Source organism: Pelobates fuscus, chromosome 8 (assembly GCF_036172605.1).
Source record: "Pelobates fuscus isolate aPelFus1 chromosome 8, aPelFus1.pri, whole genome shotgun sequence".
NCBI lineage: Eukaryota > Metazoa > Chordata > Amphibia > Anura > Pelobatidae > Pelobates > Pelobates fuscus.
This window is the reverse complement of record NC_086324.1, coordinates 172315992-172388080: the sequence shown is the minus strand read 5'-3', so window position 1 is coordinate 172388080 and position 72089 is coordinate 172315992. Positions and strand designations below refer to the sequence as shown.

Below are 72089 nucleotides of genomic sequence, written 5' to 3'. Positions count from 1 at the left end.
TAGACCAAGAGACCCACACCATATCCCCAGGTGGGGATCATATTGCTCAGGCACTTTGAAGTAGAGCTTACGGATAGCTCTACATATTGTAAGTGCATTTCATTTTTTCTTCTTCCTATATACATACAACCTACTACACTATACAGCTCCCGCTATGTGGATTGTAAGTCTTTGTAGTCTAACCACAAACCTCCCAGCTGTCCCTATTTAGGAACGACAGTCCATCTTTTGTGCCCAATTCCCTCTGCTCCCCTTTTCTCACCGAGTGTATAACAGAGCTCCACAGCAATAATACTCCCAGTAACAGAGCTCCACAGCAATAATACTCCCAGTAACAGAGCTCCACAGCAATAATACTCCCAGTAACAGAGCTCCACAGCAATAATACTCCCAGTAACAGAGCTCCACAGCAATAATACTCCCAGTAATGTGTCTGAGTGTATAACAGAGCTCCACAGCAATAATATTCCCAGTAATGTGTCTGAGTGTATAACAGAGCTCCACAGCAATAATACTCCCAGTAATGTGTATGAGTGTATAACAGAGCTCCACAGCAATAATACTCCCAGTAATGTGTATGAGTGTATAACAGAGCTCCACAGCAATAATATTCCCAGTAATGTGTCTGAGTGTATAACAGAGCTCCACAGCAATAATACTCCCAGTAATGTGTCTGAGTGTATAACAGAGCTCCACAGCAATAATACTCCCAGTAATGTGTCTGAGTGTATAACAGAGCTTCACAGCAATAATACTCCCAGTAATGTGTCTGAGTGTATAACAGAGCCCCACAGTAATAATACTCCCAGTAATGTGTCTGGGTGTATAACAGAGCTCCACAGCAATAATACTTCCAGTAATGTGTCTGAGTGTATAACAGAGCTCCACAGCAATAATACTCCCAGTAATGTGTCTGAGTGTATAACAGAGCTCCACAGCAATAATACTCCCAGTAATGTGTCTGAGTGTATAACAGAGCTCCACAGCAATAATACTCCCAGTAATGTGTCTGAGTGTATAACAGAACTCCACAGCAATAATACTCCCAGTAATGTGTCTGAGTGTATAACAGAACTCCACAGCAATAATACTCCCAGTAATGTGTCTGGGTGTATAACAGAGCTCCACAGCAATAATACTCCCAGTAATGTGTCTGAGTGTATAATAGAGCTCCCCTGCAATAATACTCCCAGTAATGTGTCTGAGTGTATAACAGAGCCGCACAGCAATAATACTCCCAGTAATGTGTCTGAGTGTATAACAGAGTTCCACAGCAATAATACTCCCAGTAATGTGTCTGGGTGTATAACATAGCTCCCCTGCAATAATACTCCCAGTAATGTGTCTGAGTGTATAATAGAGCTCCCCTGCAATAATACTCCCAGTAATGTGTCTGAGTGTATAACAGAACTCCACAGCAATAATACTCCCAGTAATGTGTCTGGGTGTATAACAGAGCTCCACAGCAATAATACTCCCAGTAATGTGTCTGAGTGTATAACAGAGCTCCACAGTAATAATACTCCCAGTAATGTGTCTGAGTGTATAACAGAGCTCCACAGTAATAATACTCCCAGTAATGTGTCTGAGGGTATAACAGAGCTCCACAGCAATAATACTCCCAGTAATGTGTCTGGGTGTATAATAGAGCTCCCCTGCAATAATACTCCCAGTAATGTGTCTGAGTGTATAACAGAACTCCACAGCAATAATACTCCCAGTAATGTGTCTGGGTGTATAACAGAGCTCCACAGCAATAATACTCCCAGTAATGTGTCTGAGTGTATAACAGAGCTCCACAGTAATAATACTCCCAGTAATGTGTCTGAGTGTATAACAGAGCTCCACAGTAATAATGCCAAAATTTACAAAAATTCGGTTTGATTTTCAGTTTGGATGTTTTAGATTAAAATATAAAACGTTTACTTTGAATTTCCGAAAAGTCACACGTTGGTAAAAAACTCAGAAGACAAAATAGTTTGTTTTTGTCGTTGCAAAATATGAGTGAAACGGGTTTTCTTTTCTATATAGTTATTAAAATACACAAAAGCCCCCCTTAATATTATTCTTAGTGGCGCCTTGTACCATGCACACTGGAAATATTTGGATTTATCTTCCTGTGGAGATGGCATAATATTTACTAAGATAAACAATATATATTATTGAGCCGCCCCATTAAAAATCAGGACTGCTGGCGAGTTGCCCCTTTTATTAAGGGGATCCCCTGGTACTGTTTGCAGTTTGGCACAGTGTGAGCGGCAGGCAGCGCAGGTGCTATACAGGCCGTACAGTATAGAGACAGTGCTGGGACTGGTGTGGGGACAGTGTGACGGAGTACTAGGAGAGCTGAGTCACTTAGTACTGTCCTCTGCTTACTGTATGTGACAAGGAGGTAAGGTGGGGCACTGCAGGTAAATAGCACCGGATCAAGGACACCTGCACCGACCGGGGACACCTGCAGACAGACACCTGAACTGGGGGACACCTGCACTGACTGGGGACACCTGCAGAAACCTAAACTGGGGGACACCTGCACTGATTGGGGACACCTGCATAAACCTAAACTGGGGGACACCTGCAGACACCTAAACTGGGGGACACCTGCACTGACTGGGGACACCTGCAGAAACCTAAACTGGGGGACAACTGCACTGATTGGGGACACCTGCAGACACCTTAACTGGGGGACAACTGCACCAACCGGGGACACCTGCAGACAGACACCTGAACTGGGGGACACCTGCACCGACCGGGGACACCTGCAGAAACCTAAACTGGGGGGACACCTGCAGAAACCTAAACTGGGGGACAACTGCACTGATTGGGGACACCTGCATAAACCTAAAGTGGGGGACACCTGCACTGATTGGGACACCTGCATAAACCTAAACTGGGGGACACCTGCATAAACCAAAACTGGGGGACACCTGCATAAACCTAAACTGGGGGACACCTGCATAAACCTAAACTGGGGGACACCTGCAGACAGACATATTGACCCTGGAACACCTGCATCTAGAGATGGACTCTGCCATGTGGACAGTGTGACGGAGTACTAGGAGAGCTGAGTCACTTAGTACTGTCCTCTGCTTACTGTATGTGACAGGGAGGTAAGGTGGGGCTCTGCAGGTAAATAGCACCGGATCGAGGACACCTGCACCGACCGGGGACACCTGCAGAAACCTAAACTGGGGGACACCTGCACCGACCGGGGACACCTGCAGACAGACACCTGAACTGGGGGACACCTGCAGACAGACACCTTAACTGGGGGACACCTGCACCGACCGGGGACACCTGCAGACACCTTAAATAGGGGACACCTGCACCGACCGGGGACACCTGCACCGACCGGGGACACCTGCAGACACCTTAACTGGGGGACACCTGCACCGACCGGGGACACCTGCAGACAGACACCTGAACTGGGGGACACCTGCAGACAGACACCTTGATCACGGGACACCTGCATCTAGAGATGGATTTTCTGAGATCTCAGGAGCAATAAACGGATAGAATAGATAGATAGATAGATAGATAGATAGATAGATAGATACTGTATAGATAGAGGAATATCATTTGTTACACACTATGAGGGCAATGCAGTATACTCCATAAAGGGGATATAAAGCCATCAGTATACTCTATGAGGGGGATATAAAGCCAGCAGTATACTCTATAAGGGGGATATAAAGCCAGCAGTATACTCTATAAGGGGGATATAAAGCCAGCAGTATACTCTATAAAGGGGGATATAAAGCCAGCAGTATACACTATAAGGGGTATATAAGGGGGGGGGGGGGGGGGCACACTGTTAGAGCTGGGAATCATGTGACACCATGTGTTGTTTATAGAGGGGCAGGGAGCGGTGTACTGGGGGCACCTACCTGCTGTCAGAGTTGCTGCAGAGTCTTAGACCAGGAAGCCAGCAGTGGGAGTGAGGACTGAGAGACACTCCCTGTACGGGAAGAGGAATGGATCTATAATAACCCCTCACTGCCCTGAGTGCACACTATATCTATATTAACCCCCTCACTGCCCTGAGTGCACACTATATCTATATTAACCCCTCACTGCCCTGAGTGCACACTATATCTATATTAACCCCCTCACTGCCCTGAGTGCACACTATATCTATATTAACCCCTCACTGCCCTGAGTGCATACTATATCTATATTAACCCCCTCACTGCCCTGAGTGCACACTATATTAACCCCTCACTGCCCTGAGTGCACACTATATTTATATTAACCCCTCACTGCCCTGAGTGCACACTATATCTATATTAACCCCCTCACTGCCCGGAGTGCACACTATATCTGTATTAACCCCCTCACTGCCCTGAGTGCACACTATATCTATATTAACCCCTCACTTCCCTGAGTGCACACTATATCTATATTAACCCCTCACTGCCCGGAGTGCACACTATATCTGTATTAACCCCCTCACTGCCCTGAGTGCACACTATATCTATATTAACCCCTCACTGCCCGGAGTGCACACTATATCTATATTAACCCCTCACTGCCCTGAGTGCACACTATATCTATATTAACCCCTCACTGCCCTGAGTGCACACTATATCTATAATAACCCCTCACTGCCCTGAGTGCAAATTAAATCTATAATAACCCCTCACTGCCCGGAGTGCACACTATATTAACCCCTCACTGCCCCGAGTGCACACTATATTAACCCCTCACTGCCCCGAGTGCCCACTATATCTATATTAACCCCCTCACTGCACACTATATTAACCACTCACTGCCCTGAGTGCACACTATGTCTATATTAACCCCTGAGTGCATACTATATCTATTTTAACCCCCTCACTGCCCTGAGTGCACACTATATTAACCCCTCACTGCCCTGAGTGCACACTATGTCTATATTAACCCCTCACTGCCCTGAGTGCAAACTAAATCTATAATAACCCCTCACTGCCCTGAGTGCACACTATATCTATATTAACCCCCTCACTGCCCTGAGTGCACACTATATTAACCCCCTCATTGCCCTGAGTGCACACTATATTAACCCCTCACTGCCCTGAGTGCACACTATAGTAACCCCTCACTGCCCTGAGTGCACACTATATTAACCCCTCACTGCCCTGAGTGCACACTATATCTATATTAACCTCCTCACTGCCCTGAGTGCACACTATATCTATATTAACCTCCTCACTGCCCTGAGTGCACACTATATCTATATTAACCTCCTCACTGCCCTGAGTGCACACTATATCTATATTAACCTCCTCACTTCCCTGAGTGCAAATTAAATCTATAATAACCCCTCACTGCCCGGAGTGCACACTATATCTATATTAACCTCCTCACTGCCCTGAGTGCACACTATATCTATAATAACCCCTCACTGACCTGAGTGCAAATTAAATCTATAATAACCCCTCACTGCCCGGAGTGCACACTATATTAACCCCTCACTGCCCTGAGTGCACACTATATCTATATTAACCCCCTCACTGCACACTATATTAACCACTCACTGCCCTGAGTGCACACTATGTCTATATTAACCCCTAAGTGCATACTATATCTATATTAACCCCCTCACTGCCCTGAGTGCACACTATATTAACCCCTCACTGCCCTGAGTGCACACTATGTCTATATTAACCCCTCACTGCCCTGAGTGCACACTATATCTATATTAACCTCCTCACTGCCCTGAGTGCACACTATATCTATATTAACCTCCTCACTGCCCTGAGTGCACACTATATCTATATTAACCTCCTCACTTCCCTGAGTGCAAATTAAATCTATAATAACCCCTCACTGCCCGGAGTGCACACTATATCTATATTAACCTCCTCACTGCCCTGAGTGCACACTATATCTATATTAACCTCCTCACTGCCCTCAGTGCACACTATATCTATAATAACCCCTCACTGACCTGAGTGCAAATTAAATCTATAATAACCCCTCACTGCCCGGAGTGCACACTATATTAACCCCTCACTGCCCTGAGTGCACACTATATCTATATTAACCCCCTCACTGCACACTATATTAACCACTCACTGCCCTGAGTGCACACTATGTCTATATTAACCCCTAAGTGCATACTATATCTATATTAACCCCCTCACTGCCCTGAGTGCACACTATATTAACCCCTCACTGCCCTGAGTGCACACTATATCTATATTAACCCCCTCACTGCCCTGAGTGCACACTATGTCTATATTAACCCCTCACTGCCCTGAGTGCAAACGAAATCTATAATAACCCCTCACTGCCCTGAGTGCACACTATATTAACCCCTCACTGCTCTGAGTGCACACTATATTAACCCCCTCACTGCCCTGAGTGCACACTATATTAACCCCCTCACTGCCCTGAGTGCACACTATATTAACCCCTTACTGCCCTGAGTGCACACTATATTAACCCCCTCACTGCCCTGAGTGCACACTATATCTATATTACCCCTCACTGCCCTGAGTGCACACTATATTAACCCCTCACTGCCCTGAGTGCACACTATATCTATATTACCCCTCACTGCCCTGAGTGCACACTATATTAACCCCTCACTGCCCTGAGTGCACACTATGTCTATATTAACCTCTCACTGCCCTGAGTGCACACTATATCTATATTAACCCTTCACTGCCCTGAGTGCACACTATATCTATATTAACCCCTCACTGCCCTGAGTGCACACTATATCTATATTAACCCCTCACTGCCCTGAGTGCACACTATATCTATATTAACCCCTCACTGCCCTGAGCGCACACTATATTAACCCCTCACTGCTCTGAGTGCACACTATATTAACCCCCTCACTGCCCTGAGTGCCCACCATATCTATATTAACCTCTCACTGCCCTGAGTGCACACTATATCTATATTAACCCCTCACTGCCCTGAGTGCACACTATATCTATATTAACCCCTCACTGCCCCGAGTGCACACTATATCTATATTAACCCCTCACTGCCCTGAGTGCACACTGTATCTATAATAACCCCTCACTGCCCTGAGTGCACACTATATCTATATTAACCCCTCACTGCCCTGAGCGCACTATATCCATATTAACCCCTCACTGCCCTGAGTGCACACTATATCTATATTAACCCCCTGACTGCCCTGAGTGCACACTATATTAACCACTCACTTCCCTGAGTGCACACTATGTCTATATTAACCCCTCACTGCCCTGAGTGCACACTATGTCTATATTAACCCCTCACTGCCCTGAGTGCAAACGAAATCTATAATAACCCCTCACTGCCATGAGTGCACACTCACTGCCCTGAGTGCACACTATATCTATATTAACCCCTCACTGCCCTGAGTGCACACTGTATCTATAATAACCCCTCACTGCCCTGAGTGCACACTATATCTATATTAACCCCTCACTGCCCTGAGTGCACTATATCCATATTAACCCCTCACTGCCCTGAGTGCACACTATATCTATATTAACCCCTCACTGCCCTGAGTGCACACTATATCTATATTAACCCCCTCACTGCCCTGAGTGCACACTATATCTATATTAACCCCCTCACTGACCTGAGTGCACACTATATTAACCCCTCACTGCGCACTATATCTATATTAACCCCTCACTGCCCTGAGTGCACACTATATCTATATTAACCCCTCACTGCCCTGAGTGCACTATATCCATATTAACCCCTCACTGCCCTGAGTGCACACTATATCTATATTAACCCCTCACTGCCCTGAGTGCACACTATATCTATATTAACCCCCTCACTGCCCTGAGTGCACACTATATCTATATCAACCCCCTCACTGACCTGAGTGCACACTATATTAACCCCTCACTGCCCTGAGTGCACACTATATCTATATTAACCCCCTCACTGCCCTGAGTGCACACTATATTAACCCCTCACTGCCCTGAGTGCACACTATGTCTATATTAACCCCTCACTGCCCTGAGTGCAAACTAAATCTATAATAACCCCTCACTGCCCTGAGTGCACACTCACTGCCCTGAGTGCACACTATATCTATATTAACCCCTCACTGCCCTGAGTGCACACTATATATTAACCCCCTCACTGCCCTGAGTGCACACTATATTAACCCCTCACTGCCCTGAGTGCACACTATAGTAACCCCTCACTGCCCTGAGTGCACACTATATTAACCCCTCACTGCCCTGAGTGCACACTATATCTATATTAACCTCCTCACTGCCCTGAGTGCACACTATATCTATATTAACCTCCTCACTGCCCTGAGTGCACACTATATCTATATTAACCTCCTCACTGCCCTGAGTGCACACTATATCTATATTAACCTCCTCACTTCCCTGAGTGCAAATTAAATCTATAATAACCCCTCACTGCCCGGAGTGCACACTATATCTATATTAACCTCCTCACTGCCCTGAGTGCACACTATATCTATATTAACCTCCTCACTGCCCTGAGTGCACACTATATCTATAATAACCCCTCACTGACCTGAGTGCAAATTAAATCTTTAATAACCCCTCACTGCCCGGAGTGCACACTATATTAACCCCTCACTGCCCTGAGTGCACACTATATCTATATTAACCCCCTCACTGCGCACTATATTAACCACTCACTGCCCTGAGTGCACACTATGTCTATATTAACCCCTAAGTGCATACTATATCTATATTAACCCCCTCACTGCCCTGAGTGCACACTATATTAACCCCTCACTGCCCTGAGTGCACACTATATCTATATTAACCCCCTCACTGCCCTGAGCGCACACTATGTCTATATGAACCCCTCACTGCCCTGAGTGCAAACGAAATCTATAATAACCCCTCACTGCCCTGAGTGCACACTATATTAACCCCTCACTGCTCTGAGTGCACACTATATTAACCCCCTCACTGCCCTGAGTGCACACTATATTAACCCCCTCACTGCCCTGAGTGCACACTATATTAACCCCTCACTGCCCTGAGTGCACACTATATTAACCCCCTCACTGCCCTGAGTGCACACTATATCTATATTACCCCTCACTGCCCTGAGTGCACACTATATTAACCCCTCACTGCCCTGAGTGCACACTATATCTATATTACCCCTCACTGCCCTGAGTGCACACTATATTAACCCCTCACTGCCCTGAGTGCACACTATGTCTATATTAACCTCTCACTGCCCTGAGTGCACACTATATCTATATTAACCCTTCACTGCCCTGAGTGCACACTATATCTATATTAACCCCTCACTGCCCTGAGTGCACACTATATCTATATTAACCCCTCACTGCCCTGAGTGCACACTATATCTATATTAACCCCTCACTGCCCTGAGCGCACACTATATTAACCCCTCACTGCTCTGAGTGCACACTATATTAACCCCCTCACTGCCCTGAGTGCCCACCATATCTATATTAACCTCTCACTGCCCTGAGTGCACACTATATCTATATTAACCCCTCACTGCCCTGAGTGCACACTATATCTATATTAACCCCTCACTGCCCTGAGTGCACACTATATCTATAATAACCCCTCACTTCCCTGAGTGCACACTATATCTATATTAACCCCTCACTGCCCTGAGCGCACTATATCCATATTAACCCCTCACTGCCCTGAGTGCACACTATATCTATATTAACCCCCTGACTGCCCTGAGTGCACACTATATTAACCACTCACTTCCCTGAGTGCACACTATGTCTATATTAACCCCTCACTGCCCTGAGTGCACACTATGTCTATATTAACCCCTCACTGCCCTGAGTGCAAACGAAATCTATAATAACCCCTCACTGCCATGAGTGCACACTCACTGCCCTGAGTGCACACTATATCTATATTAACCCCTCACTGCCCTGAGTGCACACTGTATCTATAATAACCCCTCACTGCCCTGAGTGCACACTATATCTATATTAACCCCTCACTGCCCTGAGTGCACTATATCCATATTAACCCCTCACTGCCCTGAGTGCACACTATATCTATATTAACCCCTCACTGCCCTGAGTGCACACTATATCTATATTAACCCCCTCACTGCCCTGAGTGCACACTATATCTATATTAACCCCCTCACTGACCTGAGTGCACACTATATTAACCCCTCACTGCACACTATATCTATATTAACCCCTCACTGCGCACTATATCTATATTAACCCCTCACTGCCCTGAGTGCACACTATATCTATATTAACCCCTCACTGCCCTGAGTGCACACTATATCTATATTAACCCCTCACTGCCCTGAGTGCACTATATCCATATTAACCCCTCACTGCCCTGAGTGCACACTATATCTATATTAACCCCTCACTGCCCTGAGTGCACACTATATCTATATTAACCCCCTCACTGCCCTGAGTGCACACTATATCTATATCAACCCCCTCACTGACCTGAGTGCACACTATATTAACCCCTCACTGCCCTGAGTGCACACTATATCTATATTAACCCCCTCACTGCCCTGAGTGCACACTATATTAACCCCTCACTGCCCTGAGTGCACACTATGTCTATATTAACCCCTCACTGCCCTGAGTGCAAACTAAATCTATAATAACCCCTCACTGCCCTGAGTGCACACTCACTGCCCTGAGTGCACACTATATCTATATTAACCCCTCACTGCCCTGAGTGCACACTATATATTAACCCCCTCACTGCCCTGAGTGCACACTATATCTATATTAACCCCTCACTGCCTTGAGTGCACACTATATTAACCCCTCACTGCCCTGAGTGCACACTATATCTATATTAACCCCCTCGCTGCCCTGAGTGCACACTATATCTATATTAACCCCCTCACTGCCCTGAGTGCACACTATATCTATATTACCCCTCACTGCCCTGAGTGCACACTATATTAACCCCTCACTGCCCTGAGTGCACACTATGTCTATATTAACCCCTCACTGCCCTGAGTGCAAACTAAATCTATAATAACCCCTCACTGCCTTGAGTGCACACTCACTGCCCTGAGTGCACACTATATCTATATTAACCCCTCACTGCCCTGAGTGCACACTATATATTAACCCCCTCACTGCCCTGAGTGCACACTATATTAACCCCTCACTGCCCTGAGTGCACACTATGTCTATATTAACCCCTCACTGCCCTGAGTGCAAACTAAATCTATAATAACCCCTCACTGCCCTGAGTGCACACTCACTGCCCTGAGTGCACACTATATCTATATTAACCCCTCACTGCCCTGAGTGCACACTATATATTAACCCCCTCACTGCCCTGAGTGCACACTATATCTATATTAACCCCTCACTGCCTTGAGTGCACACTATATTAACCCCTCGCTGCCCTGAGTGCACACTATATCTATATTAACCCCCTCACTGCCCTGAGTGCACACTATATCTATATTACCCCTCACTGCCCTGAGTGCACACTATATTAACCCCTCACTGCCCTGAGTGCACACTATATCTATATTAACCCCTCACTGCCCTGAGTGCACACTATATCTATATTAACCCTTCACTGCCCTGAGTGCACACTGTATCTATAATAACCACTCACTGCCCTGAGTGCACACTACCCCTCACTGCCCTGAGTGCACACTATATCTATATTAACCCCTCACTGCCCTGAGTGCACACTATATCTATATTAACCCCTCACTGCCCTGAATCTAACCTACAGCTATTATATTAACCTATCACTGCCCTGAGTGCACACTATATCTATATTAAGCCCTCACTGCCCTGAATCTAACCTACAGCTATTATATTAACCCCTCACTGCCCTGAGTGCACACTTTATTATATTAACCCCTCACTGTCCTGAATCTAACCTATAGCTATTTTATTAACCCCTTCACTGCTCCGAGTGCACATTAGTTATATTAACCCATCACTGCCCTGAATCTAACCTACAACTATTATATTAACCCCTCACTGCCCTGAGAGCATAGCTATTATATTAACTTCTCACTGCCCTTAATCTAACCTACAGCTATTATATTAACCCCTCACTGCTCTGAATCCAACCTACAGCTATTATATTAACCCCTCACTGCCCTGAGAGCATAGCTATTATATTAACTTCTCACTCCCCTTAATCTAACCTACAGCTATTATATTAACCCCTCACTGCCCTGAGAGCATAGCTATTATATTAACTTCTCACTGCCCTTAATCTAACCTACAGCTATTATATTAACCCCTCACTGCCCTGAATCCAACCTACAGCTATTATATTAACTTCTCACTGCCCTGAATCTAACCTACAGCTATTATATTAACCCTTCACTGCCCTGAATCTAACCTACAGCTATTATATTAACCCTTCACTGCCCTGAATCTAACCTACAGCGATTATATTAACCCCTCACTACCCCGAGTGCACACTATATCTATTAACCTTTTACTGCCCTGAGTGTGCACTAAATCTATTAACTCCTTACTGCACTTAGTGCACATTGCATCTATTAACCCCTTAAAGCACATAGTACACACGATAGCTATTAAGCCCTTATTTATTGACACCTTACTCCACTGAATCTAACCTATATCTATTAACTCCTTGCTACCCCGACAGCACAATATATCTATTAACCCCTTACTGTCCTGAATACCCAATATATCTGCAGTATTGAGTAACCTTAGCTCTACAAACTTACCTGAGCACAGGGTGCACCCTGGATCTGTTAACCCCTTCGGTACAGAGGACAGTTTGGATCTGTTAGCATAACAGAGTAACACACCATGAGGACTGCAATGGTTTCCAGAATATATCATTATTGATTAGCAGGGCAGGAAAGGTGCTGCCCTGCAATATGCAGAATTGCTTATTGATTAATGACTGGATTCCCGTCCGGCAGCACTGTGAATGCCTGCATTAATTAACTCACCCCTTCATCAGCAGCAAGTGACATTACAATGTCTTACTAGCCCTAATTCCCAGATAGGGATCCAATAATTACTCCATGTACTATACAGAACTCTGTATCCCTGGCATTAAACCACTGCAGTGGCTGACACACTAAACTCGTCATGCATGCACAAACTGCAAAAACCATGCATTCATTTACGCATTCTCACACATTCACACACTGTATATATCACACTCCAATTAAATAACACTAAACAAACATCGCCAACCAATCCACTGCCCCACTACATACATACACGCATCACAACGAAATACACACAGATATAAACGCATTCACACACCATGCAGAGAAAAACACACAGATATTAACACATTCACACACCAAGCAGAGAAATACACACAAATATTAACGCATTCACACACCACGCAGAGAAATACACACAGATATTAACACATTCACACACCACGCAGAGAAATACACACAGATATAAACGCATTCACACACCACGCAGAGAAATACACACAAATATTAACACATTCACACACCACGCAGAGAAATACACACAAATATTAACACATTCACACACCACGCAGAGAAATACACACAGATATAAACGCATTCACACACCACGCAGAGAAATACACACAGATATTAACACATTCACACACCACGCAGAGAAATACACAGATATAAACGCATTCACACACCACGCAGAGAAAAACACAGATATTAACACATTCACACACCACGCAGAGAAATACACACAAATATTAACACATTCACACACCACGCAGAGAAATACACACAGATATAAACGCATTCACACACCACGCAGATAAATACACACAAATATTAACACATTCACACACCACGCAGAGAAATACACACAGATATAAACGCATTCACACACCACGCAGAGAAATACACACAGATATTAACACATTCACACACCACGCAGAGAAATACACACACACGCATTCTCACACTACACACATCACACTAAACACAGAAACACGCATATACTATACACACTACACACAGGAACCTGCGTATGTACTTTTATTTTTTGGGATGGAGGACGAGATGTTTATTCGGCTTTGGCTGTAGTGAGCTGGCCATGTCATTGGTTGCTGTACTATCCCGCCATTGTAGGCCTGTATTGGCGCCCTCTGCGCATTCATTGTATAAACGACCCCAACTGATTTCCGCGTGACGGCTGCTTTAACAAATAATGCAACCAGAACAGATGTGGTTTTCCAGGTTACGTTAATAAAATGTGTATAACCACGGGCCTTTTAACAAACAATATTTGTAGCATAAAAGTTCTATTACATGGTTTCCATGGTGACCATTATTAAACATGGACTATAACGCACAATGGGAGTAATGTTTCTAGAGCATTGAATGTTTCTGCTAAATTCTCTTTCTTTGTGTGTCCAGGTACCCCCTTTACTGACGACAGGTGCACAATAGGTATATCGCTGCAGGTGATATTAACAGTCACAGCCTCCCTCTGGGAGAGTCTCTCTATCCGGCCGGTTTAACCACATTTAAATGTTCTGTTCTGTAAAGGTGTGTCAGGGAGGGAACGGGCTGCATTCCTCTCCATCATAACATTAACGGCCTTCAGAAAGAGAACAAAGCACCGGGCGCATCAAGCGTACGCCATACAGTGACACTACATCAGCAAGGACATTCCATTGGTTTCCATGGCAACTGCTCTACTTGAGACACTGCACCTCCAAACCTTGTGAACGGGAGATCATCTTTAATCTTACGACTGCTTGGCCCAGTCTTGTTTCTCAAAAATGGAGTTTATATAGAGTAAGTGCGTTCAGATAACAGATGGAATGCCCAAACGCACTTTAAAAGGTAAGCCTGTCTGTGAGGCCATAATTATAATAAATTAAATGGAATTTAATGTACCCCAAACACTGTGATTATTCTACAAGTCAAACATAATACTTAGCTAGTCACGAGGTGTCCAGCGTCACATATAGAGGCCTGCGTCTGAAAATACTCTATATAACAAGTTGTAACGCCATATAAAGCGTGTGAAATGTGACAAAAAAACAAAGCAATTAAATGTGTAACGGTCATTTGACTCAGAAGCGGATTGCAGTAGTCAAGGTGAGAGAGGACAGCGGCATTAACCGCATCTGGCGTTAAGTAGGGTGGGATGTGCGCAATGTTTTTGAGATGGAAGCAGCAGGATTTGGCGATAGACTAAACATGGGGGGTAAAGGAGAGGTCGGAGTCAAAGAGAAAACCTAGGCATCGAGCCTACAAGGTGGAGCTGATGGTAGCACCGTTAACGTGGAGAGAGAGAGAAACGGGAGTAGCAACACTTGATGGAGGAAAGACCAGCAGTTCTTATAATACATCTTATATACAGTATCTCCCAAAGTGAGTAACCCCCTCACATTTCTGTAATTATTTTATCTTTTAATGTGACAACATGAATAAATGACACTCTGCTACAATGTAAAGTAGTAAGTGTACAGCCTGTATAACATGGTATATTAGCTGTCCCCTCAGAATAACTCAACACACAGCCATTAATGTCTAAACCATTGGCAACAAAAGGGAGTACACCCCTAAGTGGAAATGTCCAAATTGGGCCCAAAGTGTCAATATGTTGTGTGGCCCCCATTATTTTCCAGCACTGCCTTAACCCTCATGGGCATGGAGTTCACCAGAGCTTCCCAGGCTGCCACTGGAGTCCTCTTCCACTCCTCCACGACGAAGCTGGTGGATGTTAGAGACATTGCGCTCCCCCACCTTCTGTTTGAGGATGCCCCACAGATGCTCAATAGGGTTTAGGTCTGGAGACATAATTGGCCAGTCCATCACCTTTATCTTCAGCTTCTTTAGCAAGGCAGTGGTCGTCTTGGAGGTGTGTTTGGGTCGTTATGTTGGAATACTGCCCTGCGGCCCAGTCTCTGAAGGGAGGGGATCATTCTCTGCTTTAGTATGTCACAGTACATGTTGTCATTCATGGTTCCTTCAATGAACTGTAGCTCCCCAGTGCCAGCAGCACTCATGCAGGCCCAGACCATGACACTCCCACCACTATGCTTGACTGTAGGCAAGACACACTTGTCTTTGTACTCCTGACCTGGTTGCCGCCACACATGCTTGACACCATCTGAACCAAATAAGTTTATCTTGGTCTCATTGGACCATAGGACCTGGTACCAGTAATCCATGTCCTTAGTCTGCTTGTCTTCAGCAAACTGTTTCGGGCTTTCTTGTGCATCATCTTTAGAAAAGGCTTCCTTCTGGGAAGACAGCCATGCAGACCAATTTGATGCAGTTTGCAGCGTACAGTCTGAGCACTGACAGGCTGACTCCCCACCCCTTCAACCTCTGCAGCAATGCTGGCAGCACTCATACGTCTATTTCCCAAAGACAACCTCTGGATAGGACATTAAACACGTGCACTCAACTTCTTTAGTCGACCATGGCGAGGCCTGTTCTGAGTGGAACTTGTCCTGTGAAACCGCTGTATGGTCTTGCCCACCGTGCTACAGCTCAGTTTCAGGGTCTTGGCAATCTTCTTATAGCCTAGGCCATCTTTATGAAGAGCAACAATTCTGTTTTTCAGATCCTCAAAGAGGTCTTTGCTATGAGGTGCCATGTTGAACTTCCAGTGGCCAGTATGAGAGAGTGTGAGAGCGATAACACCAAATTTAAAACACCCGCTCCCCATTCACACCTGAGACCTTGTTACACTGAGTCACATGACACCTGGGAGGGAAAATGGCTAATTGGGCCCGATTTGGACATTTCCACTTAGGAATGTACTCAGTTTTGATGCCAGTGGTTTAGACATTAATGGCTGTGTTATTTTGAGGGGACAACAAATTTACACTGTTATACAGGCTGTACACTTACTACTTTACATTGTAGCAGTGTCATTTATTATTATTATTATTATTATTATTGCCATTTATATAGCGCCAACAGATTCCGTAGCGCTTTACAATATTTTGAGAGGGGGGGGATGTAACAATAAATAAGACAATTACAAGAAAACTGACAGGAATAATAGGTTGAAGAGGACCCTGCTCAAATGAGCTTACAGTCTATAGGAGGTGGGGTATTAGAAACATTAGGATAGGAAATATCAAGTAGGAGTGAAGCAGAGCTGGAGGAGAGAGCAAAGCACTATTCCATAGGGACAGGTATGTAAGGGAGAGATTACTCTTGGAGGCCATACGCTTTCCTGAAGAGATGGGATTTAAGGCCCTTCTTAAATGATTGAAGACTAGGGGAGAGTCTGATGGCAGTAGGCAAGTTATTCCATAGGAGAGGAGCCGCCCGTGAGAAGTCCTGCAAGCGTGAGTTGGCCGTACGGGTGCGAGCAGCGGTCAGGAGGTGGTCGCGGGCAGAGCGGAGGGTACGAGGAGGGGCATACCTCTGGATCAGTGAAGAGATATAAGAGGGGCTGGAATTGTTCAGTGCTTTAAATGTATGGGTTAGCACTTTGAATTGACTCCTATAGGATATTCAGTGTTGTCACGTGAAAAAATATATATGATTTACAAAAATGCGAGGGGTGTACTCACATTTGTGAGATACTGTGTGTGTGTGTGTGTATATATATATATATATTTATATTACAATACACTGTGTGCAGGGACACAGGGGACCTCCTTACACCATAACCTTATAGCTGCAGTTATAATATACTGTGTGCAGGGAGACAGGAGACCTCCTTACACCATAACCTTATAGCTGCAGTTATAATACACTGTGTGCTGGGAGTCAGGAGACCTCCTTACACCATAACCTTATAGCTGCAGTTATAATACACTGTGTGCGGGGAGACAGGGGCCCTCCTTACACCATAACCTTATAGCTGCAGTTATAATACACTGTGTGCGGGGAGACAGGGGACCTCCTTACACCATAACCTCAAAGCTGCAGTTATAATGCACTGTGTGCGGGGAGACAGGGGACCTCCTTACACCATAACCTTATAGCTGCAGTTATAACACACTGTGTGGGGGAGACAGGGGACCTCCTTACACCATAACCTTATAGCTGCAGTTAAAATACACTGTGTGCGGGGAGACAGGGGACCTCCTTACACCATAACCTTATAGCTGCAGTTATAATACACTGTGTGTGGGGAAACAGGGGACCTCCTTACACCATAACCTTATTGCTGCAGTTAAAATACACTGTGTGCGGGGAGACAGGGGACCTCCTTACACCATAACCTTATAGCTACAGTTATAATACACTGTGTGCGGGGAGACATGGGACCTCCTTACACCATAACCTTATAGCTGCAGTTAAAATACACTGTGTGTGGGGAGACATGGGACCTCCTTAAACCATAACCTTATAGCTGCAGTTAAAATACACTGTGTGCGGGGAGACAGGGGACCTCCTTACACCATAACCTTATAGCTGCAGTTATAATACACTGTGTGCGGGGAAACAGGGGACCTCCTTACACCATAACCTTATTGCTGCAGTTAAAATACACTGTGTTCGGGGAGACAGGGGACCTCCTTACACCATAACCTTATAGCTGTTTTTACGTAATGACCAGCAGTATATGTTATCTAAGTAACTGTAGATAGATATATAATGCCTCCAGCAAGGGAGGGGTGATAAAGGATCTCCAGAAAGGCGTAGCCATGAATCCGTCACTATTTGGTATAAATGTTCGGTGTGCTGTCATGTGGTGAATAACGATCTGTCAGCGAAATTAAGCACTATTGGCAATTACAGGGTGAATGCAGAGATTGTCAGCAGCCAGACGCACATTCTCTGCAGTTAGGCCTTGCCTGGAGCAATGTTGGTGCAATGTTCTGCAGCTGGGTATTCTCTGAATGGTGTACTGATCGTTAACATTAAATCGTGCAATGCTCTGCAGTCACTCTGTGATGCTCTGCAGGCTTTTCCACAGTGTGTGGAGGTGGATTTGTTACCAGGCACTTGTGTGTTTGTATAACATGGAAATGCAGGCATGCGTGCTGTATGTAATGCTTTGCATGTCGTCATTAGTATCACATAATGCATCCGGCACCTGCCACTGGCCTCTCGTTAGCATTTAACCCTTTATCCAGCACAGAGAGCCGTAAACAAGACAACTAATACTCTATAGGAGAGAACCAAAGTCAATCAAAAGCACATCAGCTTGGAATGAAAATGGAAGATCCTTTAGCTTCAGTGCGATTGTAGTTTCCAGGGAGTTCAGTAAAACAGGTTTGTTTTTGTTCTGAGCCGCAGTTGATGCGGAATTGGGATAATTAGCTGATCATCCAAATCTCTGAGCTGAAATGTACCAAAATCACGAACCAGACGAAATGCCCAATGGACGAACTAGTTCGATTGTTTGATTATTCTCTTAAATCTGAACCAAACAAACTATTGTTTATATATTTAATAAACGGTTTTTCCTACCCCTCCTCTACCTTTTTCTCTCGTTTGGTTATATTTTTGCACTTGATTTGTGATCCAAATGGCAGGAAAAATGCTATCGGTGTAAAATCTGTACATAATATAAATTTTAATATTACATATAATGGATATAGAATATCAAAATAACATCGTAGTAACATAAAATTAATATGAGCAGAATAAAATTCAATTAAAAGTGTAAATGTGTATAAAGATCAATTTAAAAAAAAAAAAAAAAAAAAAAAAAAAAAAAAATGCAGGAGGGTGGCGTGTGGGGATAAAATACCCTGACAGGCGGGGCCTGACAGCCAACCGAGCAAGACGCACATGGCTGGAGCTTCTCAGCGTAAGCCTGAAAAAGCACTGTTTACCCTGCTAAATCCTACAGCATCTGGCAGAACGAACCCTCGTACTCTTGGAGAACACTAATCCGATGTTCTGGTTCGAATCTCTGGGTCCAGGCTGTCGTGGACTGTGGTGGACGGTCTTGGGGCCTATGCAGGAGTGCTGGGCAGAGGAGGCGGCCGATCATCTGTTGGAGCCCATTCTGGGTCTCAATTAGGCCTGCTCCCCCTTCCCCCCCCCCTCCCCTACTAGACCAGTGGGGGTCATCCCGGTCCCCACTGCCATGCTAACTGGACTGAGTGCCCGATCCATTCCTACCCAGCACATACCTGCAGCTACAGGTCTACTCTCCAACATGGTCTCTGCCACGCTGGACGCCTCAAAGCCTGCACACACGCACCTGACTAATCGAATGGACCTCCTACTGCTAAAATTTGACAGCATCTGTGCCCGACCCTGGGAGAAAATCAACGCCTGAGTGGCGATTTCCTCGCATGGAGGTCCATGCAACCCGGGACCGGGAGGCTTCTCTACGGCTTACCCCGCAGGCAACTCCATCAGTGAAGCGGAGCTACAGAAGGCCGAAGCTGACAGGGCCTCATGGTGGACCTACCTTTCAGCCCCGCCAACGCGCATTCGCGCAGCAACCAAGCAAAGGCGACCCATATGAGAGTGGGAAACGCCGCCAGAGAGAGAGTCAGCTCGGAAAAGTCTGCAGCGGGAGGAGTGTGTAAAATCTTAATTCTTCAGTTGATCATATATATATATATTTGTCTTGAGTCAAAGGCTCGATACATTAATATGCATCGCTATTAATGAAAAGTACTAATACACAATCTGACTTACGGTTTCTTCAGGTTTATTCTTAGTTACTGATACATAATAAAACAACAAATGATGTTACAGGATAATGGATGTTCAACAGCAGATGGGAATTGCTGGATTTCTGAAGGGAGAGTTACATCGTTGTATCGAGAAAGAGAGCCAGAGAGACCTCGTGTCCCCTTTGTTCAGTTAACTATATAACTGTGCCCATACTGACGTCAGAGTGTAACTCTAGCCATATAAGGACAAGACCCCCAAATCCACATTCCAGACGTCTCATATATAAAAAAAAAAAAAACATTGTGACTTATTGATACCATCTGTTACTTATGCCAATCCAGACATCCATATATAATCAATAGAAACATAGAACATGCCATATTCTACAGCGTGGAACTCCGGAGACTCCGTGTCTGCGGTCGGCAAGGACGTACACCCTGAAGAGGCAAAGTGAAATAGCAGCTGTCCCCCACCGCAGCCCAGCAGAACGCTGCACACAGGTGTCGCTGAAGCTTTATCTGCAGGTGTCAGAAGAGTATCTCATCACAGACCAACTCTCTCCTGCAGCCATGGAACCTAATATCACAATGTCCCTTCATTATTGCAGGGATAGGCCAGCTGTAGCCTCTATATACCTTCTAACACCAAAGGCACCCAGTGGTAATAACAATACTAAACCCACTAGCATTGCTTAGCATGTTTATACTTATAATCCTCTAATGATTGCCTATGCCTGAACCTAGCTAGATACACTGTACGATTGACAGGGTAGTCCTGTTAAAATTTCTATGCCTAATCTAAATACCGAGTACCCGTCAATATGGTGGAAACTATATGCATGGCTGTCATATTCTCTTTACTCCTCATGTAACTGTCGCTGGTTAGATAGGATTCAGCTTTCCTTTTCTAATTTTATATGGAAAGGAAAGACCCCAAGAATTAAGGTACAGCTCTTGGCAAAAAAAAAAAAAGTAAGAAAGCAGGCATGGGATATCCTCTTATAAGATACATGTTGGTCCAACATAATTACCCATATTTATAAATGTCAAACCTACAACGCAAGCTGGCCTGGTTTATAACAGAATCATTTAGATCTAAAGAAAGATGGGATGACCTCTGCAATGTAGACCATCAACCAAGGGATTGAAATCATCTTTTAGAAGAATGGCAATTAATAAAAAAAAACAAAAAAAAAAACACTACAGCAGGTTTTAGGTATTCTGATGGTTGGAGTATCCCTTTAACAGTAAGGACACAAGCTGGTTCAATTTATGGAGTGTATCCCACTGGGGATGGTGCAGGGCAGTAACAGGTACATTATGACCAGACGCTGACACTGTCATGTTCTGCGTAATCCTATCTGCACCCACACAACATAATCACAGGGAAGTTATAAAAAGGGTAATAAACCTATTGGCAGCAGCAACGTAGCAGAGATCGTGGTTATATCTACAGAACTGGTTAATTAGTTATGTCAATGGTCTTTGGGAACTCCCATTTCTCTCAGCTTTCACAGCATTTACCTGGTATTCAGAAAACGTCTAGCCTAAAGGCAGTAAGATCTATTCTAGGACTTTCCTGTCCAACAGGTTTTAAATGGCACTCTGATGTCCTGAGATATCATTATTTTTATTTTTAAAAGGTGCCAACAGATTCCGCAGCGCTGCTCAGTGAGACATGGTGCACTGTGGGTAATCGGACACATGTATCAAAATGGAGCACCATTTTTGCACATTCTCCATCACATGCCATCAATTTGTGTCCATTTCAAGTACCAGATAGGTCTTGGCATTCAACAGAGCAACTTCGCTTGTCAATTAGTTTATTTGCGGCTGGCTATCAGTCCAGGGCTGGCTGGGAGTCTGGGAGCAGTGTTTTAGCCAGGGCTGGCTGGGAGTCTGGGAGCAGTGTTTTAGCCAGGGCTGGCTGAGAGTCTGGGAGCAGTGTTTTGGCCATGGCTGGCTGAGAGTCTGGGAGCAGTGTTTTAGCCAGGGCTGGCTGAGAGTCTGGGAGCAGTGTTTTGGCCATGGCTGGCTGAGAGTCTGGGAGCAGTGTTTTGGCCATGGCTGGCTGAGAGTCTGGGAGCAGTGTTTTGGCCATGGCTGGCTGAGAGTCTGGGAGCAGTGTTTTGGCCAGGGCTGGCTGGGAGTCTGGGAGCAGTGTTTTAGCCGGGGCTGGCTGAGAGTCTGGGAGCAGTGTTTTGGGCGGGTCGGCTTAATCTTTTGCACCACTGAAGACACCCCCGATGAGATCCAATAAAAACATCTATTTAGGACTATATAGCAAAATGTCTCTTTCTACATTAACATTTCCATTCATACTTCGAAGACCTAATTCTGGTGAAGCATTATTAATAAAGTATGTCCTACTGCCTTGCAAAATAAAGCCATTATGTCACACTTTGTCCAGTTTGTATAACAGATCAATAGTTTGGTGCGTGGCCAGGGTCAGTTTGTTCCCCTTCCCTTCTTACATTAAACGCAGGATTTTGGAGACTTTACAGTACAGCAATGCAGTCATTTATTATAATTAATGTTAAATATTTATATGATCTATGATACAGGTAGCAAATAACAAAACGTCAGATAAAGAGAAACAAAGCACACGAGAAAAGGCCGGCGATTTAGGCTTGAGCCAAACACTCACCGGGGATCCAAATCTCTCAGTTGGTCCTTCTCTGTATAACCGCCATATTTCTCTCCACCGTCTGCTCAGCCCAGCATGCAATCAGGATTAACACTTCCAATCTAAGCCTTTCCTGTCCAGAAAATATCCTGGTGAAGACTGCAAATCCGTTAATGCCAGCGATAGGATTCACAATATAGATACACCCAGCGCAGTGTATCAGGGCAGAGAGAGGTCACTTCCCTGTCATTTTTACAGCATGAAGTGGGCAAGAGGGTTTGAGAGACATTTGGCACAATATTGAAAGTTCAGAAGCTCATACTAGTCCTTTAAACAAAGCCTGTCCATGTGTGGCCCTTCAACTACCAGATTAAACAAACTCTATTAAGCAAGAGTTCATTTATAAATGTAAAAAAGATTTAGTGAGGATCATCTGGCAGGGTTATTCAATAAACTATGAACTGCCAGCAAAGCAGGCAAAGAGGGGCCAAAAAAAAAAAAATGTTTAAGGTTACAAAATGGAAATTCCTGACAATTCATAGTTAAGTGGATTTACCGCGGGGTTCTAAACTAAACACCAGATTGTACTGAATCAAAAACCAAATGGTAAACATTACCTTAGAAGAAGCGGAGTTGGGCATTCTTTTACCAGTCAGTCATTTTGGCGTCTGTTTTGTAGTTTGGATTTTATTTCAACATTCTGTTTATTGAATAAATCGTGTTTGTGTTATAATACGGTAGATTATTCCCTGCAATCTGTAAAACACTAAAGGAAAAAAAAAAACACAACAAATAATTGTGCTGAGATTACATTTTTCTTTATCTTGAGAATATTATCTGCTACTCCCATTATATCAGGTTTTGTATAAACTAAGACATTGCAATCGGAAATAAATGTCTGAACTCGTTTGAGAGTGGTTTTAGATTAAGAAGTAATATTTACACGAGCAGTGGAAGAGAGCGAGTCATACTTATTGCAATAGGAAAAAATTGTTTGTAGGGTTAATTAAGTCTATTTGTTTCTTTTTGTGTTAGCAGCTAACCTTTTACCGATGGTAAAACTTTAAATAAAGGATGGAACCCAGCCCTATCTGCAAATAGACTTCAAAACCTAATCTGGTTAAATGCAGAGTAATATATCCCAGACAGCACACGTGGCCAATAGGATTTGAAGAAAGACTATAGCGTTAGTAATACAAAGTTGTATTGTATTGTATTGTATTGTATTGGTGAATGTCTGTGTCTCCGGCCCCCACCTGTGGGAGAAAATGTGCAGAGACATCGCAGCTCTTGTCTCTGTACTGCTGTTCTGCCTCCCTGGCAGAGATTAGTTAAATCAAACTCAGCCAATCCAATGCTTCCCTATAGTAACGCACGGAGAGGCTTGTGCACATGCACAGCAGAACACCTTGCTGCCCCAATCAGATGGTCTCTACGAGAGCATGATTGAAAGAGTTCTACCCCGCTATTTAGGAGGAAGCGCCTCTAGTGGCTCAGTGAAAGTAAAGAGGCACTCCAGGCTCCCACATGTTCGGTGCACTGTGTAGGTTAGGTTACAGTTAGTTATACTGGGTGGGTTTATATTATTAAAGGGACACTCCAGGCTCCCACACGTTAGGTGCACTGTGTAGGTTAGGTTACAGTTAGTTATACTGGGTGGGTTTATTTTATTAAAGAGACACTCCAGGCTCCCACACATGTTAGGTGCACTGTGTAGGTTAGGTTACAGTTAGTTAGATTGGATGGGTTTCTTGTACTGAAATCACTCCATGTGCTTGGAAGACAGCCTTGTCAGCAGACTGACAGAACCGTTAGCAGAATAGAGGTCTAATAATCGTTTCACCGGTCAGGAAGTGTGATTGCCATATTGTGAAAACTTCTATATTTAAACCTGTAATTTCTTCCTTTATCGAAGCAGGGAATTTTTTTAATCCTCTACATTGAGATGTTTATTCTAGTATAGGAGCCCTCAAAGGCACACTCAGGGAAATATTCTTAGGGGCTATACCTCTCCCTCATTGCCTCTTCCTAACATTATTTCTGCTAATTGTATGTCTGGTTCTGATATAAACAGATATTAAAAAGAGACACTGCAGGCACTTAGACCCCTTCATCTCCTGTTCTCTGGGTACACCTGCCTCATTGCAGATGTTAATACAATGTTTATATTGCAGGATTAAGACTGCCCCAAGTGGTTGTCAATCAGATTGTCACTAGAGGCGCTTCCTGCAGTTTCACAGAGTCTAACCCTAAAAAACTATGCTGGACATCTCATCCCCCCCCTCCCCAATAGACTGACATCTGAGGAGCCTGATCATCTAGGTCTGATCCATAGATTACTCCACCTGGGTCAGCTCACACCACTGTATACTTGCAGTATTAACATACGCTTGTGTTTTATTTTACATCAAGTTCCTTTTCATAGGAAATATACGATAGATTGGTATTGAATAGGAAGACAATATCACATGGCAATGGAAGCCGGATTCTTTGCTTTAAAACATACAGTTATTTCTCATACCTGAATAATGAGAGATCCGCAATAACTAATTTCCCAATGCCCCTCTTGGCTAACCCTTGCTCTGTGAGGGCAGCCATATTTCACCAGATGTTTCTTTGGTTACAAGAACCACATGTTTGATCAAATTTCAGCCTACATAGGAACAAAGGTAAGCCAGGAGATTGGGAGAGGAAAATAACATTTATAGACATGCATCACAAAATATCCAATCACTTGAGAGCTACGCTTTGACTACAACAAGTTCTTAAAGGAGTTAATTTTTTCACAACTTTATTTTATAACAAAAATCACATTTAATCCATTTATGCACAAGACCTGAAGCATGGCAAAAAGAGGCAGCCGAAGAAATGGCAGCATTTGATTACATTTCCGTGGCAGGCGAGGATTCTCTAGATATATATTTTAGAATGAAATGTTGGTTCTGACACGAGTCCAGAAATACTGCACAGACCTCCTGTAAGCTGCCACGCTGGGATGTAAATACACAAGATGAAATAAATCTCTGCCGCAATCAACCAATCCATTCATTTGTCTCTTGACAGACAACGCACAGTAATTTCACATTTCCGAAGACCTCACTGTCATGATGTTTGGATGGACCGTAGACGCTTTGATCATCAGATTACTGGCATCAGCCAATGACACACATCTGCAGGAAGTTATTCATCAGAAGTAAATGAGTGACAAGGCACACAGCCAATCAATACGTAGCTTTTATGCACTCGCCCCTTACTGTAGCGCCATTTCCGCACTATAGAGCGCCAGACTGCGCGGCCCTTTCACATGCAGGCTGGATGGAATAGAAGCCGGTTTCCTGGCACAGTGTTCAACAATATATTTCGTAACATGGAAGAACCAAGACAGAAGGAACGAAATCAAGTAAACACCTTATTTGTGGAACCAATCACTTGCATGTCCATGTTTACTTTACCATTTTGGATACCGGCTCTCCAAACAGGAAAGTCCAGCACCACAAGAGTTCTTCATGCAGACTCAGTATTTCCGCTGACGGGGAAAGATGGCAGTGGAGCGTTTTGGGGTGGGCACAGAGTCAGGGTCCATGTCAAAGAGGTCACGGCCAGTTTTCAGGATCTGTTCCTCAAGCTTCTTGTGCCGCTTCATGTCAGAAAGGACCTTGTCTAACCGGGCCTCTCTCTTCTGGCTGCGACCGGAGGTCCCTGACAAAACGAGCACAGCATGTTACACACCATCATCTCTTAACCTTTGGACCAATAATATGCAATTCAATCCTAACAACCTGGACCTTAAAGGCTGTAGGCCAGCATAAAATAGAGTGACTACTGAGGATTGCTCACTAAACAAGGAATTTTGGAGAACGGACAGTCACTTTTCAACTGTGGTATTTTCCCCATTTATGGTAGCTTGGAAATGAAATTTGGACTTTTAAAAACATCCACAAAAAAATAAAAAGGAAGAGGGGTAAACTATAGTAAACGTCACAAAAAAAATAAAATAAAAAAATACAACGCAAGCCTGAGGATACAGTTTGGATTTACAGACCGTGCCCCTGGAGTTAGACTGCTTAATTTTATGCTATTTAAGAGTTAAATCCCTTTTGTTTCTGTTTATGAAGCCCTAGCCACACCTCCCCTGACTGTGACTGACACAGCCTGCATTAAAAAAATGGTTTCATTCAATCAGATGTGACTGTACTGTCTTCTTTAGAATATTTGTCTCCTGCTTAATTAAACTTTAAATCACACACAGGAGGCTCCTGCATGAACTAGTAGGCTATTGACATAGCAGAAAATGTGAAATTCAAAATTAAACAGACTGTGCCATAAAGGAAGTTTAAACATTAGATGACATTTTACAGGAAATGTGTATGGAGACTGTGGGAGGTGTGGCTAGGGCTGCATTAACAAACTGATTTAACTCTTAAATGGCAGAAAACGGAGCAATGAGACTGCAGGGACACAATCTATACATTAAAACATCAAGCTAGAGTTGTTTTCCTGCCTAAAGTGTCCCTTTAAAATCTGCAAACTTTACTAAAGCTTTCACCTCTAAAGGAAAGGTTACATTTTAAAGTAAAAATGAAATTGCAAACTGACCCTAGAGAAAGAGTCAATGTCTTTCACAATAATAGCATGAAAATGTAGCATTTTTATTTGATTAAACTACCAGATAACTTAAAGAGACACTCCATCACATCTCCATCTAAATAAACTTGCCTTGGAAGCCAAAGACCCTGGCGGTCATCTTACCATAAGGTGTTAAAAAGGTTTTCCATGGACACCATCTGCATGGCCTCCCCTCTGCTCAGATGTCGTACAGTACAGGAATTGATGCCTTGAGTGCCAGTGACAAGCTTAGTCTGCTGACAGTCACCCTTTCACCAGTCGCACTATGAGAGTAACTTGCTACGTGCAGCCAGCAATCCAATGATCGATTCCCGAAAAACATCACATCCAACAATCCCCTGCAACAAGGTCCGGAATATACAGAGTACTCCAACATGCAGGGGAGTTCTGGAAAACTCAATGGCTGCTAGTAACATGAAAACTAATCAAGGGACACTCCTTAACCCCTCAGGGACAGAGTCAATTATCCAAAACAAAACCTAGAAATAAAATATCTTACAGTAAGAAAGAAAGCAGAATATTTGAATATCACTCAAACACGTACCGGGTGTCCTTCGACGGTCAATTAGCGAATTCTTTGGAGTGGATGGTTCATCGTCAAAATCAAACGCAGTTGGAATTTGCGGTCTGAGCGGGAAAGGCAAAGTGTCACAGGGATTTATTCATTACAAACACATTACACACAAAACATAAATTGCAAAGTTTGTGCTACAACTGCAAATTTAGTGTAATACATTTTTCAGTTCACAACAAATTGGTATTTAGCAAATAAAATCCGTAGGTGTACTGGTTAACCTTTTAAAGGACCCAACATTCGAGCTTTCAGTTACCCTAATCTAGCCCTTAAGACACGATGCCAGCAATGTATGTCCTGGTTCTTACAGGGTTAAAAGGCTGACTGCTTAATCAGAGGTCACTAGTAGGAGTCTGGGCCTCTGCCAAGCTCACTCATGCATTCCATTGGTTTCCCAGCAATCACCACACAAGTGGGTCTTGGGTTAAATATACATTTGGTCATAGGATTTAAAGGGGAGATCAAAGCAGGACCCCCCCATGATTTCCTCACCACCTGCTCTTTGTATCCCTCATCACCTTCGCCAGTCCTTGGCACTGGCTTTTTATAGACTTTAGACTTACATCTAAAATCTTGCTCTGATAGGAAGCTCTCTGTAATTGAGCCCAACCCAGATACGGTCACCAACAACAAATCCCGGCCCTTCTGCTTTATCAATACCAGCTGTAGACAGCCCTCTCCAATAAAACTTCTCATGGGAATGCATGTTATTATTGGGGTTCACGTCCAACCCCACTGGACTATCCTTTAATCTCCAGTCCTTTAAGAAAACGGAAACAAACTCCTCTTTAGGGACACAAAAAAACAATAAAAAAAAACAATCATCAGCTTGTACGGCTACACTTGTACCATAGCTCCCCCTGCTGGACTCCCACTTCATAGAGGACATAGTGAGATTTCTCCTATAGGTTTCTATGGGTAAACTGCACAGAAGCCGTTAACAAATAGTATTATTTGTATTAAAGATCTGAGCAGACTAGTGGGCACCGATACCATATTGTGAAACCTGCTGATGTTAACAAATAAATGGCAAATTCAATTCAAAACGTATAAAAATGAAAGTTGTACTTATTACCGAACAGCAGCCTAAAGGCACTCTGTACCAACTAATATTTCACATAATGCTTCCCCTGATTAATTCTATGTTGGAATGATGCCTTGGGGGTGGGGTATACAGGTGATACTCGGAAAATTAGAATATCGCGCAAAAGTTCATGTATTTCAGTAATGCAACGTAAAAGGGGAAACTAATATATGAGAGACGCATTACATGCAAAGCAAGATAGTTCAAGACGTGATTTGTCATAAGAGCGATGATTATGGCTTACGGCTGTGGGTGATTTCAATAAATCAATAAATAAATCTTCTAATATTTTAATCATCAGCATCTTTGTTAACATTTACTGTTTCCCCCTGAAAATAAGACATCCCCGGAAAATAAGCCCTAGTTGAGAATGTCGCTAATCTATGTTCGGAGAAGTTAAGGAGTCCTAGAGCGTTTTTTGAAGCGAATATTAAATTTTTATTACTTTCATTTTTATATTTATTTAGAAAATATTTTACCAGGCAGGATACATTGAGATTTCTCTTGTTTTCAAGTATGTCCTGAGTCCACAAAGTATTGCACTGTTAATCATTTCCAACATTAGTGAATTTAACATGAGTCTTAAAACCGAAGTTTCTGAATGTGACGCAGCTATAACCCATCAATCACACCAATAAATCTGTGCATACAAGCACTTGTAGCTTGTGTGCGGCCCGTTAGTTCTTACCCAGATTTCTAGGTTATAATTGGCACTAGGCAAGCTCATTACTCCTGCTCTGACTACATGACACATGGCAGTTATTTCCTGGTTTGGCCGACCTCACTACAGGGAATCCCTCGCTCCATCCCCTTGGCTGAAATCAAACCTGAGAGGCTATTGTGCGTTTACCACGCTGCTCCAATCAACATCTCTTCAAAGATGCATTGAATCAATGCAGAGTGTGGAGACGCTGAACGTCAGTAAAGCACTGACATAGGATGCATTTCTAGTTGCCAGAGTGACTGCCACTAGAGGTGTTACTAAGCAGTACTGTAAACAATGCCTTTCCTCTGAAGAGGCAGTGTTTACATTAAAAAGCCTGCAGGGACAGACATTAGACACCAAACAACTACATTAAGCTGTAGTTCTAAAGACTATTGTGTCCCTTTAAATTCACTTTGGTGAATAACCCAGATAGAAATGTGTTAAGTTTAAAATATTGGGTAAATAGAGTTTTATATTAAACAAATCCTATAGTAACCAAAACAAATTCAGCTTAACGAAGCAGCTTGTGTTTATACATTATGCCACAGCAGTCACACTGCTCAATTCTCTGCAATTTAGCTGTATTTCTGTCCACGCAGCCCTAGCCACAACTCCACTAGCTGTGACTGACACAGCATGCATGAAAAAAAATGGTTTCATTTTCAATCAGACAATCCAAACGTGAACCCCTGTGCCTAGAGGGATATCAGCTCCCCCCGCTGACGAGGCCCAAAGTAGGCCGAAACAATCGTCTGGGCTTGCTGTATCTCTCGTGCATAGGGAACTTGCTGACATTTCGGATCTGGACTGCCTGTACGGGTGGGAACAGTCTGATATGCTTCACACGTTCTCTCTGTTCTGGCACAAGTCAGCAAAAACTATTTTGAGACCTGAGCGGGGATGTTCCGAAGGGCAAGCTATTAAGTCTCATCCTTTCTTTTTTGCATTTTCAATAAGATGCTAACTTGCTTTAGAAGTTATTAATTAAGAAAAGAAAAAACCCTCTATAAAATGAACTTTAAACACACACAGGAGGCTCCTGCAGGGTCTAGAGTTCCAATAACAGAGCAGGAGAGGAGAAAAGCTAAATTAAACACAATGTGCAATAAAGGAAGTTCAAACATTAGAGCTCTCTTTACAGGAAGTGTTTAGGAAGGCTGTCTAAATCACATGCAGAGAGATGTGGATAGGGCTGTACAAACAAAGAGATTTAACTCCTAAATAGAGAATCGAGCAGTAAGACTGCAGAGGCATGATCTACAAACCAAAACTGCTTCACTAGGATAAAAGTTGTTTGGGTGTCTAAAGTGTCCCTTTAATAGACATTTGTTTGGGCTAGATGGTAGCATTCACACTCACATGTCCTCCTCCTCTCCATCTTCCTCTTGCTCCTGATCGGACTCATCCTCTGACGGATCTGGTTCAGGAGTTGGAGGGCGACGAAGCAGTGTCTCCACTTCTAGAGGCAGCGTGCCCTCACTAGATATGAGCTCATACAGCCTCTTAATCTCCTCCGGGGGTGGATGCCACCCTTCAGTGTCCTCTAGTTCCTCATCACTGCAAGATATACACCAATTATCTCCCTCCTCCTCCTCATCCTCCTCCTCCTCTTCATTGCCTTCCTCCTGCTGCTGTTGCTCTTCCTCCTCCGCCTCATTCTCCTCTCCTTCTTTCTGACTCTCCTCTTTGTCGTCGTCCTCAGTCTCCACGTCTCCCTCCTTTACCGCCAGAGACTCCATGCCAGCAGTAACTTTTTCTTCTCCATCCTCCGATGCCTCCTGCATCTGAATAAAATAAAGATTTCAGTATTATTACCAAAGGCCAGTGTTGGGGAGGTAGTATTATAACTGTACGGCAGTATTAGCTGGTAGTATGATTACTGTAGTGCAGTATTAGTAGGATTACTATAGGGTAGTAATAGCTGGTAGTATTATGATCATTACTGTAGGGCAGTATTAGTAGGATTACTATAGGGTAGTAATATCTGGTAGTATTATGATCATTACTGTAGGGTAGTAGTAGGATTACTATGGGGTAGTAATAGCTGGTAGTATTGTGATCATTACTGTAGGGCAGAATTAGTAGGATTACTATAGGGTAGTAATAGCTGGTAGTATTATGATCATTACTGTAGTGTAGTATTAGTAGGATTACTATGGGGTAGTAATAGCTGGTAGTATTGTGATCATTACTGTAGGGCAGTATTAGTAGGATTACTATAGGGTAGTAATAGCTGGTAGTATTATGATCATTACTATAGGGTAGTAATACCTGGCAGCGTTATGATCATTAATATAGGGTAGTAATAGCTGGCAGTATTATGATCATTACTATAGGGTAGTAATAGCTGGCAGTATTATGATCATTACTGTAGGGTAGTAATAGCTGGCAGTATTATGATCATTACTGTAGGGTAGTAATAGCTGGCAGTATTATGATCATTACTGTAGGGTAGTAATAGCCGGCAGTATTATGATCATTACTGTAGGGTAGTAATAGCCGGTAGTATTATGATCATTACTATAGGGTAGTAATAGCTGGCAGTATTATGATTATTACTGTAGGGTAGTAATAGCTGGCAGTATTATGATCATTACTGTAGGGTAGTAATAGCTGGTAGTATTATGATCATTACTGTAGGGTAGTAATAGCTGGTAGTATTATGATCATTACTGTAGGGTAGTAATAGCTGACAGTATTATGATCATTACTGTAGGGTAGTAATAGCTGGCAGTATTATGATCATTACTGTAGGGTAGTAATAGCTGGTAGTATTATGATCATTACTGTAGGGTAGTAATAGCTGGTAGTATTATGATCATTACTGTAGGGTAGTAATAGCTGGCAGTATTATGATCATTACTGTAGGGTAGTAATAGCTGGCAGTATTATGATCATTACTGTAGGGTAGTAATAGCTGGCAGTATTATGATCATTACTGTAGGGTAGTAATAGCTGGCAGTATTATGATCATTACTGTAGGGTAGTAATAGCTGGCAGTATTATGATCATTACTGTAGGGTAGTAATAGCAGGCAGTATTATGATCATTACTGTAGGGTAGTAATAGCTGGCAGTATTATGATCATTACTGTAGGGTAGTAATAGCTGGTAGTATTATGATCATTACTGTAGGGTAGTAATAGCTGGCAGTATTATGATCATTACTGTAGGGTAGTAATAGCTGGTAGTATTATGATCATTACTGTAGGGTAGTAATAGCTGGCAGTATTATGATCATTACTGTAGGGTAGTAATAGCTGGTAGTATTATGATCATTACTGTAGGGTAGTAATAGCTGGCAGTATTATGATCATTACTGTAGGGTAGTAATAGCTGGTAGTATTATGATCATTACTGTAGGGTAGTAATAGCTGGTAGTATTATGATCATTACTGTAGGGTAGTAATAGCTGGCAGTATTATGATCATTACTGTAGGGTAGTAATAGCTGGTAGTATTATGATCATTACTGTAGGGTAGTAATAGCTGGCAGTATTATGATCATTACTGTAGGGTAGTAATAGCTGGCAGTATTATGATCATTACTGTAGGGTAGTAATAGCTGGCAGTATTATGATCATTACTGTAGGGTAGTAATAGCTGGCAGTATTATGATCATTACTGTAGGGTAGTAATAGCTGGTAGTATTATGATCATTACTGTAGGGTAGTAATAGCTGGCAGTATTATGATCATTACTGTAGGGTAGTAATAGCTGGTAGTATTATGATCATTACTGTAGGGTAGTAATAGCTGGCAGTATTATGATCATTACTGTAGGGTAGTAATAGCTGGTAGTATTATGATCATTACTGTAGGGTAGTAATAGCTGGTAGTATTATGATCATTACTGTAGGGTAGTAATAGCTGGTAGTATTATGATCATTACTGTAGGGTAGTAATAGCTGGTAGTATTATGATCATTACTGTAGGGTAGTAATAGCTGGTAGTATTATGATCATTACTGTAGGGTAGTAATAGCTGGTAGTATTATGATCATTACTGTAGGGTAGTAATAGCTGGTAGTATTATGATCATTACTGTAGGGTAGTAATAGCTGGTAGTATTATGATCATTACTGTAGGGTAGTAATAGCTGGCAGTATTATGATCATTACTGTAGGGTAGTAATAGCTGGTAGTATTATGATCATTACTGTAGGGTAGTAATAGCTGGTAGTATTATGATCATTACTGTAGGGTAGTAATAGCTGGTAGTGTTACAGTAACTCACCCTGGCTCAGTCAGTCAGTCAGTCAGTGAGGGCCGGTGTTGTGGTTATGGTTGTTCAGTTTGGGGACTGTCTCTCTGCCCACACTGTCAGCTCAGCCGCCATTCTCCCCCATGACGTCACATCCGCCCCCACAATGCACCAGGCTGTGAGCGCTATATCGCTGTGACACCCCACCCCGGTTTATCGCGGATAGCGCTAACACCGACTGTCTTCCCTCCCCTCACCGCCCGCCACCCGGCTGCACACAGCGGGAGAGCCGACATTTATTCAGCCATTCCCCACTTTCGGTCTGGGAGCAAACATGGCGGCGGAGGGGCAGGAGGTGCCGGCGGCCATCTTTGTTGTGGGCAGAGCCGTTACTCCGGGAGGAGAGATAATCCGGGTTATTCACTAAGCTGCGAACTCGGAGATAATAAATGGCTGAACCGGACGCATTGCTGGCTGAGTGTTTCCCATTCCGATTTTTTTTTCGGTAATTTCCTGTTAGTGAATAGCGCGGATCGCGATCTCTGATAATCCCAGTGTGGGACTTTGCCAGAATCCAACATGGCCGCCCGGTGACGCACGTCACGTCACTCGCTGGAACGCTCAGTTTTTAAATGGACCAGTGACGCGCCCCTTGCGCCTCAAGCCTCGATCTGGCACCAGTTTGCGGGACACGTGACAGAGAGGAGCGCGTTCATTGGCCGCCAGTCCCAGCGCCGCCAAATATGAAAAAGGCTCCGAGTAACCGATGATCGTCTCCAGGCCCCGAGCGACACCGACCGCCAGCCGGTAATAACCGAATATACCCGGCCCCCGGGGGCCACACCGGCCGGTAATCACCTCCCATCACTGACTGCAGGGGGTTCAATCACCAATTATTCTGATAATACAGAGACACAGAGAGACAGACTGTCTATACCGGGGATATAATATCAATATATTAATTACAGACAGAGACACACAGACACTGTATAGACAGAGACACACAGACACTGAATAGACAGAGACACACAGACACTGTATAGACAGAGACACACAGACACTGTATAGACAGAGACACACAGACACTGTATAGACAGAGACACACAGACACTGTATAGACAGAGACACACAGACACTGTATAGACAGAGACACACAGACACTGTATAGACAGAGACACACAGACACTGTATAGACAGAGACACACAGACACTGTATAGACAGAGACACACAGACACTGTATAGACAGAGACACACAGACACTGTATAGACAGAGACACACAGACACTGTATAGACAGAGACACACAGACACTGTATAGACAGAGACACACAGACACTGTATAGACAGAGACACACAGACACTGTATAGACAGAGACACACAGACACTGTATAGACAGAGACACACAGACACTGTATAGACAGAGACACACAGACACTGTATAGACAGAGACACACAGACACTGTATAGACAGAGACACAGACACTGTATAGACAGAGACACACACACTGTATAGACAGAGACACACACACTGTATAGACAGAGACACACACACACTGTATAGACAGAGACACACACACACTGTATAGACAGAGACACACACACACTGTATAGACAGAGACACACACACACTGTATAGACAGAGACACACACACACTGTATAGACAGAGACACACACACACTGTATAGACAGAGACACACACACTGTATAGACGGAGACACACACACTGTATAGACGGAGACCCACACACTGTATAGACGGAGACCCACACACTGTATAGACGGAGACCCACACACTGTATAGACGGAGACCCACACACTGTATAGACGGAGACCCACACACTGTATAGACGGAGACCCACACACTGTATAGACGGAGACCCACACACTGTATAGACGGAGACCCACACACTGTATAGACGGAGACCCACACACTGTATAGACGGAGACCCACACACTGTATAGACGGAGACCCACACACTGTATAGACGGAGACCCACACACTGTATAGACGGAGACCCACACACTGTATAGACGGAGACCCACACACTGTATAGACGGAGACCCACACACTGTATAGACGGAGACCCACACACTGTATAGACGGAGACCCACACACTGTATAGACGGAGACCCACACACTGTATAGACGGAGACCCACACACTGTATAGACGGAGACCCACACACTGTATAGACGGAGACCCACACACTGTATAGACGGAGACCCACACACTGTATAGACGGAGACCCACACACTGTATAGACGGAGACCCGCACACTGTATAGACGGAGACCCGCACACTGTATAGACGGAGACCCGCACACTGTATAGACGGAGACGCGCACACTGTATAGACGGAGACACGCGCGCACACTGTATAGACGGAGACACGCGCGCACACTGTATAGACGGAGACACGCGCGCACACTGTATAGACGGAGACACGCGCGCACACTGTATAGACGGAGACACGCGCGCACACTGTATAGACGGAGACACGCGCGCACACTGTATAGACGGAGACACGCGCGCACACTGTATAGACGGAGACACGCGCGCACACACTGTATAGACGGAGACACGCGCACACACACTGTATAGACGGAGACACACACACACACACACACTGTATAGACGGAGACACACACACACACACACACACTGTATAGACGGAGACACACACACACACACACACACTGTATAGACGGAGACACACACACACACACGCACACTGTATAGACGGAGACACACACACACACACACACACACACGCACACTGTATAGACGGAGACACACACACACGCACACTGTATAGACGGAGACACGCGCGCACACTGTATAGACGGAGACACGCGCGCACACTGTATAGACGGAGACACGCGCGCACACTGTATAGACGGAGACACGCGCGCACACTGTATAGACGGAGACACGCGCGCACACTGTATAGACGGAGACACACGCGCACACTGTATAGACTGAGACGCACTGTATAGACGGAGACAGAGACTCTTTTTATGTTCACCTGCAGAAACGAAGTCACAATGTCTGCCAGGACTCAAAATGACCACTAGGCCAGTGAAAATTTACCCGATGCGAGTAGAAATTGTGGGGATATTTATGGGATAATATTAAACAGTCGAGAATTTCCCACTATTTCAATTATCTTAGATCTTAGAGATCGCTATCATGTAAGTGAAATGTATTCCATACAAATAAAATCACAATTTGTTATAAAAATAGATATAATTTATTGTGACAAATAAAATAATAACAATATTAGGCAGCATGCATGATAATCAGTGAATATTTAGTATAACATAAGTATGCAATACAATGGCAATGTTAAAACACGTTCCAATGGCTAACAGCATCAACTGTCAAGACTTTAGATTTATGGGGTATTTCACAGACAGAAAGTAAAGCTTCACACAGTCCAGCGAAAAGCCATAAAACCTTGGCTAACAGTTAACTCAACTGAGTAACCCTTTCAATGCTGGCTAGATCCTCCTAGGCATATAATAGCATATTCTCATGTAATTTTCAATAAAAATAACATTTAAACCAGCTCATTAATCATTTCCTGGAACCATCCAATAAGAATAATCTACCAGATTCTATAAGCCGAATTTCAATTTGCCCAAAAAGAGATCCTATCTTATTTTAGAGCAAATCAATACACCTGGATAAAAACAGCGGTATTCTAACACGTGATAATATATCATTAATATATAATTATTCTAAATTCCACCTGCAGAATGGAATGTTTATAACTATATATTCTTTAGTTAACTAAGATTTCTAAATATTGAAATCTGACCGTGATTTATCCAGTCATATATCATGCTATTAGATTTTTAATTAATTTAGATTAATTAAATAAAACCAGAATAATTACCAGTTAAGTAGATGTTCTCATCAGATGAGTAGGTAGTCCCAAGAACTTGAATGCGAGTATGATTGGTTGTATGGAGGTATGTAAGTAATAGTAAAAAGTAAGTGTTGCTTAGAGTAAAATTCTAAGTGTCCAGGAGTGTTTCTTGAGTGTTAGTCCCAGAGTGAATATCTGTCATGGATCTCTCTGCATGTCCGGATCTGAAAGCCCAAACTTTCTCCGACTCAAACTGCTCTCTTCCCTTTGCCCTAACTTTTAAAGGGCCAGACTCTCTGTACGTCATTAGTTGATAAGGCCAATAGGAAACTGAAGGTGTGGTCAAACTGCAGATTGCAATTTAGGTATTTGGTCCATAGAGGGCAGTCTCGCCTCACTAAACCTTCCTATCCAGGAAAGAGTTAACTTTTCCTGATGACGATTTTGATGTCATTAGGCTTATCTATATGACTACCATAACTTAAATTTACTTGTCAGTTCAAAGCGTTTGCCTCAGTCTTTGTGGCAACGATTTTGATTGTAATTTCTAAAACTGACAGTTCTAAACTAAATTTCTCCCCTACTTTACAATGGGACCTTGTAAAATTAATTGCTTAATCTTCTCTGTCACTAATGTCTGTGTTTAGAATTATTTCTATTCCATTAACATTTAGATAGAGCATTCCATCCCCCTGCTTCATTGCTTATCACTTGGCTTGTTTATATAATGCATTCCTTAGCTCAGGCTCAGTGGCTAGTGTTACAGAGGGGAAAGAAATTATGTATCTTTGTTAGCCTGAAATCCAAAATGGAGTCTGCTCTGTTCTGAGTGACTCTGGCAATATAGACTTTTAATTTCTATCATAGCACAAAATGTCTGCCGATATAAATATCCTGCCAAAATTCACACCTGTTTTGTATGTCATGGTTTCTCCAGACTTGCTTGGCGAGTATCTATTAGGAATGGCTAGCAAGACGTATAATTTGCAGCCCTGTTGTCGATAATTAGTACTGCAATGTTTTTAAGAAGAAACTTGCCTAAAGCATGTAGATAATTTGACCGGTCCACTTATCCGGGGATACGCTGACAAATTGGGTAATGTAGGTATATTAACCTTAACCAGTCCCTTGGCTTAGTCCTCCGATTCCGGCGGCGTCGGGTGTCGTGTCTCTGCCGTTTTGTCACGTATGCATGAGTGTACGAAACGTCTGTTAATGGTATATCTGACAACGCTGCATACATAGGCCTCTCCTGTATTACACAGTCTCATAAGCTTTCAGTAGCAATGTCTGATGCAGACAGGCAACATATGGCATTAAACGAGCACTGTCGTGTCAGGAATAGAAACCTGTATTCAGAGCACATTTTAAAGGTGATATTACGAACCCTTTCTCTCTCACCGCGACTGGCCCTACCTCCATGGCTCGGATTATCAGTCTTGGTGATCTCGACCAATCTAATGATTTCGCATTGAGGAGCTATTGCACAAAATGACAATCGGCATCTCTTCGTAGAGATGTATTCAATAAATGCATCTCTATGGGGAAGTTTAGAGGCTCCATGCAGAGCGTGGAGACACTGAACGCCAATGCTCCACACTGCGCAGCACTCCTATAGGAAGTACCTCTAGTGGCCGTCTGAGTGACCAGGTTTTTTTTTTTGTTTGTTTTTGGACTGTTGGAATTTTAAATATATACCATTAATTGATATATTTTTCATCATAACATCCTTCCTTGTGTGTATATTTAATTATGATTAATTTTTTTTTTTTTTTTTTGGCAGACTGTTTCTTTTTGGTGAGGGCCCCACGTGTGTGTGTGTGCAATCGGGAAAGAAACATCAACAGGGTAGCTTCATAGACCGGCCTAGATCACGGTGTGTGATCCCTGCACTCTCAGGTGAGCCTTTAGCATCCTCCATCAATTTGTTTAATTTGTCTCAATGGATGAAATATTCTGTCACCATGGAAACCTAATGGAGGATGTTGGATGGATGAGCTAACTGGTAGTTATCTTCATGATGACTAAACGTGATTGTTCTAATTAGAACTGCCTTCACATGAAGTATGTCGAAGTGACAGGAGGTGCCATTAAACAGGAAGTGCCACTTTGGGAGCAACTGCAGTTACTAACAACTAGCAGTTTTTTCGTTTGATTTTTACTTTAACACTCTGTTGGATTTGGTTCATATGAAATGGAAACACTGTCCTGGCACAGGATGACATTTAAATGCAAATTCCAAATGTCCCTTGATCCACTCAATCTTGCCACTTACCACATGCAGGATATCATGGGAAGATGGTGCCCCTTCCAAAGAGCCTCTGGAACATAACAATGTCAAGAAGTGAGATTCGGTTTAAAGAGAACTGTTGCTATTTAGTTATTCAGTATTTCTGATGGCATTTTTGTCTTATCAGATATATTTTGCTGTTTTGACCACTCTCCTGTCTTTCATTTAGCTGAACATGGCACAACGGGTGAGTCTAATGGATTATCATGGAGGAAACAAGAAGGCATCTACTGCCCGCGTGCGTGTTGCCGTGCGACTGAGGCCGTACATGGACAAGGAGGAGGTTAATGGCAAGCGGTTATGTGTGCGAGGCTTGGACTCACAATCTCTTGAAATTGTAAACTGGAGAAATCAACTGGAGACCATGCATTACCAGTAAGTACTGCCATGGGGAGCTGGCATGGCCGGGGATTAGCTGGTTAGGTGTTAAAGCAGTGACAATGGATCTGCATAGGCTGGCATTTTCTGGGATTGGCACATGCCATTCATACCAAGTGGTTTCCTCTATATGATTTTCGTGCATTACAGGAGTGATTTTATGATTGGGCCTAGTGAAGGTATAAAACCAGGTTACTGTTTTTAAAGGGAAAGTACAAGTACCATAACTACTGTAACTAAACCTCTTAGAATCAGTTTGATCAAATCCAAGGCTCTCCTGACACTCGAGTCCTGGTCTCTCTGCAGCTAATGACAGCTGATATTTGTAATGTGGACAATTGTTGTTTCTGCACTCTGCTGTTCGATTGGCTGAGCTGGATTATGGTTTTGGCAATGTACATGTTGACCCGGCTTATTCTCTTACACAGGTTTGATGCATTTTATGGAAACGACTCTACGCAGAGGGAGGTTTATACAGGCTCCGTCTATCCAATCCTTTCCAAGTTGCTCATTGGACAGAATGCGAGCGTCTTTGCATATGGACCAACAGGAGCCGGTACGTTTTTTAAGGGGAGGGCAATAAAGCGACTTGCGTAGACTGTGGGCCTAAGAGGATTTCATTGTTATGGGTTTCTTGAATGAACAGGTTGCTTTAAATAAGCTTTATTTTCTATACCTCCATAATGGATGTAGTTGCAATACAGGTTGAAAGAAAAGTCTTGACGGCAGTTTATCCTAAATATGGTTTTAAGTTTTTGTTTATCTTGAAACATACTAAATCTGATAAAGCAACCTTTCTAAGCCAAAGAAATCCTCATGTTTTCAAGTAATGTAACAAATTGTGTAGGATCCTGCACAATAATGAGCAATTCTCAGAATACCTCCTTGGACATGCATGGTTTTTAGACTTTGGATTTTGATGGACTTTAGGGCCGATTGTGTTGGTGAATTTGTAAATGGCTAAATCACTGAAATTCCTATAAAATTCCTTTTTCTCCAGGAAAGACTCACACAATGCAGGGAAGTCCTGGTCAGCCGGGAATCATACCACGGGCAGTTAGAGATCTTCTTCAGATGGCTCGGGCAGCAAGCAGCACTGCTGACGATGAAACCTGGACTTACTCCATAACCATGTCTTATGTGGAGATTTACCAAGAGAAGGCAAGTCTTGCTGTTTGGAAATCTGCATTTATTATCTTTGCCTCCATAAGATCTCCCAGTAACGCTACAATTGTGCTGTGATTATTCAGGTCATGGATTTGTTGGAGCCTAAAAACAAGGACCTCCCTATCAGAGAAGACAAGGACCATAAAATTCTGATTCCTGGAGTCACTCAGAAGACGATTAACACATTTGCAGACTTTGACGAGCACTTCATGCTGGCCAGCCAAAACCGCACTGTCGCATCTACTAAACTGAACGACCGATCCAGCCGCAGCCACGCAGTGCTCCTGATCAAGGTGAGCTGGTCTTCCACCATATACAGGAAACATATGTAAGGTTTTTGTATATGTTGAGATCCACACATTATCCAGTCAGGCTCATACAGTGCTGGGTTATAGCTATAGGACAAGCTCCGAGAGCACTGGGTTTATACCTAATGTCTGGGATCTGACCAACCACTATCAGGACAGGCTCAGACAGCGCTGGGTTTATACCTAATGTCTGGGATCTGACCAACCACTATCAGGACAGGCTCAGACAGCGCTGGGTTTATACCTAATGTCTGGGATCTGACCAACCACTATCAGGACAGGCTCAGACAGCGCTGGGTTTATAGCTAAAGTAGGGGATCTAACCGCACGCTATCAGGACACGCTCAAAGAGCACTGGGTTTATTCCTAATGTAGGAGATCTGACCACACGTTATCAGGACAGGTTCAGTAATATAGGCTCATGTAATATTACAGTCTCTCTCGGCTACCATTAATGTGTATAGTCTCCCATGATCCAGTAAAGAAATATCTTGATTTAAATCCTTTTTATTGGCTGCAATAGGTGCAAAAGAACCAGCAGGTGGTTCCATACAGGCAGCTAACCGGAAAGCTGTACTTGATTGACCTGGCTGGGTCGGAGGATAACAGACGCACTGGAAATCAAGGGATCCGTCTGAAGGAGAGCGGTGCCATCAACTCTTCGTTATTCACCCTTAGTAAGGTCGTTGATGCTTTGAATCAGGGACTCCCGCGTATTCCTTACAGAGACAGCAAGCTCACCAGACTACTGCAGGTAATTGTGGACTCTGGATTACCCATTGCTGGGTTATTAGTTGTAACCATTTATCTTTTGTTTCTCTAATGGTCTGAAGACATTAAAACCTTTGCTTTCTGTAATCTCCATTGTGAATCTGTGCATTTGCTGACACGACCGCTTCGCAAACTGTATGGCGGGTTCCCCTTCTAGAAAGCTATAGATAGGTGTCATTGTTCCCACAAAGTAGGTGCATCATTAGAGACTTGGGTGGCAGCCTCTTACTTTTGGGACTGAATCTTGCGAGTCAGTACTCTTGTAGTTGCTGGTATTGCCATAAAATGACCTGGAAGTTGAAAATCAACACTACATAGCTTTCCATCTACAATTTCTTTCAATCTTTCTTTTATTGAGGCACGTGAATAATACAATAAAAAAAAAAAGAAAAGGAGTTATGGCAATTGTGCACATGTACGGTATATCAGAATTTTTTGAAAAGAAAACCTTTTGATAAGAATTGTCAAATTTACAATGAAACTCCTCCATCTATTTTTTTGCTAGCCGTTTGCGATTGCATGATGTATGTAGACATTCTATTCATTATCCTTGCCAGCAGCTAATAGACTGCTTGACGGATGCATTGGGAGTTACTGATAGCCTCTGGATATCTCAGATTGCCGGTGTCCCCCGATACGTGCGGGATTTATGGAAATCTGGAACGTTTCAGTTAAGGTGCTCAGTCTTGTTACACCCTCTTTTGGGGGAAATTGGTCTTCCTGTTATTCCCCAAGGGTCCAGCACCCATGGTACTAGTTTCAGTGAGATACTTTACACATTGTTGTGGGTTTTGTATTTCCTTAGGATTCCCTGGGAGGTTCGGCTCACAGCGTCATGATAACCAACATTGCTCCAGAAGAGAAGTATTATTTTGATACTCTTACTGCTCTCAACTTTGCTGCTAAATCCAAACAGATCATCAACAAGCCTTTCAGTCAGGAGTCCACACAAGTAACAGGTAAGAAGGTCGGGCTGGGGGCTCTGGCTGGGTGGAGGATAAAACTCCTTTTTCTTTAGCTTTATTATTATTGAGTGCAAAACAATCCGTACATAAATACCCCCCTCCTAGATTACAGCTTTCACTAATATGTTCTACACTGAAACAATCCACTCTTTTCTTTTTTTTTTTTTGCATTTATTGTATTTTTTTTTTTCTGTTGCTACTCTGCAGATTTTAAACCAGAATTTCTATGTTAACTCTCATTTTAAAAATGTATGTTTTTAAGAAGATGCCAGGAGATTCTGGGCATCGCCTTACCATAAGGATTATAATAGTTTATGGACCGTTTAACTCCATAGTTGCAAAGATGGCAGTTGTGCGCTCCTCCCCTCTCCTTCCAACGAGGTTCTGAGGTCTCCGTGCGGGAGCCTCTGAGTGGGAGCAACTGATTTGTAGAGAACGTCAACAGATGGTCTTAGCCTATGATTAGCTCCCCATTCACAAAGCAGTATGAGAAATGTACTCTTTTGACCTTGTACAGCATTTGAATACTACATCCTGTGTCTGTCACCACAATGTGAAACGTATGCTCTTACTGAATATGGACTGAACCCTTGGATTATTGGGTACAGGTGTTTCTTGTTCCCCCGTCCTTTTCCACAACTGGAATCACCAGCTAATATTGCTCCTGTTTGATATCGGATAATCTATATGTTTATTGACTGGAGCTTTTGGTTTTGTTCTTTGTAACACAGTCCAACCCACAATGAAGAGGCCTCGGGATGATGTAGAAGCACCAACCGCTTCTCGCCAGCGAAAGAAATCCAAAACTGAGGCTAATGAGGAGTCTCCAAACTCTAGTGCCAATGCCACCCAGTAAGTCCTTCAGTAACAAGCTAGGTTACCCGGCTAACCTTCCTGCCCTGTTGGCCATTAAGATTCTGTCTCCTGTTACTCTATAGGTGTAAACTCAACCTGGCTTCATTGGACCCAGCTGTGGTGGAGAGACTCTTAAAGTTGGATAAGATCTTGACTGAAAAGAGCATAAAGGATGCTCAGCTGCTGAGCACGCCCAAGCGGGAACGGATGGCGTTATTAAAGAAATGGGAGGAGAGTCAGGTGGAGATTGAGGTGAGAGAATGCATTTATAACATAGATGGTATTGTTTTCCAGGTTCATTCTTTGTGCTCACTCTTTAGTGAATACTTGTCCAGGATCTCACCACTTTTATCATTTTTTTTTTTTTTTTTTTTTTTTTTGCGCTCGTTACCAGAGGCTCAAGGAGAGGCAGAAAGAGTTGGAACAGAAAGCCATGGTGGCTGAATCCCGACTGGAGAAATCGGACAACAGCCTGTCGGATTGCAGTGTGAACGAAAGCACATTCAGAGCACCTTTGAGAGGAAGGAACCGGATCACGTCGACTGCTAAAACAAAGAAGGTTGTCCGTGTCCTGTCCCTGCAGGGTGAGCATCCTGGAGATATCATGGCAGGGAGACAGCAATCTGGGCCTGACCTGGGTATGGGTCAACTCTATTGGTGCACAATCTACCTAGGACTGGGTAATTGCTGGCAGAGTCTGATAGGAGTTAATCAGACCTTCAGCAGAGAACCAAGTAGTTGGCACAGAAAAGTTAAAACACTTAACATATCCATCGGGGCAAAGAGAATGTTTTCATGTTGCTTTGGCCAGCTGTCTCTTTAGAGTACCCAAGGCATTGTTTGGGTGAGGTTAGATGCTTGCCTCCAATTCGTACTTTGTTTTATATTTCCTTGCTTATGACAATGACACTAACCAGTTATCTGTTTTTTCAGACCACAACAGACAGCAAAACGCCATCCTGGAAGAGGGTCTGCCAGTCATTGAGAAGAAGGTTTGTGGAAGAGTCTTCAATCTGATTTAAGGATTTTTATTTTATTTCTCCCCATACAGCAGGGTTAATAACTGTGTAACTCTGTGATTGTGCCCTTAGAAGTCCAAATGCACTGGGAGTGAGAACGAGCTCGGCTGGGAAGTTAATATTCGAACGGATTTGCTCCAGACCAGCCGAGAGAAAATACTAAATCTTCTCAACACTGGCTCCGTGAAAGAACTCAAGTCTCTGCAGAAGATTGGAGATAAAAAATCAAAACTCATAGTGGGTTGGAGGGAGGTCAATGGACCCTTTAAAAGTGTGAGTACCAGACAATCCACAAGCATAAAAAAAATCTTGCTGAAATATTGTGGTCAATGTCTAGCCTATAGTCAGGCGATCAGGGCTAATCTGCAAATATCCCATAACATTCTGGTCTTCTATATATCATGCATGGACCAATTTACATCTTATAAGAATTATATTTTATAATCTCACCCCCACCCTCTCAATATTCTTTGTATGTTTCCTCGGAACCAACCCTACAGCATTCAATGTCATCTACTGGCCAGTTTCCAAAGTCGCTGCGCCCAAAGAAGGTTCAAAATATTAAAGAAACAGTATAGGGTCAGGAACTCAAACGTATTCCTGACTCGATAGTGTTAAAACCACTGTCTGGCCCCGCTTGCCTCCCTAAAAAAAAGAATCTTACTAGTATTAAAGTCTGCAGCTGCTGCCTCTGATCCTGGTCTGCCTGCTTGGCTGACATCATCAGAAGTGATTCTAAAAAAAATATTTTATTTATATATATGTATATGTATATGTATATGAAAAAGCAATAAAGGGAGCACATTAGGTCTTGATTGTAGTGCAAAATTATTTACTGCATTCCCAATGAATACATAGCTGTGGTTTCAGCAAAAAAAAATCAACAAGTCGACCCTGCTGGGTAAAAGACCCAGCAGGGTCGAAACGTTGATTTTTTTTTTATTTTTTTATTTTTTTTTTGCTGAAACCACAGCTATGTATTCATTGGGAATGCAGTAAATAATTTTGCACTACAATCAAGACCTAGTGTGCTCCCTTTATTGCTTTTTCATATATATAACGCGGGATTGCACCTAGGCTTATTTATATTTGAGAGTTTTCTTACAAGGAGGAGTGCCTGGCTCCGGATTTTGTTTCTATCTATATATACACACACACTACTGAGAAGACAATAATACACACTAGTAGAAAATTAAGTGGTACGTGAAAACTAGGTGTGACCCAGGTTTACCTCACAAACACCCAATATACATATAGTAGCAGAAAAAAACGTGGAAGCACCCAGAATATATACAATGAATTGAATACAACCTGAGAGGATGAACCGGGGTTTTTAGAATTAATAATCTAGATCTGTAATGATAACTGTATTACGCGATGTAACGTCTATTAAGATAAAATGTATGTGTTCTATAGGAATTGCACTCACAAACACAGGTGAAAAAATGCTTCTCACCCCACCAGGGGTTAAAACGATAGGGAAGGCTGGTGGTTTGCAATCCTCCTTGATGCAAGCAGGCAGACAATCTGGACATGTACCCACACCATGTGGAACCCAATACAGTGTGGTGGTCTTCACAAAGCCAGCCGGAAGTGATATAAAACATACAAAATAAAAGTCCATAAATGGTCCAAATGTAGTCCAACGCGTTTCATCCAATGTAGGGACTTCTTCTGGTGACTAGTGTCCATCAAACTGACCAATGTTTTAATATGGCTGCATTAAAGGGTCGTGTGTAGATACAACAAAGGATTTCCGACTTTCTCTCTTTCTATAGGTGGAAGATCTATCTTCTTTAGACGGCATGTCTGTAAAGCTGGTCTCTTCGTTTATAAAGGTAATTTCACACATTGAATTTGGGATTAACCAATCGCCCTAAATGTAAATAATATACACTTTCACCCCAGCCAATATAAACTAGCTTCACCACCATGAAATTGAAGGTGTTTGGGGTTGTGTGTGTGGTTTTATTTTTTTTGTTTTCTTTGTTGTTTTTTTTGTTTTTTTTCTTACCAGCAGAAATAATGGCATAATCATCCAGTCGGGATCCTGTTTGTGACCTTTTTCAATTCACTACGATCTCTAGCATAAATCGGCATGCGTTGGTTCTTGCGTTTACATACCTGCTCTGGGATTGTGCCGTTTGCTTTGAGCATCGCCTATTGGATTTAAGAAGTATGATTGACTTTCACCTATTATGTTTTATTGTCCACAGGCAAACATCATGACCATGGTGGCAAGTTGAACACACCACGCCAGCACTTTTGCTGACCTTACGGACTCTTATTCAATCACTGCTCAGGGGAGGAGATCCTCAACCCGCCACTCTGGAAAAATAAATTAATCCTCATTGTGTGGCTAAGAGATGAAGTGTGAGCAGATGTGGACTATTTAAATATTTTTTTTTTTTTTTGTTACCACTATTTTTATGTTATATATTTTTTTTATTTTTTTTTTTTTAAACTTAATGTGTATATATATATTACATACTATACAGGATTCTGGCAGGCTCCATACCAGCACCAGCGAATTTCCTTTAGCCTAGATTGCAAACTGGAAAATAGACCGTGGAGCCTTTTTTTTATCTTTGTTTTAATATTGAGCAGTTTCTTGAAGAGTGAGAATGAGGCCCGTCAAAGCTTGAATTCTTATTCCCGCAATATTTTAAATGTGGCGCCCGTGTAGCAAGTTGTTTGTTTTTTATGTGCATGCTTTTAGCTGAAATCATACGCCTGCGCAAGCAAAGACCTGTTCGGTATCTGTCCAGAAGTTGGTTTGATCTCCTGGCGGCCAGGAAGGGGTTAATGGCACTAATTGAGAATTGCACTGGCACACAACAGGCTGGTCCGTATACATTCTCATATATGTCAATCTAATCGGAAGTAAAGAGTGCAAAAATCATTGTAGGTTGTAAGATCTTCTACAGAAAATAAAGTTGTTTTTAAAAAAAAAAAAAAAATGTTTCAGTATGCCTTCTCCATTTATATTACATTAGACAAGCAACTTTTAGGTTCTAAAGACAGATAAACGCTAAAACGGCCAAATCAAAATATATTAATCAGAGCAAAGGATGGATAATGGCTTTATCTTCAGGTTGTTCTATAAACCAGCTGCAAATGTACAGGTTGATATGTACTTACCCTCTCCTAACACTTAGTACCAGCCTAGATAAAGAATCTGTGCATGTAGCCGCTCTGCAGTAAACAATATCGGTCTAAATTTACATCATTTTGGGAGTCATGCAGCAGCTTGTGGAACTCTGAGATGTAACCGGCCAGTGGTTAACGTGGGTTCTAAAGGGACCCAAAGGACCTGCATGAAATTGGCATTGTGACCTATTCTTTGATTGTCGTAGAACATATTAAACCGGGCCGTTACTTGGACACTGTCAGAGGGGTCTCCATTACACTAGAGAAAGCAGGGCTGTATTCACAACCAATTTATTATGGAGAGATACTTACTAAATGACGCCCTTTCAATTAATGGAGGGTCAAGTGACTGGGTAAAATTGGACAGATATGAACTCACCGCTATAAGGCTCAAGAAGGTTTTTTTTTTTTTTTTTTAATGGTGTATATATTGCCACATTGGGTGCAGTGTGTAATAGGTTAGACTTTGGAAGTTAAGTTAGAAATAAAAAAAAATCTTGTTCTGAAAAGTGGTCTAAAGATGTAAACCCGGTGGAATTTGCGTGTTGGTGATTGTCACATTTTTAGACCACTCTTCAGAATACAACATTTTTATGCAGAACACTCTTAAAGTGAAACCACATCATGTCTTAGGGTGTCCCTTTAAAGGTACACCCTAAACTCCAAAGCATCTCTAGCTAAATGAAGCAGTTTTGGTATATCGATCAGGCCCCTGCTTTTGCACAGCTGAATTCTGTTTTTTAGGGAAGAGCATAATTTACAGCAAGTAGACTTTATGCTATTTTTTTTTTTTCCTGAGGATTTGAGGCAGTCCATGACAACAGGGATTTTTCTAGTCTGGAGGGAAAATAGGCAGACAATAATTTTAAGACCCTCTGCACTATAAAGTGACTTGAAACCCAAATACCCACAGAAACTGCAAAAATAATTTATTAAATAGTGGGGGAATGTGTGTACTGCCTCTAATACTCAGGAAACAGAAATTAATGGCAAGTTATGCTTTTTTGTTTCATTCAGATAAGGGGCAGTGCATGACAGCAGGGATAACAAAGCAATCCCTACGGGTGGGAATTATTTAACCACCGCTTGTAACATTGTGCCCAAAACTTTATTTTGTCAGACGTCTATGTCTAACCGGCATGCTTGGTAAACCTGTGGAGAGAAGACCCTAGTTGTGCGAAACAAATTTGACGAGCGGTAGCTGAAGGCTCAAGATGTGGACATGGCTCTTGTGGAATGAGCTTTTATGGATTGAGGAGGAGAAACCTTTTGATGAAGTATGGAATTGCTAGTTTAATCCATCTGGCCAACCGACTCTTTGATGATATTGGACCTTTTCTTGCACCTTGAAACAGGACAAAACAGTATTTTTGATTTTCTAAAGCAACTTGTACTTCCCAAGTACTGCAGTAATGCACACTTGACGTCAAGACATTGAAATGTTATTCTAAAGAATTAGAAGGAAGTTGACAGAACAATCTATTAATGCTGTTTGAAGAGCAAACTTTAGTAATAAACGATGGATCCAGCTTTGATACCTTTCTTGATGGAATATCAGGAAAGGATGATCTAAATTCAGTGCACACAAACGCTTTGCTGATGTAATTGCCACTGAAAATAACTTTTTAAGCAATTTTGAATGATGCTTTTTCTGAGGATTCAAACAGAGGTTCGCACAATGCTGATCACACTAGATTACTATCCCATGTTGGAACTAGACAAGACCAAGCCTTGAAGAATCTTGAAATTGGAATATTAGAAGCCAAGTTTCTGAAAGATAAGAAACTAATGACCGAAATGTAAACCTTGAGTGACAGGTCTAAACCCTTTAGCAAAGCCTAGTTGTAAAAACTAGGATGTTTGGAATGGATGCCGACAAAGGGTCTTCCTTGATCCTGTAACACCTGGCACATAATCTGTTCCAGATCAGAGAATACTGAAGTACTGGATGTTGAATCTTCCTTTGCAGACATCAGAATTATTACAACTTCTGGGGATAGACCTCGATTTCAAGATTTGTTATTCAAAAACCAGGCAGTCCGGTTGAATTACTACAGAGTCTGTAGAGGAACCATGGAATGTTCTGCCATATCTGTCAGAGGAAGGTTCCAATAATCTGTGTTGGGGTTATTTGGGAGCATGGAGAACCAACTTATTCTTGACCACCAAGGTAGAATTGCCATTATCCTTCTGTCAAAGTCTGTAGAATCCTGGGAATTAAAATTACTCAAGGAGAAATGTGTGCTAGGGAAAAATCCATCTGCTTGTTTCAAATGCTTGCGATTTGACGCATCTGCCAAGGCTGTTGTATACTCGTTTTTGTGTTCCGCTGATATGGAATGAAGATGTATCTCAGACCAGAGCATGATTTGAGACGACCTTGTCCCTCCTGTTTGTTTATATATGCCACTGCAGTAGAATTGTCTGACCTGATTTGAACATGATTCAAGATCTGAGATCTGAATGCAATTAGTGCAAATCAAATCCTTTCTGTTGCTTTAAGCTTCAAGATCTTTTCCCGTTTTGTAGATTCCTGCGTTCCCTGCATCTTCTTTTTCTCTATGTGCACCCAGCCCTGAATGGAGGTGTCTGTGAGAATTTTGAAAGACTAAAAAAAAAAAAAAAAAAAAGACAAATGAGAAGTTGTCCACCGTTGGAAACTTTTCAGAGCAAGACTGTTAATCTCCATTAAATGGTCTAAAGTGGATGGATGTCTGTTCAAAAAGGTTAAAATAGTCTTATGAAGAGGTCTCATTCTTGCCTTTGCCCATTTGATCGCTGGGATTCAGGCTGTGAAAAGGCCCAGCAAACTCATTGCTTCTCTTATAGAGCAAGAGGACTTCATTCTGAGATTCTGGATAGCCAGAGATATCTTCCTTTTTTTTTTTCTTCTGGTAGAAAGATCTTTATTTGGAGTGAATACATAATTAGACCAAAAAATGAAATCCTTTGGGTACGTACAAATTACTATTTTTATTTTTTAAAATGTTCATTAACCACCCATGGTCTATTAATGACTTTGAAGCAGCTTTGAGTTCTTGACAAAGTTGTTTTTTTGAGGGGGCTATTAAAAGTCAATTGTCGAAGTACGGACACATTGTATAACATTGACGCCTCTTCACCTTAATTCTGCGGTAGTGACTATTGGTGTTTTTGTGAATACTCTTGGTGCTGATGAAATTTCAAACGGGAGAACTCTGAACTGAAAATGGATCTGATTTTGAAATTTTATGGCAAATCTCGGAAATCTCTTGTGTTCGCGTTTTTTTTCCCCCGTGCATGGATGCCTCCTTTAAGTCTAGAAAACATAGTCAATTTCCAGGTTGGCCATATAAGTGACTGAGCTTATGGTTTCCATACGAAACTTAAATTTTTTTTTTTAATTAACTAGCTTACGAACTTTTGATGAAGAATTGGACTTAATGTACTGTCTGGTTTTGTGACAAAAAATCTTGAATAAGTGCCGAAGAACCATTCTTCTTGGATGCTTTCGAACAACCTCCTCTGTTGACCTTGGTAAGCGTTTCTCTGACAGGAGTTATTATAAAACGATCTTTTGCTGAAAAAAAAAATACTGCGGTGAGGGTCCCTGAGGTTGATGTGCACACTTCTCGAGCACTGGCAAGGTTGGTGCCTGTGGGGACAAAGAGACCGGCTTTTTTTTGGGGGGGGGGGGTTAGGCTTTCCTGTGCCTGGGAGACAAAGGCACTGTTCTTTTTTCCCTCGCCTGGACTCCCAGGCACAGGGGCTCATGAGAAGAAGACCCATGGTGGTTGGTGTGGGGAACCCTGTGGATTTAGTAGCGGGCTTTTGGGACAAAGGGAACAGTCCCTTCACATGATAGGATCTGGGGAGGGGATCCTGTATGTTTGTGGGGTATACCCCTTGCATGTGTGTGGCAGCAGTGTGGTGCCAATAAAATTGTGTTGTATTTCCAGAAGTAGGTCTTGTTTAGTTACTGTGGGGGAATGGGCTTCTTTATTTTATTTTTTATAAACATATTATTTTTTTTAACGTCCTATGGAAAGCATGTGCAAGCATCAAGCTTGATAAAAGGGTGGGACGCTCAGGTCCCTACTGTACGATTTATATCTAGGAAAATGTAATGAAGACTGGAGAGACTCGCAGGTCTTATTTGCGCATGATAAACACTGGTACGACAGACACACAGGTCTCGGCTATAGCAGGTAACAAAGCACGTGTCAGACTCACAGGTCCCTTTTGAGCAGAAACATGCATGTAACCGAAGGAAGAATCCCATGTGTCAGGGGCTCAGTGATATTTCGTCCTAAGTTACTTCCCTGACTCTGTTTTAAGACAGTCTCAATGTTAAGAGTAAGTCCATGCGCAGGAGAGAGAGTGGTGATAGATAGAAAAGAGGGCAAATGGGGAGGGGGTACACTATATATTGGACCACGTCATTGGCTCCCATGGGAGAGGTGACCCAGTGGGTGGTGCTGTCCTAGGGACTGAGTTTGCTGGCAAAACTGGTTTTCGTCATGGTCTGCAGCCAATGTGCCCAAATGTCCATATATTTTTGTGTCTTGTTATCTGACTTCATGTGTAAGTCCTCTATGGCCATCTGTTCCTCCAGCTGGGAGAACCAGGCAGTCAACGTGGGGGGTTTCCTGACTTTACAGTATTGGGTTATGATCTGTTTGGCTACGTTTAGGATTCTTATTGTGATAGTCTTTTTGTATCTGGTGGTCGGTGGTGTTGTGTGATGTAAAAGCATCGCAGCAGGGTCGAAGGGGGGCGGCTTGTCCGTGAACATGCTATGGATCCCCTTCCAGAACTGCTGAATCTTGTCACATTCCCACCATATATTCAGAGCTGTCCCCACCTCTACGCCGGGAATGGGTTTCTTTGTACTTTAGGAGGATCCAGAGCGGCGGAAGGAAGGCAATAGCGGAGGTAACGGGTCGGGTTACCTGGTGTCCGTTACACAAGCATTTAAAAAAAAAAAAAAAAAAAAAAAAAAAAATTTCCTCTGGCAAGGCTTTTAACTTCTGTCTTTTATTTCAATGAATCCAATTTAGATCCAAATAGTCTGCCTGGTTCAAAAGGAAGGTCAAACAGGGAATTTTTGGAAGCAGTTTCTGAACTAGACTGCTCTCCTTGCCCCAGTAGCTAATCCCATAGATTTAGCTGATTTTTTCAGGTTTTTAGCTGAGTAGTTGACTAAAAACAATCCGATGCCATCTTATGTTTTGAAGTAGCTGAACCAGATCTTCTTTGGACCTTTCTACATAGATCTTATCTAAAGCGTCTAACCATCGCTTCTGTGCTTTGGCCACCGAAGTACCTGCAATTGGAGCTTTACTTTGTCATGCAGAGGAAAGAAACGCTTCTTTAACCCCTTAAGGACACATGGCATGTGTGACATGTCATGATTCCCTTTTATTCTAGAAGTTTGGTCCTTCAGGGGTTAAAGAGTAGTCAAGAAGTTTTTCCATTGCATCTTTTAAGCCGCTAGAATCCCCAATGGGTGGAGTAGTCTTCTTTCCCAACTGGGCTATAGGAACATTTCCCACTGGCATATTCTCTAATATACACTCTGGTTCCTCCTTCATAGAAAAGATTGTTTTGAAGTGTTTGGATATGAGGATTTTTTTGCAGATATTTCCATTCTCTCTTTTAATTGTGGATGAAAGGGAGATCTAAATTTTCTCCTGTTAATCTTAGGTTGTTGTTTATTCCCCCTAAGAATCTGTACTACTTTGACAAGTTTTTCAATATATTCTTCTGGAAAACAAAACTCTTTATCAGAGTAATCACTTGAATTATCCTCAAGATCTGTAACGGGAGGAACCAGAGAATTCCCACATTCTACACCTTATCTTAAGGGGTTTAACGGGTGGTTCAAACAAAACAGATACCTGGACAGCCACATATTTCATAACATATACGGTCTGCCACGTGGTCAAAGCCCAGAAATAGTTCCATGGAAATGGTGGCAAGAGCCGGTCTCAGTTTGAGGTTTTGTACGAAAACCACATAAGACATAGTCAAGCTGGTTCGTGGAGAATGCTCCCTGTGTTCGGTGTTCTGGATCTCCCGAACGCCGTTCGTCTAGGTGAACGGGAAGTGGATCCATAGACACCGGTGTTCGTGAGAATGCCTGGCCGAAATCTGTTCCAGGCACTTGACGACCAAGTCCCGCTGGCAGTGTTCGGGAGACAAGATGGCTGCCACCCATTGTCCCAACCACGTGTATTCGCAGGTACGAAATGGGGGCCACCCATTGGAGCATTCAAATTATGATTTCCTCTGTGGCTTTCGTACAAGATACATAACATTCTATGTTCTAATTGGTCTCTGGGGTGGTCTTGGTTCGAGAACTGAACAAAATAATGAACCAAACTGGAACATGATTACAAACAAAGGAAAATAGCCGAACAGTGATGGGGTATTCCTTCACAACCTAATGTGCAAAATTGTATTTATTTTTGTTAACGCCAGGAACCTTTGCAGTATAAAATTTAGATTAGATGATTTTGTGCAGTGAGATCAAGACACACACATATCCCTATCATTGGTCGGCACCCTGTCTGTGTATGTTTGTGTAGTTTTTAAAAGATTTTGCCGCTAGTATTAAACTGAGGTGAGTTACTAATCCGCAGGCGAGTTGGGTAAATATGGAACCTGCATCAGATCCCATTACACTTGGATGAAGGATTACCTGCCTCCAGCACCTGTTGCCAGTTCCACAATTTAAACCCCCCCTCTCCCCCTCCACGAGTTCCGGCATGAGGATGGGTGCAGTGTATGCTTTCTGCATATATTTACTGCATTTCTGGATGGGTCACAAGGACAATATGGAAGTTTTTCCAAACCCCCGGAATGCTTCCATAGCCACTTTGGAGGTATGCAGTGGTTATGGTGGTTAAGACTACCCCTTAAATTTACAATTAAGACTATCTATTTAGTTTGCATTGTACCTATCACGTTAACCATTTCTATTTGTAGCGATAAAGTGACTTTGCTTTGTAGCCATCTTTTTGTTCTTTTCTATACGTTGAATAATTATAGGTGGGTACCGGCTGGACGAGAGTCAGTTCCCAAATGATCCATATAAATCTGACGTGCCAGTGAAAGTTAACGATCATTAAGAAAGCCTCTGCATCTCTTACCATATGACACATCACTTCCAAGGCAGGATTACCCGATATCTCAACTGGTTCCTATGACACAGACAGAGCATTTAGTGGAATAGAACGGTCACCCTGCTTCTATGGTACCATTACATTTTTCCAGGGCTTGTGTAAGATTTACCAACATTTTGGGGTCCCAAGCAAAGTCAAAATGGATCAACCAGCAAGGATTTCAGGTTCAAATTTCTATATTTCTGAAATTAGTGGGGGGGCTTTCTCCTACTGGATACATTACAAACAATATACAGTCCAAGCAGTCGGTTTATACATACAAAAGAACAAATGTAATTGATCAGCTATGTGTTTCCCAATGAATATTTTTCAGAATTGCCAATGATTGGAAGAAATGAAGCTTTAATTTTCACGATGATTAGCTAGAGTACTTATGTTGGATTCTGACTTATCTTGGCGATACGGCTGTGTTTTCATCAAAGTGTATAAAAATTGGCTCTGTCTACTTCAATGAACATAAATTAGAATATTTCCCTTGTCTCCCCAGTTATTTTATCAGGCGTAGAAGAAATGTAATGCTTTCATTTGAAAAAAAATTAGTCTCAGACTGGCACGCCAAACCACTCCTTTCATTTTGTCAAGACAAAGTGAAAGTTGTGACCTGAACAAAATTAAGGGGAAGCCAAGCGGGCGAAGCGTTTTTTTTTGTACGTCTCTTAGAAATGTATCTTAAAAGACGTCTTATAATTTCAGAGGGTTTTTTCACAGAATATACTAAATCAAAGGCGGAGATGTGGCATTTAAAGTGCAACTGTCCCTTCTTAGGAAATAACTCAATTGAATAAAACAATGAAAATCACCTAAAACAGGTGGGAACGTTATTCTTTATTTTTGAAGGCCATCCAGCATAGGTAAGGTGACCGGTATATTATGGTCATAAGTATCAACATTTCTGGAAAATGACAGCAGAACACATTAATGTAAAAAAAACAACAACAAAAAAAAAAACAATTGGTTTAGCCAGTAAACTAAAAAACATATGACAGGCCTAAACTGAAAGCAATAAAGAGGTCAGCCGGAGGAATAAGCTGCTCCCACGCAGGCAAAAAAAAAAAAAAAAAAATATATATATAAAACAATGAAAGGTGTAGGATGTAAGTTCGTTTGTGCAGGGCCCTCAACACCCTCTGTTCTGTGCATCCAGCTCGTCTTGTTGCAAATACATGTCTGTTGGTCCCCCTTATTGTACAGCATTGCAGGATTTGGGAAAAATCATCATGTAAAGGGGGTCAATCTGTACAGGTGAAGCAGAACATAAGCTGTGACGGAGCTTCCGTACTCTGACCGAGTACCTCCACCAAGTCCGCTTCCTCGCTACCACAGGGGACTCTGGAGCACTTCTGACCCAGTTGCCAAAATATAACTGGGGAACTCATCCACCCAACCAGACTGCAGCTCTCTTCTTACAGGCAGGTATCATGGCCTTTGCCTCTTCAGCTCCTTTCCCTACACTAACAGTTACTACTTTTACAAAGACACTCGTGGCTCTCGGGCTCAGCTCTTTTTTAATTTGTCCCTAGATCCAGGGATCAAGCAACCAGCCAACAGGTCCGAAGACCCTGCTCCAAATACTCTGAAACTCCGGTCACCGAACGCAGTTTGCATAAAATGTTGCAGGAGTTATGTGCCACTATTACAGCAGACTTCCATCGAATTGATGGTGGTGATATAAGAAAGGAAATATCTCTGTGCTGCACACAACGAAGTAGTTGACAAGGTACATAAGCTTGCTGAGGAAAATGCTTTATTAATGCTTTATTAAGAAATAAAATAGCGGACATGGAGGACAGATCGAGGCGGCAGAATGTTCGCTTTCGCGCCATTCCAGACAATCTCTCACATGATGCTCTACCCGCTGATATTCTATCTATATGCAAGTCCTAGGTACCAGAACTACCCAACTCAGCATGGGCCTTTGACCGCATGCATAGACATCCTCGCCCAGCTAGGTTCACAGGAGACACACCGAATGACGTCATGGTAAAATTCCACTATTATGCACACAAGGACGCATTACTAACGGCTGCCATGAAGCTTTCTACACTACACCAACGTATCTGCCTATTTGCAGATATATCGGCAGGCAAGATGGCGAAAGGTTGGGAATTCATTAATATTACCAAAACTGTTCGTAACCATAACATATCAAAAAATGGGGCTACCTAACTAAATTGCTGGCTTGGAAGCAAGGTAAAATGCATGTGATCATTTTGTATGAGCCGATGCAATTACTGGCTCCACCTGTTGCAGGAGGGTAAGTCATCTCAACTTAGCATGAGCGCTCTACTACAAGATTTTGGATGCTTCACTTAATATCTTTGTTTTATGAAATTTATGGTGAAGGTGGTGCGGTACCCCTCATGAGTGTATTAGAGCTGCTATACGTATTATTTTTTATTAGCTCTTTGATAGTTTACATAAGGTATGCTATGCTGACTGACAGCATCTGAGAACGTCCAGCCTCGCCGGATACCCAGGGAGCAAGAGTTAATAAAACGAGAAAAAAAATGAGAGTAACTGTTGATCCATACAATCCACAAGCAAATTAGTTAAAACAACGTATAGATAATGTAAACCTTTATTAAAGTAGTACGTTAGTAATCACAGTAAAGTTAGGGTAACCATAATTCGTTTTCCTGTGGTTAACACTACCCATTTTGTCGTGTTGTTGCATATATATGTATGAAGAGGAGCAGAGAGAAATAATTGTGTATCTTTCTGGCGAATATGATAATAAGCTGCCCGTACACTGAGCACGTCGGACGCACTCACGTATGGGTTTAAACGCATGGAATCCATTGCAGGCACAGTTAAACATTTTTACTGACACTGACAGCTATTCCAGCGGCAGACCACGTGCCACACTATAATATACTTGGATCATGTAGGAGCCCGGTCCTTTGCTTGTTCCACGTTTGTGATAATATTGAATAATGTGTGGAAATTCCACTCGTGTTTATCTTATTCTAATCTCAGAGAACTGGTTATTTCATAGCTCCCAACATTTCAAATAGCCCGAGAGGAACACTTTTATTTTAAGGGTGCGAGTGCAGGTATCACCAGGACCGGGGCTGTTCTGAGTGTGAGGGTATCACCAGGGCTGGGGCTGTTCTGAGTGTGAGGGTATCACCAGGGCTGGGGCTGTTCTGAGTGTGAGGGTATCACCAGGGCCGGGGCTGTTCTGAGTGTGAGGGTATCACCAGGGCCGGGGCTGTTCTGAGTGTGAGGGTATCACCAGGACCGGGGCTGTTCTGAGAGTGAGTGGGGGTGTTACCAGGGCCGGGCTGTTCTGAGTGTGAGTGGGGGGTGTCACCAGGGCAGGGCTGCGACTGTTCTGAGAGTGAGTGGGGGTATCACCAGGACCGGGGCTGTTCTGAGTGTGAGTGGGGGGTTTCCCCAGTGCCGGGGCTGTTCTGAGAGTGAGTGGGGGTGTCACCAGGGCCGGGGCTGTTCTGAGTGTGAGTAGGGGGTGTCACCAGGGCTGCGGCTGTTCTGAGAGTTAGTGGGGGTATCACCAGGACCGGGGCTGTTCTAAGTGTGAGTGGGGGGTTTCCCCAGTGCCAGGGCTGTTCTGAGAGTGAGTGGGGGTGTGGCCAGGAGTGGCACTGTTCTGAGCGTGAGCGGGGGTTGTCACCAAGGGGCCGGCTGTTCTGAGAAATTTTAGGTGACTAACTAATAACAATTTATAGAACTAAAATGTAATAGAACAATGTATCTAATTCACACAGACTCTTTTCTAAACACATTTATTGTAGTTTAAAGACACATTACGAATAGAGGGACATTAGGATAGAAAGGGACAGAGGGATTTGGGCCAAAAATAGGGACTGTCCTTCCACTTGGGCGGTATGGGGTTATTTCTTTTTCTGTTAAATTTAGGTTTCCCCTGATATTATTACTTTATTATTTATATAGCACCATCAGATTCCGTAGCGCTGTACAATGGGTGGAATAAAGTGATAATGCTTATAGTGGAGCCCTTGGTTTCCATGGTGACTGCTCACTCTTTGTGCCCAATACCCAGCACACAGCGAGCTGCCCCTTTAACGGCTCTCAGCACTTTGTGACCTCCGACCAATAAACAGAGCCGGCCGGGAGGAGGGGAAAGCGCCTAACCTCGCCTTTAACTGCCAGACCGTTCATCAATGCGGCCGGGCGGAACCATCTGCCGCACAAAGATAGGGGTGTGTGTGCCCTGGTTGTGTTTTGAATGTAAATGCGGCCATTTTCCCCGCTGCTGGGTCTTACTAACTGTGAGGAGGGAGGGGGGGGGCACCAGCTGCATTATTATTTATTGCCCCCAGTGAGGACAAATAGCCCCCCCCACCAGGCACAGCAAGGCAGTGTGTGTAATAAAACACCCAGCATTCTACCTCATGTAAACAAACCCCCTATAATGGGACTCAAACAGCCCCCTACACATACCGCCCCCCCTCCCTCCTCCACGTTTGGTTCAGTCCCAGCTCTGCAGAAATACCCTATTCCAAATGCACAGAGAGTGTTTTATTGCAGCAAGTGAGCAGTCCTGCACCCAGCTCCCCCTCTATTTACCTGCTGGGTGGTTCAGGCCAGGGGAATTTTTTTTCTGTATTATTTGCAGAGAGGAGGAGGAGGGGGCTAGGAGGCTTCAGGGTGAAAGGTCACAGCAGCTGCCATCTTTATTTTGGGATAGTAAATAATGCAAAAATAACCAGGGAGGGAGGAGGGAGCTGGGGGGGCACTGAGGGGGAGGGGGGAGAGATTGGATGCAGAAGAAGGGGAAAATATCATTAAATTCCCCCCCAGCCCTGCAGTGCCTGTGAGGACCAGGGGGAGGAGGAGGAGGGACAGGGGGGACAAGGGGGACAGGGCTGGGTGATGTCATTGCAGCCCAGATCTGCCCTTTTTATTCTCAATGCTCTGGGTAGTTTTTTTTTTGTTTTTTTTTAAATAGGCATTTTTTTTTTTATTTAAAAAAAAAAAAAAATCAAGGGAGAAAATCAGCCTTTAGGGGGCACTTGTCTTCAAGGGACACAGAGAAATCCAAAAAGCAGAGAGAAGGAAGGGAGGGGGAGCACAGAGCAGAGGGAGAGGGGGGAGAAAAGAAGAAGAAGAAGAAGGAAAAAAAATACATTTAAAATATATATTTATATTATTATTATTATTTATTTATTTCTCTCCCAGCCAGTATGGATGCAAACTGGAGCAGTTTTATATTCCAGGTAATGTATGTCTATGGGGCTGCACAGGGGGTGGCTGGGCTCTTTCTATATTTGGGGGTAATGCATGAGATCAGAGGGTCCCCCCTCCTTTGTGGTGCTGTAAGTGAAGGGTGGGGGGGGATGTCTGGATGAGAAAATGAAAGGGAGCTCTGAAATTGGCATCTTCTTGTCCCTGTGAGTGTGTGTTTTTTTTGCAGGGAGGGAGGGAGAGAGCGATGGTGCTGGGTGTTTAAATCACCACCCCTCCCTCCCATCTTTTCCCCTCTCCCTCTTTCCTTTTCATATAAATACTCCAGGCTCTGCAAAGGAATTTATTGTAAAGGGAGCATGGCTCATTGTGTTTGTCTGTCTGTATATTAATGTAACCGTGTACCATGCTTGTAGGATTCTGTGTGTAAGAACACGGGGCACATCGCAGGCTCTGTACGTGGTTTACACAGCCGCCCCAAGTTATTCGTTCGCTCTGTTTACTCTTTGTTGAGAGCCTGTCGCTACTTATCGAAAACGGGGTTAAAAACGTACGGTGCAGGATTATACGTGTGACCGCTAACCATATGTGTGTTCTTTGCATGAGGCTTGTTAACGTGTCCGATATGCATACGCTGAATGGGAATCTTAGCAGCCTATATATGCTATAGGATTGTGTATAGTACTCATACAGCTCACTTGTTGTAATATGCAGTGTATGGTGGGGGGGTATATGTGTGTGCGTGATCAATGTAAAAGCATTTTCATTGTACGCAAATTCTTCTCTTCGATTAATGTAGAAAGTGTCAAAATATTCTGCTGCACAGATTCAAAGTGTTTTTTAATGATCCCTTTGGGGAGCGTGTCTGTGTCTGTGTGTGTGTGTGTGTATAAATAGTATACGAATGTACATGAATTTAGAATACTTGCGCCTTGCAAGGATACAATGTGCATAGTGATTACAGTATTAGCAACATGTTGCAATCCTCTTATATAAAGTTCAACATGACGCCCATATGGTCGGTTAAATTGATATGTATATTGGAATAACTGTATGTTGTTACAGTAAAATTTAAAATTTTCGATGGTTTTTAAAGCACAGATACTGTGCGATATTCTATTCTTCGAAACAAAGCGATATACAGTATTGTGTGAAATAAAGTATTTGGGGCCTTACTCCTAAGAGCTTGCAATCTAAGGGTTGACTTGTGCACTATTAAGCAGGAGAAGTGGAGATGTGTTCAGAAATGCTTATAACCTCCCAGAGTAACTCATATTTACTTATCCATATCTTTCTCTTGCCCTCCTGAAGAGCCACACTCGCCTCCAGTCCTGCTACCTTTCCACCTTGTTTAGTGGCTGTCACCCTTGCTGTCCTATTGTGTTTTTGTACCCCACCTCCTCTAGACTGCGACCTCGTTTGAGCAGGGTCCTTATCTACCAATTGTGCCTGTGTCATTGTGTAATTGTTTCATTTATTGTAAAATGTCACCATTTTATAATATTGTAAAGCGCTGCGGAATTAGCTGGCACTTATAAATAATAATAATGATGTGATTTAGGAAACTGAAGGGCATGGCACAGGTTTGGATAATTGAGGTTAGTGCCAGGTTCAGATTGAGCATGTGATGTCTCAGTCAGATTGTAAGCTTTAGACATGTCCCTCCTTCTGGATGTCTCTGTAAACTCTTTAAATACCATAACACACACTGCCTTGTTCTGAGTAATAATCTGTTACAGACATGGTGTCAGGAAGGGTCCGATAGTCACACAGGTAACTAGCAATAGGGTAATCACATGTAATGGACAAGGTGTACTAAACCCTAAATATTGGTCAATTTAAATACAAAATCTAAACTGTGACCATGGGGGATTTGGAGAAATTCTCTAAATACGCTGTTTGCCTTTATTTGTCCGTTGAGATTTCTGCTTGAATTTTAGTAAATCACTTGAGGGTTTCATTTTAAATTCTATTCCTATCCTATAAAGTTGTGCGTTACATAGCACCAATCTAAATATTCCTACAAAAAATCAGGTATATCCCGTGTTGGACCCGGTCTCTTCTTTATAAAACCTATGAGTTTACTAATATTCTTCCCCTCCTTCACTAACCTCAGCTTCTCGTTCCCTTCTATGGAAGTTGTTTCATGTTGATGACTTTTTAATACACCTAGCAATCTAGTATATGAACTGAATGCCCTTTACCATTTGTGTCATTTTATCCACTTCCTTTAGATTGTAAGCTCCTTTGAGCAGAGCCCTTACTCCCGCTTGTTCCTGTAAGTCCAATTTGTCGTGTCACAGTTGCTTGTCTTATTCAGCCATTGTACAGCGCAGTGGTATATGTTGTCATTTTATAATGATAATATTAGTACACAAAACTGTAATTACGAATGAAAAGTAGTTTCAATTGGTTGGGACGTCAGGATGTTGATAGTAAATAAGTATTACTTAGGGAATAGGCTGATGCTCTTTTGAATCTCTATGTGAAGCTAGTATTTTGGGATTCTATTAATGGTCAGATATATTCCAAGTCTGATTGTTCCAGGTCTCCCTCTAGTGGCTATAATACTCTTTGACACCCAAACTGGGCATTCCACGCCACACTGAGTTGTGAGCCTCGTTTATTCCTGATAAATGGCTGTCCTTATATGGGTGCCACTAACTATACATCCTGACATGTCTGACATATTATATTGTGCCATATCCACACTTCTCACCTTCTGTTTGTGTTTTTATTATGGGTTCAAGACGAGCTATTGGTAACTGTTTTTTGTTTTGTTTTTTTTTTCTTTCTTATTTCTCCCAGACCCCTCCTCCTCCCCCCTCTGAACCTTTGCAGGTTGAGCTTCTTCCGGTATTGGCCACCGTCTCTGCGCCTCCAGATGTATCATCCCTCACTCAATCAATGGTGCCTAATTTGGTACCCCAGCACCAATCCACTGTTGATACTGCTGCTCTTAAGCAGGTGGTACCCGGACTGGCATCCCCCCAGCAGATGCAAGCAAACTCCTCTGTTACAGGCCAGGCATCCTCCATTTCATCTGGTATGTCAATGGCCCCTTTGATGGAACTTCCCAAGAAATCAAAAAGTCGGGGTCCCTATATCTGCACCCTTTGTTCCAAGCAGTTTAAAAATGGCTATAATTTGAGAAGGCATGAAGCAATCCACACAGGTATTAAACCAGCTCGAGCACAGCCAGCAGTAAAGATGGCCACGATGGTGCCTCTTAGCTTGCTCAGTGTGGCGGGAACTCTGGGGGGAGGCACAGAGACCTTGGAAGTCCCAACTTCCCCTTCAACCCTTCCTCTCCCTGGGCCCTCCCCAACAGCCAAGAAAGTGCGTAAAAACCACGCCTGTGAGATGTGTGGGAAAGCCTTCCGTGATGTCTACCACCTCAACCGCCACAAGCTGTCGCACTCTGATGAGAAACCATACTCCTGCCACGTATGTCAGCAGCGTTTTAAGCGAAAAGATCGCATGACGTACCACGTGAGATCACACGATGGAACTGTGCACAAACCCTACATTTGTAGCCACTGTGGAAAAGGGTTCTCACGGTGAGGATATTTGTCATACAGTTTTTCACTTTTATTCATCTTAGCTGCTAGTTCATTATTGTCAAATAATGCTTTTTTGCTTTTTTGCTTTTTTTTTTATCTATAATTTTTTTGCTTTGCACGGTCTTCTTGATCCAGCTTTTCACATCTCCTTTGTTTTTTCTCTCCAGTCCTGATCATCTGAACAGCCATGTCAAGCAGGTTCACTCAACCGAGCGTCCATTTAAATGCCAGGTAACTGTTTATTTTTTCTGTTGGTCAAAATTCCAGTACCTTGTACATTTCTGTGTGTCCGTTGTGTGTTGTGTTTTGAAGAACATCAATTATTTTAGACTATGTGTAAACCAGACTAAGTTCTCCTCTTTAGCACTGTTTGTATAGCAGACTGGGTGTTTTTTTCATGAAGTTTGGTTATAACAGGCAAGTTGGTCTTCTCATGGACTGTTGGCCTAACAGACTAGGTGGCCTTTTCATGGACTGTTGGTGTGACAGACTGGGTGGCCTTTTCATGGACGGTTGGTGTTACAGATTGAATGGATTTCTTGTAGACTGTTGGTGCGACAAACTGTGTGGTTTTCTCATGGATTGTTTGTGCAGGAGACTGGGTGGTCTTCTCCAGGACAGATTGGGCATGTGAAATGTTTCTCTCCTCAGACCTGTGAAGCTGCTTTTGCCACAAAGGACCGACTTCGTGCGCACATGGTCCGACATGAAGAGAAGGTACCGTGTCACGTGTGTGGAAAGCTGCTCAGCCCTGCATACATTACAGACCACATGAAGGTCCACAACCAAGGCCCCAACCACGTGTGTGAACTGTGTAATAAAGGTAAGACTCTTTTTCATAGTGTGCTTGTTCTTCACACGTGCAATGACTCATTGCCCACCACATCCCTAGTACAATCCAGTCACCCTTAGCTTGGCATATTCCAATATCCAGCGATGCTCTTCACAGTCCACTGGGAATGCTTCTAGAATGGGATAGCAGGAGAGGGATGTCCCTTTTATGAATTTAAATCACTGGGGCAGGAGTGCATTGCCAGTGGAACTGGGAGATGTCACTAAAGTCTTTGTAGGACAAGAAGAGATGAGTATGGTGGAGCAGCAATGATATTTATGAGAAACATTGATAAATTCCAAGTGTACCCAACCTCATGAGGACATTAAAATATTCAGGGCAGGATTCATGGATCCCAATTCATTGTATCCCAGCTATGTATATTTAACTCCAACCTTCTCCGGATTGGACTTAAACATACAGAGTTGGGATATAATGACAAGACATAGGGAGTTATTATTGAAGCTTCTTCTTCAAGAACAGTGTGCCTACCTGGCCCAGTTCCTTTTTTAGCAGAAGTGGATTAGTTATTCTAGAACAGGTCAACCCAGAGATCTTAAGCAATTCAATTTGCAATTAGGGGAGAAGCAAATTTTTAACAGTGTTTCGGCTCTTGGAGGCATCATTATTGAGGGACAACTCAACATGAAGAGCGTGCAGCATGCTGTAGTGATTGGCATTGACCATTCTTAGTTAATTATTTGATATTTAATGATGCAGAACTAATTATAGACCTTGTGTTTATCCCACAGTAATTGTCATTTTTAGACCGATAATCAAACTTGTAAAACATTTTGTAAATTAGACCATTTTTATTTCCTACAGCATCCACATAAATATAAACTGTCCAGTAGGGAATTTAGTCTAAACTTAAAATTGGTCAAAAACGACAAAAGAAGGAATTCCTCAAGAGCTGCCCTCTCTGTGGGATCATAGGGGCGATTGAGGGGTGGGTCTATTAGTGCAATCCTTATAGGGTGAATCTTTGGGATGATTGTTTTTTGTACAGAAACAGATGGTGTGAATGAGGAAAATTCTGAGGGGAATGTGGGTTAAAGACGCGGTGCTTCCATCCACAGCCTTAAAATGGCGTGTGCTTCTCCCCCCCGTGCAGGTTTTGCCACGGCCGCGTACCTGCGGGTCCATTCGGTGAAGCACCACGGTCTGGTGTGCCCACGGGCAGACAGCTTCCTCTGCAAGTTGTGCAGCGTACACTGCAAAACCCTGGCACAGCTGAGCGGCCACATGCACACACACGCCATGGCGGGTACCACTGGGCTTTCTGAGGGACCCCTACTGCGGTGACCAAAGCTAAGGCAAGAGCCTAGTTATCGTCTCGTTCTCCTGAGTCCTATGAATTGTGGGTAGGAGGCTGTTTGCTGAGCATTGCTAGGTGTTGGGATATGCCTCTCTGCAATCTTTCCTTTTCCACTGGCATTGTGTGCCCCAGCGAAATTACATCTCATAAGTTCTTTCTTTTACCCGCTTCAATCCTTTTCCTACTGCTACTTACCATACTAACCTCCCTTCCTGTGTGACCGGGTCTGTTCCTTCCCTTTAAGCCTTTTTCATACTGTAGCATTTGATCTTGGATTTCTCGTCCCTCCTGATGACTGACTGTTTTTTTTTTTTCCTCTTTCTCTCCCAGGGACCGGCCAAGTTTGTCCTATAGCTGATCCATCGTCCTCTGTAACTGCAGTCCTGCCGAATGCTGGGGTCCCGGGGATGGTCCCCTCCCAGCCCTGGTGACTGGCTGCCCTAGAGGAGGGTGCAGATAGTGGCACCTTTCTCTATTGATGTCTATGTACAGATTGGGGGGATCAAACCCCCTGCATCCAATCCGTATTTTGGCAAGCTCTGCTGGGGTGAACGTGCCATTTCCCCCAACCTGGAGGGTATTGAAATCGTAAGGCATTCTGAGGATCATCCCAACTGGCACTTCTAGGTGTTACTTTGTTGTCCCTTATAGTTACCAGATGCCAGCACAACTAGACCTTGCTGGATACAGCACCAAAGGGGTAACTTTATTCACTACACCCCGAGGTTGGGAAAGAGTATTAGTTTATAAAGACATTTTCACCCATTTTCTAGCCAGGACCATTGTCATAGGAATGAACAATACAGTGTAACCAGCACTGGCGGCCTAGTAAAGGCTAATGGGGTGATACCAGCTGCGCTCCTGGCTTGGGATTTGTTAATGAGATGAGACTCTACTTTGCTGCTGGCATGGAATTGGTTAATGGGATGAGGACCAGCTGAGCTGCTGGCATTGGATTGGTTAATGGGATGAGAACTGGTTGGGCTGCTGGCATGGGATTGGTGAATGGGTTGAGGCCCAAATGGTCTACTGGAAAGGAAGGAGTTTATGAAGGCGTACTGTGAATGGGCAACTGGCATTGGAGGAGTCAATTGAATGATATCCTTTTGCGGCCACTGGCATGGGAGGAGCTAATGGCAAGTTCTCCATTGAGCTATAAATGGTACAGTTGGTAAAGGAGTGGAATGGCACCCAGAGCGCTTGCGTAGTGACACTAAATACCTTTAGATATTCCCTCTGGTTTAAATCTATATATAATACATAGTATATATATTTTTATAGCCCTTCAACTAACTTAGACATGGAAAGCGCCCATACCAGGCGGTATGGAGATGGTAGGGGGAATGAGTTGGGTCCATGGCAATGGATGTATGAGTGAGGATTGGTCTAGCCGATATCAAGATGGTGTGCCAGCCTCAGGTATGAGATCAGTAATGCAGTGGCAGAGATACGGGCTGTGCCAGCCTCAGGTATGAGATCAGTAATGCAGTGGCAGAGATACGGGCTGTGCCAGCCTCAGGTATGAGATCAGTAATTCAGTGGCAGAGATATGGGCTGTGCCAGCCTCATGCAGTGGCAGAGATACGGGCTGTGCCAGCCTCAGGTATGAGATCAGTAAAGCAGTGGCAGAGATACGGGCTGTGCCAGCCTTGTAAAAGCAGTAATGGAATATCAGATATGGACAGTGCAAGCCTTTTATGACAGCAGTAATGGAATATCAAAGATCTGGGCAGTGCAAGCTTTGTGCGATTGTTAATTGAATATCAGAGATATGGGCAGTATCAGCCTTGAATATAAATCCGTCATGGAATAGTGAATAGTGTGTTAAGTGAGGACAGTACAGGGATAGCTGAGGAGCTAAACTACCTTCTATAGTATGGCCTCAGCATGCTTGCTCCTGCACCACCCACGAGCCATTCATTTCTCACCCTCTGTTCTGCAGTTAATCATCATTGCTCAGAAAGACATGGGTGTAATAATTAACTCAGGCTGTCCCCAATTCACTAAAGTCAAGGGGCACCCACAGCACCAAACACTATTTCAGTAATTATGGTGCAGAGAGTGTGCAAGTGCCATAACCCCCAGCTTATGAGCCATTTGACAATACTGGGATTGTCCCGGTTCATAAGCTCTTAAATGGCAATGATATGTTGGGGGGTGTTACCCCAGTGCTGTCAGCTTGGCATGCTTCTCTTTGAAACCAGGAATCTCCATGCATCTGTTAGTCAATCTTCCAATATTTGCCTTGTCTTGGTTCTGCAAAGTGTGCCTATTTCAGCATTTTGCTTAGACTTGGCACACAGCAGCTGCACCCCCTCCATAACGCTGCATTTGGCCTTTCCTGTTCTATGATGGTACGCAGTCACCCCATCTTCCTTTACAGTAAAATAGACTACCGCTCCGCCCCTCCCCCCCCCCTTCACTGGCACATCCTGGCATTCCTACCCCTCTGGCTGGGCACATCACATCCTCTCCGTTATTCCCCTGCCATTCTTGCTTGTGTAATCTGATTACCTATGTATTCCCTCCAAGAGCTCAATAATTTTTTAACTATTTTATTGTTTTAAATAGCATTTAACAAATTATTTTGTGAATTTTGACTTCCAATATAAAATATTTTTATCATAATTTAGCAGGCACAGTAGAACCTTTTTAACCCCTTAAGGACACATGACATGTCTGACACGTCATGATTCCCTTTTATTCCAGAAGTTTGGTCCTTAAGGGGTTAAACTATACGCTCCACTGCATTGAAATGTGTTTTAAGATTTTACAGGTCCGCGGCACCTAGCTCGTATTTACACAGTATAATATTGTAGGATAGATTCCCTCTGACCCTGCAGTACATAGGAAGAGCAGGGTGGAAGGTTTAAGTACAATCCCAGCACAGTGACACCATGTGGCATTGGGATGATGACCCAGTTATACACGGATATATATTTTGGTCTGTTTTATAGAATATTCTGTAGTTAGTCTTTGGCCGTTCAGTGCAGGCTCTTGTAACACATTCTCTCTTATCTCCCTGGTGTAAATCTGGAATGACTGGTCAAATAACTAATAAGTCTGATGATATGGGGTTTTATTTACAACTGCTTTCCAGAATATCCACTTACAAATAAGTAAAAAACAAAAACAAATTAACTTTGTTCCAGGGCCGAAGCCAATTGCTCAGCCCAATCTTCCTCGCTGGACAGACTGAGGGGAAAATGTGGGAGGCTCGGAGGGGAGTGGATGTACCGTCATTGGCAACCAACCGCCTGCATGCAGGCACCATAAAACAAGCTTTTTCTAACCAATTTCTTATTTGTTAATTTTCTCTATATTGTCCTATTGGTCTCTAGTTACTAACCCCTTCCTTATTACTTTATATAATCCAATAAAGTAAAAACATACTTATAAGTGTGGAGTTAGGAGTGGGTCTTCCATGCCATGTTATTACTCCCTTCCTCTTCGTGGTCCAAACAAATGGTTCTCAAAGAAAAGCATTTTATTGGGCCGTTCTGCAGGTGTAGAATGCTTGCACTCTGATCCAGGTAAGGCAGAGCTTTTTCATTTGAATAATTGCAATGGAGGGAGAAGCTCATTGTGCACAGAACCCATGGTTCCAGGGGGTGTAACTAGTCCCTGACACAAAAGATAAGATATTTCTGGATGGGCAGTGTTTCAAGCTGATACACTACACATACAGACTCCAATCACCATGAACACTTCTAGAAGCAGAAGTAGTCATGGTGGTTGCAGTACCCCTTTTAGTGGTGCTTTATGGTACTTTAAAAGTAAAACATTTTGGAAAACAAATTGAGACCTCAAAAAAAGGCAAGAACATTTTATTCTGGGATAAGTTGTTCCAGGAGTGAAAGACAGAAAGGCAACGGTGATATAAAGCTCAATATTAAAAATGAAATTTCCTTGCTCTTGTTAACATCAGGGCCATATTGATTTGGAGTACGTTTTATATAAAAACATATTTTTTTTTAAGTTTCTGTAGTATAATATCCGTATAATATTTTAAATTGAAAAAGGCTTGGTTATATCCCATAAAATGATTGTTTTTACATTCAAATACTGTATGAAACCTTTAATATTTGTCGGTATTGCCAGCTGACCCACACATTCAGTGTGTTCATGATTTGGTTTGTATAAACTATTTTGAAAAAGTAAATATATTTATCTATCTATCCCAAAGAACCAAGCACAAACTCGTTTTCCTGGCACTATATAATCATTAGGTCGTCTTCACCCCCTACCCTCAGGGCCCTGCTCCCGCTGGGGTGCCACTTACCTTTATCCAGCGCCGGGCTCCCTCGGCGCTGGTGACCTGGCCTCCCACTCTGACGTCAGCTCCCGAGTGGTGCCGAATGCGCATGCACGGTCAGAGCAGCGCGAGCATTAAAAACGCCCATAGGAAAGCATTTCTCAATGCGTTATTCTTTGAAACCAGGAAACTGCACGCTCAATGCAATTTTCGCATTGAGCGTCACCGAAGTTCCTCTAGCGGCTGTCAGGAAGAGAGCCACTAGAGGTTTGATTAACCTTGCAATGTAAACGTTTCTCTGAAACTGCTATGTTTACATCTGAAGGGTTGGAACCTGGCACCCAGACCACTTGAGCTGAAGTGGTCTGGATGACTATAGTGGTCCTTTAATTTGTGCTTACCCTGGTGCAGCAACCAACCTTCTTATACCTAACCAGGAGAAACTCACTTTTGGAAATTTTTAAATCAAAAGTTTTACTGATTTTATTTACTCCAGAAGCAGATAACCCCCAACTATCCACGTTTCAGTCTCAACAGGAGTCTGGTTTTGGGGAAAAGTCTCCAACTGAGACTGAAACGCGGATACAATGTGATTACAAAGCACTGAACAGTTTGATTTAAAAAATTCCCAACAGTGGCCTTCCACTTGTTTGGTGTGTATGTATATATTTATTATTATTTTATATAGGAAAGCATATGCCAGCATACAGTAAGCACAGTTGTCTGGCTAAA

At 43.0% G+C, this 72089-nt stretch overlaps 4 protein-coding genes across 7 annotated transcripts in view; 2 read left to right on the top strand and 2 right to left on the bottom strand.

The window, feature by feature from the left end:
* Positions 1-3974, bottom strand: part of MVP (major vault protein) — a 14188-nt gene extending 10214 nt beyond the window's left edge. Inside the window, exon 1 of the mRNA XM_063430843.1 lies at positions 3888-3974. The gene's annotated coding sequence lies outside the window, so the exon portion shown is untranslated. The remainder of the gene's footprint in view (positions 1-3887) is intronic.
* A 21891-nt stretch (positions 3975-25865) lies between these two features.
* PAGR1 (PAXIP1 associated glutamate rich protein 1) lies at positions 25866-34577 on the bottom strand. Of its 2 annotated transcripts, none has more exons than XM_063429070.1 (4): positions 34310-34577; positions 31441-31865; positions 28262-28344; positions 25866-26790 (listed from the first exon to the last, which is right to left on the bottom strand). In XM_063429070.1, exons 2-4 carry the CDS (start codon positions 31863-31865, stop codon positions 26606-26608), a joined length of 693 nt encoding a protein of 230 aa, XP_063285140.1. In that variant the 5' UTR covers positions 34310-34577; the 3' UTR covers positions 25866-26605. The 2 variants fall into 2 exon arrangements, with proteins under 2 accessions (XP_063285140.1, XP_063285141.1); XM_063429071.1 differs by having other exon boundaries at positions 34314-34577.
* Positions 34578-34957: 380 nt separating this feature from the next.
* On the top strand, positions 34958-48791 carry KIF22 (kinesin family member 22). 2 transcript variants are annotated; one of them, XM_063430840.1, is made up of 15 exons: positions 34958-35087; positions 39935-40050; positions 40611-40816; positions 41248-41375; positions 41820-41980; positions 42070-42279; positions 42818-43048; positions 43871-44024; positions 44762-44882; positions 44969-45137; positions 45280-45469; positions 45819-45877; positions 45977-46177; positions 47683-47742; positions 48121-48791. In XM_063430840.1, the coding sequence occupies exons 3-15, from the start codon at positions 40617-40619 to the stop codon at positions 48148-48150; spliced, it is 1914 nt and encodes a 637-aa protein (XP_063286910.1). In that variant the 5' UTR covers positions 34958-35087; positions 39935-40050; positions 40611-40616; the 3' UTR covers positions 48151-48791. The 2 variants fall into 2 exon arrangements, with proteins under 2 accessions (XP_063286910.1, XP_063286911.1); XM_063430841.1 differs by lacking the exon at positions 34958-35087 and adding an exon at positions 35108-35130.
* A 12431-nt stretch (positions 48792-61222) lies between these two features.
* MAZ (MYC associated zinc finger protein) lies at positions 61223-69789 on the top strand. Of its 2 annotated transcripts, XM_063430838.1 has the most exons (6): positions 61223-61421; positions 64198-64949; positions 65120-65183; positions 65604-65775; positions 66899-67100; positions 67433-67513. In XM_063430838.1, the coding sequence occupies exons 1-5, from the start codon at positions 61389-61391 to the stop codon at positions 67087-67089; spliced, it is 1212 nt and encodes a 403-aa protein (XP_063286908.1). In that variant the 5' UTR covers positions 61223-61388; the 3' UTR covers positions 67090-67100; positions 67433-67513. The 2 variants fall into 2 exon arrangements, with proteins under 2 accessions (XP_063286908.1, XP_063286909.1); XM_063430839.1 differs by lacking the exon at positions 66899-67100 and having other exon boundaries at positions 67433-69789.
* The last annotated feature ends 2300 nt before the right edge of the window (positions 69790-72089 follow it).

What these genes read in the sequence shown, in the direction of transcription:
- PAGR1 (XM_063429070.1), bottom strand. Translation starts at nt 31,865, where the DNA reads ATGCAGGAGGCATCGGAGGATGGAGAAGAAAAAGTTACTGCTGGCATG. An exon ending in GATGGAGAGGAGGAGGACAT is followed by an intron (nt 28,345 to 31,440) that starts GTGAGTGTGAAT and finishes TTTCCCGCTCAG; the next exon opens with ACCGCAAATTCCAACTGCGT. An exon ending in TGACCGTCGAAGGACACCCG is followed by an intron (nt 26,791 to 28,261) that starts GTACGTGTTTGA and finishes TCGTTTTGTCAG; the next exon opens with GGACCTCCGGTCGCAGCCAG.
- KIF22 (XM_063430840.1), top strand. Translation starts at nt 40,617, where the DNA reads ATGGCACAACGGGTGAGTCTAATGGATTATCATGGAGGAAACAAGAAG. An exon ending in GGAGTCCACACAAGTAACAG is followed by an intron (nt 44,025 to 44,761) that starts GTAAGAAGGTCG and finishes TTTGTAACACAG; the next exon opens with TCCAACCCACAATGAAGAGG. An exon ending in CCGTGTCCTGTCCCTGCAGG is followed by an intron (nt 45,470 to 45,818) that starts GTGAGCATCCTG and finishes CTGTTTTTTCAG; the next exon opens with ACCACAACAGACAGCAAAAC.
- MAZ (XM_063430838.1), top strand. Translation starts at nt 61,389, where the DNA reads ATGGATGCAAACTGGAGCAGTTTTATATTCCAG. An exon ending in TGTGGAAAAGGGTTCTCACG is followed by an intron (nt 64,950 to 65,119) that starts GTGAGGATATTT and finishes TTTTCTCTCCAG; the next exon opens with TCCTGATCATCTGAACAGCC. An exon ending in AGCGTCCATTTAAATGCCAG is followed by an intron (nt 65,184 to 65,603) that starts GTAACTGTTTAT and finishes TTCTCTCCTCAG; the next exon opens with ACCTGTGAAGCTGCTTTTGC.